Source organism: Sinohyriopsis cumingii, chromosome 14 (genome assembly GCF_028554795.1).
Source record: "Sinohyriopsis cumingii isolate HCF-2022 chromosome 14, ASM2855479v2, whole genome shotgun sequence".
In the NCBI taxonomy this organism is placed as follows: domain Eukaryota; kingdom Metazoa; phylum Mollusca; class Bivalvia; order Unionida; family Unionidae; genus Sinohyriopsis; species Sinohyriopsis cumingii.
This window is the reverse complement of record NC_142974.1, coordinates 21,668,451-21,740,539: the sequence shown is the minus strand read 5'-3', so window position 1 is coordinate 21,740,539 and position 72,089 is coordinate 21,668,451. Positions and strand designations below refer to the sequence as shown.

The 72,089-nt window shown below is 35.8% G+C and overlaps 1 protein-coding gene across 6 annotated transcripts; it reads right to left on the bottom strand.

Annotated features, from left to right (window-relative positions):
* Positions 1-24,688: 24,688 nt before the first annotated feature.
* Positions 24,689-63,683, bottom strand: LOC149783405 (uncharacterized). Of its 6 annotated transcripts, none has more exons than XM_089931637.1 (8): positions 63,504-63,683; positions 62,189-62,285; positions 61,440-61,609; positions 50,380-50,956; positions 45,049-45,207; positions 33,627-34,059; positions 30,681-30,956; positions 24,689-25,373 (listed from the first exon to the last, which is right to left on the bottom strand). In XM_089931637.1, exons 4-8 carry the CDS (start codon positions 50,899-50,901, stop codon positions 25,027-25,029), a joined length of 1,737 nt encoding a protein of 578 aa, XP_089787763.1. In that variant the 5' UTR covers positions 50,902-50,956; positions 61,440-61,609; positions 62,189-62,285; positions 63,504-63,683; the 3' UTR covers positions 24,689-25,026. The 6 variants fall into 6 exon arrangements, with proteins under 6 accessions (XP_089787763.1, XP_089787762.1, XP_089787765.1 ...); XM_089931636.1 differs by lacking the exon at positions 63,504-63,683 and adding an exon at positions 63,442-63,493; XM_089931639.1 differs by lacking the exon at positions 63,504-63,683 and adding an exon at positions 63,126-63,303.
* Between the last annotated feature and the right edge of the window lie 8,406 nt (positions 63,684-72,089).

Below are 72,089 nucleotides of genomic sequence, written 5' to 3'. Positions count from 1 at the left end.
AAGATGCGGCATGCCAACTTGTGTGGGGGGTAAGGAGACGAGCTTTGCTTAGGCCACCTTTTCTAGGCACGTCTCCACGCGGAGCAAGCAGTGCTGTCCCTAGAAAAGGCAGCTTGGTCACTCAGGCTGCTCCCTGGTGATGGTGTCTCCTCCGTATCAACACCAGACGGTCAAAGGCCTGTGTTGCCTGCATGCAGGACTGGGACTGCGGCTTCCAGTGACATCTTTCGCCTGCCGTTTTCGCCCATTTCCCATTGCTGCAGGGCTTGATAGAGTCGAACGTAAACAGTAGACAGTTCTTTCATGCTTGTGTAATGGAGCTTTTAGGTGGAGTGCAATCTGCGCAAACTGACCCCACCATTTAAACATGGGGTTCTTCTGCCATGGCCCAGCAAGCCAGGACGGTGACAGCGAGGTCCGCAGGTCGTAGGTTTTATATTGGAGTTTCCCTCAACTAGGCAGATGGCCAACCATGACTGAAGAGATCTGCCTTCCCTGCTATTTCGAACCATAGCTGTTCTCCCAGAGCCGCAATCCACTAATACATATGGTGCGCCCTGGTCACGAACAATTAACTGGCTGTTGCCTGTAGAGACCTTCCGCCCTAGCCGGTGACTTCCCTTTATAAGTTCATACGCCTAGTGATGCAGTGTTAACATCACCCCCTCAATATTGTTTGGCCCGCCAGCTGAAGCGGTGTACCGAGGTATGCCAAGAATAATTCCTTCTTGGAGGCAGATGTGAGGGATTTGGGAGATAGATGAGAACCAGTGCGTCCGTCCACTCAGAGAATATAGCTGCCAGACAACATAAGTACTACCTCTATCTAGAGCCCCCTATACCCCATACATACATACATACATACCAAAAAAAGGACTTTGAATAGCGCCTAATGTTTAGAAGCTCTAAGCACTTTACGACAGTAGACAACACCTATAAGATAAAGAAACATATAATGCAAAGATTACAAAAACAAATACCATGCAATTAGAAACCATTAAAAAAACATGCTGAGAATAGTTAAGGTAGGAAACACTATTCAGTCTTTAAGTTTGTTCTTGCAGTCGAAATAAGTGAGTTTTCAGAGCCCTCTTGAACGTGATCACTGTGTCTTTGTGTCTAAGTTCAGTGGGCAATTCATTCCACGTTGCTGGGCCCTGGTATGCAAAAGAACGCTGTCCATATGACTTTGCTTTCATAGTGGGAATAATGAGTATACGATTGTCAGAAGAGGAGCGTAAGTATCTTGCTCGTGTGTACACACGAGTGAGGTCGGATAGGCATATTGGACTAGAGTCCGACAGTGAAACGTAGCACAGAGAACAAATTTTGTGTTTGATTCTGGATCGAATGAATGGCCAGTGTAGGGTACAGATCAGCGGGGAGGTGTGCTCTGAACGTGGTACTCTAAGTATGATCCGAGCAGCTGTGTTTTCAACTATTTTAAGTTTCTGGATCAGATATTGAGATGAACCAGACAGAATTGAGTTACAATAGTCCAGTCTTGAAAGTACTAATGAACAAACAAGTGTTTTAGTGGCATCAACTGAAATATATTTGCGAACTGAGCTGATGCGTCTCAGCGCAAGATATGCAGCCTTGCATATGTTCATGACATGTTGGTGCAATGTGAGAGTACTGTCCAGAGTAACACCTAGGTTTCGTACTGATTGTGTGAATCTAATGTTTGGTGTTCCTGATATTTATTGTTAGAGGTAAAGGATGTGAATGAGAAAGTATTTGTGTTGTGATCAGAATGGCCTCAGTTTTATCATCATTCGTCTGCAGCTTGTTACATGTCATCCATGATTACACATCAGAAATGCAGCTCTCTACACCTTGGGTGGTAGCGTCAACTTCAGTGGGTGGCTAGATTTGTATATTTGGGTGTCATCAGCGTACAACTGGTGAGACACTGGATGGTGATCTATAACACTTGAGAGCGACTGAGTGAATAGAATGAAGAGAACAGGTCCAAGAACAGACCCTTGTGGAACACCACAACATAGATCAACTGGGCTGGAGTGTATTCAATTTACAGATGCAATTTGTGTCCTGTTGACCAAGTAAGACTTGAACCACAGTAAGGCTGTATCATGAATGCCAAATACATGCTGGAGACGGTGAAGTAATATATCATGGTCTATTGTGTCAAATGCTGCAGACAAATCATAAAAGCATACACACATAAAAACATGCATACAACATGTCACGAATCTATTGTCGCAAAATTCAGTAACAGAAAAAAGAAAAACCAATAAGTTTTATAAAACTTAACAATGAATTTGATTATGAGGGTTACAAATGAAATATGTGAGGAATGTACAGTATTATGAAGTGAATCGAAACTATTCCTTAAATGGGTATATGAAAGACCTGAGGTTAATGAAAATTTCCAATAAGTTTAAATACAGGAAATGTAATGATCCTCAAATAACCGTAACGTTGTCACGAGTGCATTGTCCAGAATTACTTCGAATGGTTTATAACAGTTCGAAAATAATATAATAGTCCAAATAAGAAGCAAATTCTTTTTCGATTGAAATGTCAAAACAAATGTTTTCCCTCTCGTATAATATCTAAGTACAACATAAAATATATCTGCAGACTTACAACAGGAACATAATAAACGTCGAATTGGGCCTACTCACGTGACCTAGCGCAACCAATATGAAGTTACATAATTATTGTCAAAACGTCAATATCCCGTCAGTCACTGATAAATTACGTACTTTAAATTTGTTTTATTAAGTTTATTATTAATAAATGTCAACACATAAGCCTCATCTATTCATAGATCCTATGTAATTTGCTTCCCTAACATAGCCATGACAGGCACTCTAATTTATAACTAAATATAGTCTACATAGTTTACAAAACTGAATACAAATTACGAAAATTACATAAAAGCATGTGCCAGAAGTTATAAAAAGTAGATATTTATAACAGTGCATACATACATACTTACATGCATGCGTGCGTGCGTGCGTCCGTCCGTCCGTCCGTCCATCCATCCATCCATCCATCCATCCATTCATACATGGACATACACTGAATTTACTATCAATCATTTTCAAAAAGTAATATTATGCAAAAAGAATGGAGTTCAACAGAATGTAATAGTTATAGAAGTATAACGGCTTTTGTTTCTTTTGAGTACACGGGTAACTGTCACGGCAAGTCGGTTGTATTTTTCAATTCCTCTTTTCATACCAATTGATTATAGACAATACTAGAGAGAGGATCTCAAGAGTTTCGGCCTTCGGTCCCATGAGCTTTATTCCATCCCACATACACACCTAAGCAGGCACCCACCCTGAACGTGGGTGAAAATTCTAGGTAACTTGGGCACATCTGTGAAGGAATTTAATTTTATCTTAAGGTTTTAGGCCTCTTTATTGAACGTGTAAGAGAAGCCGTTGAACATTCTGATGACCATCCATAATCTTATCTTCATGTTTTACTTTTATATCTCGAACGGTGTAGCCGTTATTGTGAGACGTAACTCACGTCCAAACATACATAATAACACAGTTATCGGCTTTTCTTCGTATATCGCTGGGTGTTGGTATAGTCTTGGTTATTATACTTAGGATTATCATCATGTTGATTTTATTGTGGTACTTGTGATGGAGATGCTGCAGCTAAGGAGGAGGAGGGTAATAATGATATAAATAATGATGTTGGTTGCTATGCTGAGAAAAACTTCAAGAGAGACGATGACGACTGTTACGACGATAAATTATGTAATCATTATGTGTTGACTAAATGTACAAAAGCTTAATAGTTCTTACCATCTAATTAAAATATAACTCTCACGATTGTATTAAACCACGGAGCAATGTATGTCCGAAGAGACTGTAAAGTTCATATTTATTTTTCAATCGCTCGAAGTTTTCACTCTGATTTATATTTAAATATGATGTCATTCGTAAATGAAAAATTCATAAAATATCCATAAAGCAAAGAGTAAGAAACCCTGCTCTTTAAATAAAAATAAACTCAGATAAATATTTTGGATGCACGAAAATGTAAAGCAGTATATTAATAATGTATTGGAAGAAATGCTTTATAATACCGATATAACTGTCAAAATGTAACATTTATAAAGGTATTACTATTGTTTTTAAAAGTTTTTTTTCTTTCTTTCTTTTCTTTCTAAAATGTTTATTTTTTACTTTATGCTACTACACATGCAATATTATTTATAACATAATGGAAATTATATATTATCTTTATTGATGGAACGAATTCAGTCATTGATTCCATCATGGGCTAGGTAGCGCCACCATAAAACCCTGCTCAACATTCTCTTTTCGTGCTTTCACTACAAATCTGTCTTTGTAAATCGTTTATGGATACATATTTTGGGAGAAAACTAGGTCAAACCTAAAGACAACCTAGGCTATTTCTGCTGTAAAGAAAATATGCCGTAGATGTACATAGAAGCGGGGGTCGTAGTGGTCAGAATTAAGTTTTACAGCTATATTCCAAAAGTGTTTAGAAGTGAAATCCAACGAGGGGTGGTAGTGAACCCCACCTCTTGCCACTATGTGCGGACGCCCATGGTACGTAGGCGTAGTAATTTACGGAAATAAATCAAGACATTTGTTTCACCGGAAATGCATTTGCAATAGCTAAATAGCAATATATTTGGACTAGTTAGGCTATTACTAGGATCTGAATGACCAAAAGATTGACAAATTTTCTGCAGTCATATCTTCTGCGTCAGTCCTTGTTGCTTAAATAACCGAGATGGAGCAAATGGTAGCTATCACCATTCATTTGAGGTATAATCCGTATACTGGACTTCCAAGGTGTGAATGGTAGAGACGATTAAACAATTAAACTAACATTTCAACACACCACTCCAACTCTAATTTCGTATATTAATATCACTTCCAATCGTTCTCGTAGCCTATTCATGCACATATCCTCGTTTATGAACGGTCGGCTTGGGATAACGCTATTTGTTTTAGCTAAACGTTACTTTTTTTGACGTTTTATACACTATTTTACCCTCTCTTATTACAAAGACTGTCCAATACAGCAAAATCCAGAACACCGGGTATTTAAGTTACTTTGTCACTGTAGTACAGGGAAACAACGTAGTGGAGAAATGTACAGCACAGAGTCATTTATTCGGTATAAAATTGTTCCCATGCCTGAACGTTAATTTTCCATTCGTTTCACGGTATGAGCATTACCTTGCTGCAATTAAAACGTTTGAAGGCACACACGTGATGGGAATTAGTGCATCCTCACATGTGAAATTGTAACAGAGAACAGGGGTCTTAAACTCGAAAAACTCAAAAGGATCACATGATAACAAGTAAAGCAGCCTAATGACCGCAACACTGAAACCTTTTTATACAGATAACGCGGTTCATATAAAAGGAAGCCAGTTGAAAAGTTGGAAATAAGAAGTAAACGATGTAGCAATCGAAGTTTTGTCAAATCTGGCTGGCTGTGAGGAAAACATGCAATATTAAAATATTGTATTAAATAATTGCTATTATCTTTGAGGCCGAAGGAAATAAAACATACTGTTCGAATGTTTAATACCTCTGATATAGAAACATGTTTCACATTTAAAATCTAAAAGTGAAAAAGATATGAAAAACAAATTCTCATAAATGTATATATTTTACAGTCAGGATTATAGCAAATGCAGATAATACCAGAAGAATACGAGAAGAAGAAAAAAAAAACATTATACCAATGGTGTTGTTAGATAAAAATACTTTAATGGCAACAACGTCAAATTTAAAGGAACAACAGTTACAATCCAAAACTATTCGTCAAAACTAAACTGAATGTATCTTGTTTGATTTTATCATCTTTTTGTTATTCTAAAATGACAAAATAATATTTCACATATTTACATCAATTAACTAACGATTTTTCAACCCGTTTCAAGTTCTCGTTATTGCACCTGTCCTATTGATAAAATGCTTTCTTAAATGCATTCATTAGGTTTCATCGCTTCTGAAAGCAGCACATATACAGTTTCCCTAATAAATACATTACAACCTACTATTTTCGTCAGGAATCAAAGTAAGGACAAGATGCTGATTCTGGAAATCAGGTACAAAGATCATATGTCGCCTCTCTCTCTCTCTCTCTCTCACACACACACACAAGCACACACACATACACACACGCACCTTATTTTCGGATACAGGATGTCGCGGATTTGAATCCCGGCCGAGTCAAACCAAAGGTTTATGAAAAAGGTATTATTAGCAGTTGCATTGCTTTGCGCTCAAGATTAAGAGGTTGATGTTAGTAATGGTCGGTCTGGCGTCATGATAATATGAATGGATGGGACATGATGCTACATGTCTTTGGCACGATCATCCAGTGCTAGACATCACTATAAATTGCTACTCTACAGACATCGTAACGATATGTCTGCAATTTTCAAAACTACGATAAAAATCCCCAAAACAAACAGACACTCTTTCTGTCTCGTCTGCGATCAAACATTCCTTTTTTTTAAAAGTTCACTTCAAAATGATGATAAAATCGCAAATTCTTAACAGTTTGACCGACTTGTTCCACAATTTCATTTCACACTGACAATACAATTGCAAATTCTTAACTGCTGGACAAATTTGTTTCGAAATTTTATTTGACACGCATAATTAAATAGCAAATTCTTCAGAGTTTGAGAGATATTGTTTTGTATACAGATGGATAATCAAAAATGACGATTATTATTCTCTTGATTGAAAGAGCACGGCGAAATGGGCCATTTACTTCTAAATCTTGTAGCCAGTTCTATCTGGAGTTTGTTTTCTACAGTTACCCTTGTACATTTAGATGAAGATAGTTTGCTGACAAGTGACAAATAAACAACTAGAAAGTTCGATTCATTATCTTTGTATCTCTACCAATTCCCAAACTGGCCTGCATTACAATGTGAATTGTTTTCCATAATTGTCTACATGAAATAGAAGTTCATTGCAAAATCTGCTTCATCACACCATATTTTATGTATGATGCGCCTCAGCGCTTTCCACGCCATTCCTCCGGATCTTTTTAATTAGTATATCATTCTTCGCTCCCTCCCTCCACATTCACTTTACATTTATTTGTAATATATTGGACATCCCCTGTCGATTGGTGCTGTCCACTTTAATGTAGCTCGTTATCTGTACAATCTACATGCATTATCTCTTGCTTACGTGTACGGACGTACACACGCACTCGCACTGACACACCCGTAAATTCCTTACTGAAAACACTTCTTATAGCAATTTTTATTTTCGAACGGCGGACACTGTCACAGTACAAAAGTGTCGATGATAAACTTGAGCGCGTTTACTGTCCAATGGTTTTAATATATACAGCATCAATTTGGGTGGTCTTACTCGTATTGCAGTGTTGATAAACCATATGTTCTGTACGTTGCGCCTGAGAGCATCCAATCATTTTATCTGTATTCTTATACTTAGTCTATTTTTCTTCGTTCGCTCTATTCTCATCAACTTTAACATTTCATTTTAATTTACCTCACATTCTTTATCGATTGTTGCTGTCTCGTTTAAAGTAGCTCGTTACCTTTACAACATACATGCATCCTCTATCGCTCACAAACACACGTAGTCGCAAACGCAAGTACATACATTCACTTCTGGAAACACTTCTTATATTAATTTATGTTGTCGACCGACGGCATTTGTCACAATACACAATTGTCAATGATAAGTTTGAGCGCGCCAGACTTCTACCTCGACTGTTTGAAGCTATTCATATACGGATCATACATTCGGATGGTCTCACTGTCGTTGCCTAGCAACAGGTATCTTTATGTTTATTGTAGGAAAATATGTACCAGGAAAATCAATACGATCTTTATTTCTAATTGTTTTTAAATGTGTGCTCTTTTTATGCATTTATATCCCCTAATACATTTTTTAATCGCTTTAACCTTCAATCTTTCCACCATTATACCTAATAAAAACGAATTTGATCATACTTAGAACAGAAACTAAAAACAAACAACAAAAGCAAGAGCGTGGTTTGTTATGTCGGCTTATGTCCTTGCTAATTATGTTGTTGTTGTTATTATGGGGTTTAACGCCATTTTTCAGCACACGATAGGCTATACATGGCCGCAAGTATTAATGGTGGAGGAAGAACCCGGGAAAACCCTGGAAAGAACCGCCCACCCACGAGAAGCTACCGGCAAGCTTTCTCACATACCCACACTGGCTGAATCCGAGACTCGAACCGGCGCAAACAGAGGTGAGATGGCAGTGATCCGTAACGGAGAGCGCTTTATACCACTCGGCTACTCGGGGTCCTTTGCTAATTATGTATCAATGATACTGCATATTGTCAGTATCTCAAGAGCAAGGTAGAGTGGTCATTCAAGCAAATATCGCATGCTAATAATTATTTTTGGCTGTATATAACAAAGAATTCATGAAACGTTTAAAAACTGTCGAAGTATATACAGCAAAATTAAACATGAAACGTGATATCATAATACATTCGTAATGTTGAGTCCAAATTACCTGTTGGGTCATAGCAAGAAGATTTCTTTCGTGCTCAAAAAGAGGTTTTGTTCATATTCAGCTTTAAGTTTAATTAAATTTGACAAAATACATTACAACTTAGTCAAACCGTGAAACACATATACAAATGAGGAAAAAATATAACCAAGTCTTATGTTAGAATTATTTACTATGATATGCTGAATAACCGGACAAGTATTTCATTTTCTATTAATTTATTGTCACTTTGAGTAATTAGCTATACAGAAATATAAATTGGTTGACTGAAGACGTGCGTTTAAATCAATATAAATCATCTTCGCATAACTTTCATTAATTATCTAATTTTATAGTTTGTGTTCGCCTCATCTATCTCATCTAGCCTTCTCTCTCTCTCTCTCTCTCTCTCTCTCTCTCTCTCTCTCTCTTGAGCTAAGTAGAAAGATGTATTGTCTCCTATTTAGCCATCAAGCAACAGCTGAGGCAACAGAGCATTTGCATGTACGTTTTATTCCTTATAGCTTTGGATACGAAGCATGAAAACTGTATCGGCAATATGCAAAGTAAAACAGAAACAAATAATAGCAAAGTCAGTATGCCACAAACTAGTAGCAATATCTGAAGCAGGAATAATATCTAGAAATGCAAAGGAAATTCATTGATTTGGCCTTTAGACGCTACCCCGTTTCCAAAACACCAGTTATGGTTTTGGTTGTTGGTTCAAACGACACTTTTAAACACTTTATTGGCTATATCTTGCCTGGAAAACGGTAGGTAAGTGTTAGTCTCGCTCATTAACAGGGGCAGCCAACCGTTGCTATCCTGTGTGGTTCTCAACCCGCTTACCTTGAATTAAGGTCATTGCCTGGTCCAAGGAGCTACCGTTGTCACACACCCCCCCCCCCATTGAAAATAATTACAATAGTGTCAGCATTTCAGCAAACAAGTAGTATCTAATTCAAACACAAACACTGTAGTTTCTCCAGTTTTTTAGTATGCATAACTTGTTATTCACTAGATGATTCGCTCTTTCTCTCTTACGACTTTATTTCAACCTTGTAAATGTGTTTATCTGTAATATGTATTACATGTAGATGAAATAGAAGGAACAAATTCTAATATCCTCTCTTCAATTCACAATGCTTGGAAGAGCTTTCAAGAGTCTATTCACCGCACCACCATTGTTAAGATAACGAAATGTTTCGCATCAAAGTTACTCTGTATAAAATCACAGAAGAACGCATATAATTCTAGACAAATCTTTACAAAAGGCAAAGAAATATTGACCTTACGGTGGTATGGCATGAGCTCCTTTTCCACTAGTCCTTCTACCACCTTATACCGCCACTGAGTTCTCTTTCGCCATCTTCAAAACATACATAGTACGTTTGACAACATGAACATATCGTTTTCTGGCGCGACTCACTGAGATAGTCTTGGAAATTAAGAAATGCGTCTGAGTTTTATCTGAAATGTTTGCTATAAGCTTTCGTGTCCACTACGTCATAAAATGCTCCCGTTTCACCCCTTTTCCACAAAATGAGAACTGTAATAATAATAATAGTGAATTTTTCTGTTTATGTCTGAATATTATTATTAAACTTACAATACAATATTGCTTAATTTGAATAAAGTTATAGATTGGGGAATGGGGTTGGGGGAGGCTTCGGTTTGCTACCCATTAAGGGTATGTCACCGCCAGTGCGCGCGCTGAAGTCCTTGTTTCATCCATCATTCCCAGTTCCGAGTTTCTGAGATTTTGAATTTTTAAATTTATGAGTTTTTTTAAACCAAAGTATGGGTTTTTAAAATTTGTACATAAATTAAAACTTGAATGACAACAATCATTAGTACTACTATCATTTTAATATGGTACTCATACAACTTCAACTATAATTAACAAAATCTAACTGTACGTATAATAGGTGTAAGCACCTAGTACTTTCCATAGTTCATGGGGACAGGGAACATACGTGTGGGTGAAGTACGGGGCTCTGTCACTTGGATTCACGTGAAGTGGACAGGCCTGTGAACAGTCTTCAAAAACAAAGAAAAAACATACGTAGGACATGGACGCACATAACACCAGCAGAGGGGAGAATTAATCAAGGTCAGCAGGAAAAATCTTTTTCCTCTTCTGTATTTAATTTTATATCTTTTGTTCTCTCTCTAACTAGACAACTTTCGGCTAGTAAATGGGGATAGTCTCGTGCCCTGTTTAGGAGAAGCATGGCATAATAAGGGAAATGTGGATCCTAATATAGGGCGAAGCTCTTGCCTAAAACAGTAAAAGGGGAAACATATCACCATGATCACTCACTAAAGACAATATATTTTATTTTTCTAAATGTAGAATGCAACCGTTTCCCTTTTTTCCTTGAAATTTTCCTATTATATGTAATTTTAAAATAAAACTACAACAAGTAAGATCATCAAGATATAAAACTCGAGGGGAAATGTGACATACTAGCCGTCTTAACACATACATCTATAGCCTTAAACACTATAGCACAACACATAGCACACACAGGACATAAGGGACCTGTGGAAAAGGTCACTGAGGAAAAAAAAACAGGGGCACGGGACTAAGACTAGGATTAAAACCTGGATCGGAGGAACCACCCTTTAGATAGCACTTGGACATAATTACCCCATTAAACTATATTATATAAAGTTTTGAGCGAAATTCTTTTAATAAAACGATACAAATGTTCACACCTTTGGGGATACAAGCACAGATAAAAACAATTTCATTTTTTTTAAAGGGGTGGGGGGGCCATCTACCTGCTGCCCACTCTCCAAAAAATATAAAGCGTCATTTTCACATCTATGTAGTATAGCCTAGGGCAGGAATCTCAAAACTACGGCTCGCGGGCCGCAGGCGGACCACCAAGTCGTATCCTATAACAAAAGTGGTCTGGCCCTTTGGTCATCGAAATGCCCTCATGTAGCGCCCAGGTTGGTTTGAACCTGAGACCCCCAGCATAGGAAATGATGTTCGCAATATATATTTCCTGAAAAGATTACTATAAAGAAGTATAAACAAATTAAGTGTACATTGTAAGGTCGATCTCAGAAAGGAAAATAGTAAATTTGAAAAACAAAAATATTAGTCCACTTTAGTGTAAGATACAGTACTTTCAAATTACTGAATATCGCAAGTACTTTGGGATAACTATATAACGAATTAATTTAATAAATCGGTTGTGCCATGTTCATTCATTATGATCGTCAATCTATGTTTGAAAATGTAAACTATCAATGTGGAATGCACATTATTGACACTAGATATGTAGTGTCCTTTTTGCAGACAAAAGTGCTTCTCCGTGAGTAGCTACGGGCGACGCATAATGTCAGTTCTTTTCTATTGTAAGATATAAATGATGAATGTAACCAAAAATGAACTATTGTCTCAAGGATATTTACTATTGCTGGCATTGAAATATGCTAAACCTAGACATCCTCTGCATTAATCGGTAAAAAGTAGTATTGCACTAATTGAGCATGTCAGCTTTTATTGATTCTGACTGGAATCACAAAGCAAATAGTACGTTTTCACTAAATCTTCCCGGAGACCTGCTAACCAGTTGAAATTGTTATTTTATTCAAAAAGCAATATCAAAATCACACGATAGAACGTAATGTTTATTGAACTCTTTATCTTTACTTTTACGTAGGAAGAAAAAACTAACAGGGTGATTTGTCCTGGTTCTGGCAAGATAAATTCATTCGAATGAACCGTTCTCAGAGAAAGCAGAGCAAATAATGCTGAGTTTTATATTGTTAAATATACTGTATTACCTACAAAAAGCTGTGTTCAATGTATCATCGTGGGAAGGTTCAATTTAGCACATTCCTAATGACCATAAAACCATGCCGAAGCACCAGATAACCAGTGCTACTATTGGGACATAATTTCCTTTCAATACAAATATTTTCGTTCTAAATGTTTCCCACTTAATTATATAGTACTATTTGGTACAGTTTAACCACTGACCGTAGAGACGTGAATTCCTCAAATAGACACGCCCTTCGCCTCTAAGCAACATTTTTAATATAGAGGAAACGTTGTGAATACGTGCGGATAAAATTAACAAACATTAATAATAGAGTAAAAGGCATAACAGTCGTTAGTAGACACAGTTACAGTTATCTTTACACATTTTCCTAACTATAATGTTCTCGCATACAATATTGAAAAGCAAGACACACCAATTCCCGAGATATATTCATTTAAGAAAGCCCTATACAGAAAAAAACTGTGTTATGTCTCCACTTTATCGTATGAACGCTAGGTTTCAAAATACAAGGTATCCTTTAAGGTGAATTTCCCTCTAGCTTTATACCCTTTACAGGTGATGCATTGTTAACCTTACACATTTATTCCAGTACTTTAATCTCTACTTAGTTATCTATCTACCGATATATTGGCTATATATTTATATGGAATGAACTGATATTTTAACCTAAGGAAATTCGCTGATTGAGATCAACGCACATTTGCATGGACCTGGGTCAATACAGTCATCTCCTCTCGTCAAGGGTCATTGATGCTTTTCGGTAGCATATAACACATTATACGGATCCTGTGAGGTCGATTCAGGTTCATCTACAACCCTTCAATCAACCCATTTAAGACCTCAACAGATCAGAATAGAAGCAAAAAAATATATATTGCGATGAAGAATCGTGAATTATTTTCTCCTTTCTTGCCGTCACCCTATATGGATTTATTTATATGATCACTTTCTCATTTATGCATTTGATGTTATATATGTATTTTTCTGTTTTCTGTATATATATATATATATATATATACAGATAGAGAAAGAGACAGAGAGACAGACAGAGAGACAGAGACAGAGACAGACAGACAGACAGACATACAGATAGATAGAGAGATAGTAAGATTGATTTAGATTCCATAACGAATACGTGTACAAGTGTCTGCCGATAAGGACCGACTGTCTCATCGGTCAAAAAGCAATAGTTAAAACAATAATATATAGTTGGTAGATGTATACTTTCTAATAGTCGCACTATAGAAAAGGAAAGTTTCCTTTTCAGAACATCTCACTTGCACCCAAATGTAAAGTACACACACACACACACACACACACACACACACACATATATATCTATATATATATATATATATATATATATATATATATATATATATATATATATATATATATATATATATATATAACATTTCCTCTTTTCGTTTTCTCTCATATTGTTCTATTTTGAGTAAACCTCTCCTTGGGCTTAAATTAGTGCATTGTCTCATGATGATGATTTGCAACATAATGAGTTTTTAATTTAAATGAAATATAGAGTCTAATCGGTCAAAGAGTGCTGAAATAGTGCTTGCAATTAGAAAAACGATGATAATGACAATCAAAAGCAATGATAGTTTTAAAAAATAAATAAACTCCAAAAATATTTCTTCGCCACTTTGGTGTTTACTAGTATCCAAAGTTACATTACTGGGACTGTGATGAAATTCATTTCCATGTCACCCTAATTCCGATATTGTATATCTTGACATCAAATTAACTGTCTGACTGCATATTATTCAAATGAAACAAACTCAGAATTTCTATTTTTTTTAATTCTAAGGCTAATTACAGAGACAAACGGATACATTTTTAATTCTAAGGCTAATTACAGAGACAAACGGATACATTATTTCCACATTCCATACTACTCGTCAAGTCAATCTATCTATTTATAGAATTGCAAAAACGTGTTTCTTTGTAAGGTAGTTTTATTTGTCACAAAATAGTTAGCAATCTAACAGATATAATTATATTTATGATAGATTATCACATGTTTGACGATTGTTACGTATGCCATTGTTGCAGCCGAGTCGGATGTTTCGATTGGTATTCGTCCCAGTTCCAATCATTTTCAAAGCATTTTGAATTTAAAACAAAAAGGAATTGAAATGAATTACTAGCGTATGTTACGAATCATCCATACATTTTTAGAAGAGCGCTTGTTTTCAGTTTGAAGTTAATGAAGTTTCTCAAGTTTAATAACTATTTTCTCGCTTGTTGGCCCCATGTGTTTTACATTAACTTGCCCTCTCTGATAAATATATGTCCAGGGTATTGGTAGTTTTATAGCAATAGTATAGCTAGTAAGTTTCAGGTTTTGGTATCAACACTTCCTTTTCGTGTTAGCAATATATCCATATTCGGCAGTTTCCTTTACAGGGTGGCAATTATAGAATATAAATGTGACGGACGTGATATGCTGTGAAAAGACAAGCTTAGGCATTTCCTGACCTGTGTCGGAAATCTAGTCCCCAAATGAAAGCTGCACTGACTTCAGAAGCAATTAGGATACATAATAATGAACATACAGAACTTCAGTCGGAGAACACTGAGACTCGGAAACATGTTCACGCTACAGATTAAAACTATAGTGATTATGTGTTATACAGATGTAACATATTATGGTTACCTTTTCCTTAAAAATAAGGATAGATCATTTAAAAAAATGTACCACTGTGTGGCGTAACACTTTACAACGACACATAATTCTAAACTCGTGTTGATTTTGAAATTAAAATGTTACATTCATTCAGTAGTAGAAAAAGTTAATGTAATTTTCATTATCTCGACAGCTAGTGCCGCGGTACAGTAATTGATAATGCATGTGTGCGAATTTAATAAACGTTATTAAAACAATGATAAAGGGTGATACAAGGAAAATAATATTTCTTTTGGAGCATGTTGGTCAGTAAATTCATTACGCTTGTCATATAGAACACGTGTAATTTCACAAACGTATTTTTCTTCGTGCTAAGTATAAAGTTTATATGGTTGAAGAGCATGCATCCTTGGCCGTTTGGTTGAGGGACTCAGGTGCTCGTAATCACGAGTTTAGAAGATGACATTATTGTTCACTAGACCTTATTGTAGGATAAATTCAACTCTCATGGGTTCAAACCCAATTACAGGTGAACAATAATTTTAGCCTTATTTTGCTGCAGACTGTGCTAAACATAAACATTCTTGGCGAATGGCATGTGTTAAGGGTCTGTTTTTATATAAAAATGTACATGTTGTTAAGGGTATTATTTCTGATTTATTTATTCATTTCCAAATTATTGTTTCACTTCCAGACCTCCACAAAAGGTATTCGAATCTGGGTGCTAATTTGTACTTGTAATTGAGGATGGTAATGAGTAAGTATATAAACCTAAAGTCATCACAAAAAATAAATTATCTGTTAACCTTGATAAACTTATTATGTACCTTGGAAAGTTTGTACCTTGGAATAGTATGAAAATATTTTTAAATGTAAACAAAGTTGTTCAAAAAAGCCACCAAACAATCAGGAAATTAGGGTAGATTTTGACTTAAGTGACTGAACTTACCCTTTTTGATATTCTGTACCGTAATATATATATATATATGTGTGTGTGTGTGTGTGTGTGTGTATGTGTTCTTCTTCTGTGAGACGAGGCTTGTAAAAGAGATAGTTGTGTCTCATACCTTATCTCTTCTATACAATGTCATGGCATACAAGTGAAATATTTTGTCTCTGGTTTTATTGGGAGGCCATCTACGTTATATAATGGAATGGCTTGTAGTTGACTTCCTGTTGTATGTTCTTTCCGATAGGCCATCTGAGATATAATGTAATCACTTGTAAGTTGTAACTGGGATCTTATTTCTGATTACTATACATAATGGTTGAATTTCAAGTAGTTGCAAATTTTAGGCCGTGTCAATAAGCAACACATTGTTTAATCATACGCTTTTGTAAGTCCATTGCTAAAGCATTCTGTAAATACAACTGTCTTGGCAAAATGTCATCATGATATTACAACATTGGTATCAAATACATAATGGCATCGTGATAGTTGTAAAGATTGTGTTTGATCACTGGAATCAAATGCAAGTTTGTCAGATCAATGCTGTACAAATTTATTTTGAACATTGTTTGAATATTATCATCACTTGAATGGTTTTCTCATTAATGTTGCAAAGATATTCATAGAATACATCCTTAACAAAAAGTGTCCAATATAATTGCTGTAAATAATCTAGTTAACGCACGTTTAAATATAAAGCCATTACAGTTTCAATAAGTCGTTCTCCATTGTCCTACCAGTATTGTAATCAGATGAAAGTACCGTTAACTCAGTTTCTTCACCAAATACATTAATGATATATTGTCAACTAATGAAATATCAGTCTGGTACCTTCACCGCTATGCTACTCCTACCTCATCAATCCACTGCGAGCAAAAGCAAAAGCAAGATACAGACTAATGAAAAATACACTATATGTATTTGAATAGGTCTCATAAATTTTTGACACACTCGTGAAGTTTTACTAAGTTTCTGTAAGGTAATGTATTTAATTAGTGTATAATAACAGGATATTATAATTATAGTAATTGGTAACATCCTTTGAGGCAAAAACACACCACGGTGTACATTGTCAAAGGTGTTGCAAAAAAATGTATGCATGACGTTTCAAAATGGAAAAGAGCATTACTCCTTTTCTGCGCAACAGAAGGTTAGGTTACTACCATTAAGCACAGCCATTGATTGAGTTGCAATAATTGTCTTTCATTTAGTTTCAACATTAAAATGTTATTCTTCCTGTTTTGTGTATCATCTGAGTATACTCAAAATAGCACACCCATGAAAACTGTTTAAAGGCCATAATACTGTAAGGAAGATAACCCATGGGCTTTAATCTTCGCTTCGTCCATGTAATTTTCGTTTTATTAAAGTTTATGTTCTATTTTAAATGCTTGGCGGGTGTGGCTGCTCTGACGGGGGGATGTGTAAGGAAGCGATATAGTGTGAAGACGTCCCTGCAAGTGTAGCAGTATAACCATCTGGCCAAAGCAAGCACATTAGGTTGTATTACGTCGGACAGGAGAGAGCCAGGCCAAGGAATCTGAAAAGAGTAAGAACAAGGTCTTTCGTCCACCAAAATCCCGGCACTATAAGGTTCGTGCAGGAAACGCAGAGGTCTTGCCGTAGTACACGTTTTGAATGAGTATAACTCTTTGTTCATCATTTCGCACTCTCGTCTCTCTTTGTCGCGACACGACTCTGCGACACAGTCGGCGACTCTGCGACATAGATGCGACCAAGTCGGCGACCCTGCCACACGGTCTGCGACACAGTTGGCGACCATGTGACACAGTCGGAGACTGTAACCATGTCTGCAACACAGTTGGCGACTGCAACAGAATTGACCTGAACGGATGCTTGCTTTAATGACAACACAACACAATGTGATGAAAGATGGAAGTTTATGAAATGAATTAATAAAAATATGTATACATCCTACAAATACATTGATTATTTCATGCTCTAAACATACGACTCATTGAATTACTTTACACAAACAATCACAAATTGGGAAAAAAGTGTGATTCATATAATCAAAAATGAAGGTGAATTTCATGCAATCTCATTTAATGATAGTAAAATTCAAAAAATCTCATGTATTGAAAGTGATATGGAATGATACTGAGATTCAAATAATCTCAAGTAATGAAAATGATATTCAAATAATCTCATGGAATGAAAATGAGATTCAAATAATCCCATGTAATGAAAGTGAGATTCAAATAAAGTCATGTAATAAAAGTGAGATTTAAATAATCTCAATGAAAGTAAGATTCAAATAATCTCATGGAATGAAATTGAGATTCAAATAATCTCATGTAATGAAAGTGAGATTCAAATAATCTCAAGTAATGAAATTGAGATTCAAACGATATCATGTAATCAAAGAAACTCAATTGTACTTAACTGAAACAACATTAATTGAAACAAATATGTTCAATCATAATCAACATAACAATTGTACCAAACATATGACTCGTGATTCAGTCATTTGTACAGCACGTATGATTCACAATCACGTACTTGTAAAAACTTGCAAGCGAAACATTTTGCCCGGGTTTTCGTGTCCATTGTCAAATCACACAGTTCTCCTGAATTCTTGGGTTGGCCCACACTTATATTGGCCACACACACCCATTCATGGTCCACCATTCGCACAAGTTTACAAATCGGCAGTTCCGTCCTTGTATGTTCTTGATGGTCACACCTGCTTACACCCCCATACAGACATACAGACGGCCAGACTGACATCTGATACACCCGCACACACATAAGCACAGCTAGAATAAAACCGGACTGGTCATAAATATATATATGTAATTAAAAAATATAGATATATGCTACTAAATTAAACTCTTAATAGCAACTTTTAACAGTTCAACAGTTCACAACGATTCAAATCCGCGTAGTGGTAAAGGCAACACTTCACGCTACGACATTAAAACCTGCATATGCTTCACATATCAAATTAAAAAAAAAAATGTAGAACGAAAATGTAGAAAGTACACTTCTTGACAAGATCCAAAAGACCAGTGTGTCAATTAGAGAAAATACGTGTCTTAATTATACAGGAGAAGGAGGATTAATAAGGGTAAAATACCCGTGCCTATCGTATTTTTTGTGTCGCTCGCCGCAAGCAATCTGCGAGATATATGCTGTTGCTTAACAAGCAAAACAATTATCCACCCTAGGTAACGTTGTACGCAAGTACGACAAAAATGATCAAATCGTTCTAAGGCTGAACCAAGTTATTTTTGCCTTATCCTGTGACAGCGACCAAGACTACGACAAAGTCGGCAACAAGAAACCAGGAATAAGACGATATCCCGCTGTTACACTCTGGAGTGAAAGTCCTCAAACGAATTGGCGAGCTATCACTCCAAATACAAGACCTATCCTACAGAACCCGAGATAGCGAGACTCGGGGTAGTGTAGCAGAGGGAGTATTCCGCTACAGTACTTACCTACCTACTTACACACACACACACACACACACACATTTTGCTACCTAATTACCTACACACACATACATACATACATACATACATACATACATACATACATACATACATACAGACAGACAAACATACATACATGCATGCATGCATACATGCATGATTGCATGCATATATAGATACAGACAGACATACATACATAGACAGATACAGACAGACAGACATATATACACAGTTATAGTAAAAGACAAATAGTAATGTTCTGTTAAATCTTTATTTGTGACATACATCATTGCAAACATTACTTGATCTGAATTGTTTAAGAAAACATCATCATCTTCAAAATGACGTAGCTAAATAATATCAGTCGTAAACATCGTCTGAATACTACTTTACGTAGTTATCCATGATAGACAATTTTGAAGTGTTCGTCATTACAGCTTGGCGATGCAAAGTGTGTGTGTGTGTGTGTGTGCGTTTATCCTTGCCAACCTCCTATTTATATGATGTTATGACCTCGAGATCCAGGCCTGATGTTTCGTATACAACTGGATGCTTATCTTGTTTATATTCCTTTGGTGAATGTGTTTATTACTTTTGTGTACGAGTATGTACACATACTTTTTGAAGCTGACATCTATAATTGCAATCAACTACATGTATTGGTTTTCATCTTGACAGTAGTATTTTTCTTGATGTAGTCTGACTTTAATCACATAATCACAAGCATTTTCAGTCATCCTCTGCAACTTTATGTTTATCTACTTTTTGAGCCAAATTACTTAAATCTGCCATTTAATGAAAATGCCTCCAAGGACAAGGACATTAATTTACAGAACTGCAAAGTAACTAGCTTAATCAAGAACAAATTCTCTGCTGAAACAGACTCTAATTTGATTATTGTTTTCTCTCTTGTACGGTGTGACCAAGGAAGACAAGCAGTGCTTGAATATGCGATGGAGATATGTTGTTCCACTCATTCTGGCTTCATGGCAAAAATCATAAGCATGTTGTGACGGAACAAGAACTTAAATTTCTATTACGGACTCACAATGGTTTAGCGTTGATGTTTCTATATACTTATGCACATGATGTTTATGAAGAAAATCGCATGAGTTAGGTCCAGTTATGAACTAAATGTGTAATAGCCACGCTAATCAAATAATACTTAATTGTGTAACAGCCATGCTAATCACCTAATACATACTTAATTGCCTTTCTCGAGAGAGAGAGAGAGAGAGAGAGAGAAGTTTGATGTGCTCTTGTTGAAAAGTTCCTCTGCAGACGGCGAAGTGAACATTTTTGATATTCATTGTATCGGAAGAAATTTACCTGCATATGCAATCTTCCATTAACTGTGATGTAATCAAGCAGCTTATCAATTTTGATTGTTATCTGTAAAGGTATCTGTATACTTGAATGTAAGATATGTATGTTCTTCTATGTTTACAATGTTTTTAATGTATATCAATATTTTAATTTAGATGTATGGACAATGTAGTCCGAAATGAAGAATTTTTCTCTTCTCTTCTCTTATCTTGTGTTATCTTGTATCTTATCTTATCATAAAATATCATATCATCTCATCTCACTTCATCTCATGTCATCTCATCTCATCTTACTTATCTTATCTTATATTATCTTATCTTATTGTATTGTTTCATACAAGAATATACCGCTCCGGCGGCCTAGTGGTTATAGCATCCGCCTCAGAAGCGGGAGGTCGTGGGTTCGATCCCCGGCCGAGTTATACCAAAGACTTACAAAAAATGGCTACCTCGCTTGACGCTCAGCGCTAAGAGGTTAGTGTTAGGACTGGTTGGCCTGGTGTCAGGATAATGTGACTGGGTGGGACATCATTCTACGTGTCTGCGGCATGATGCCCCTGTGCTAGACATCACTATAAACTGATACACTGCAGACATCATAGCGATATGACTTAAAAATTGTTAAAAGCCAAGTTAAAAATTCTAATCACACAAACACACACACACACACACACACACACACACAAGAATAGAATTGTTTGTATCATCACCGGCAAAGGTTCCAAGACATGCACAAAGTGAAAAAGTGGTATTGTGACAAAATCTATAAATAGGTTATGCTACCATGTATCCACCATTCACTGGAATGTTTATAAAGATTAATTTCATATGTTCCCTTATAACATATTAAGAGAAACACTGCATTTCACATAAATAGTCATATAAGCTATTGGTATAATAGTGTGGTGGAGTCATGTTGTTTCACTAAGTATAGTAAAAGGATAAACAAACTTGTGCTTACTTAGATAAAAGAATTTAAATAAAAGCTCTTAAAAGCAGCACCAAAACAGACTTTTCACAACATCAAAAAAGGCCTATGTGATAGATGAACACTCCTCTCCCACTATCTCGCTGTTCAGAAGTTGCAAGAGTTATTCATCCCTGTCTTCATTATCTCTCAACATACATAGTACACCTCATCACTACACTGCTTATGATTTGTCTCACTAACCACAAATCAGAAAAACAGTATGTTCCAGTATGTGTCATCTTATATAAATATACAATAAAAAACTAGGTTGTAACTCAGCAAAGTGCCATTGCAGATATAGCCTTTAATTTCGTAGCAGTATTGCTTGTACAGGGAAACATATCACTATACCAGGTGTCATAGTTATCATTTCAATGATCTGTCAAACAGCCTTGCAAGACAGATATAGGATAACTCTGTCAAACAGCCATATGAGTTAGATATAGGATAAATCTGTCAAACAGCCTTATGATTTAGATATAGGATAAATCTGTCAAACAGCCTTATGAGTTAGATATAGGATAAATCTGTCAAACAGCCTAATATGAGTTAGATATAGGATAAATCTGTCAAACAGCCTTATGAGTTAGATACAGGATAAATCAAGAGAATATCAAACTATTATGTTTTTCTTATTATAAGTCAGACACTGTTAGAACTGGACCAGTTCTGCATCATTTTCCAGACTATTAATGTACTGTGATGTCACATAAACGCCATCATATATTTGTAGTAGCATTTTATTACATTACACACGATACAAGCCAGTAATTGAATAAATATAACAATCTACAATTTAAACCAACTTTGTTGCTACATTATGTGTACTTGTCTAACATCATACAGATAGCAACACAAAGGCCATTAACAAATATATATTAATGATGGGCCAACAGAAATGGAATAATACCAGCAATATGTTGTGACCATTTGGCAACTGTGTCGACAATATCAGGTTTATACATATATTAAAAATCTCATGCGGTGTATGAAGGTAGAATACTTGGCTTCAATAATTAAAATACCCATTTATTTGTTTATATGATGGTAACACTGTTTTTTTTGCGAAAAGTAATTAAATGCTTAAAGAACTATAAGACGACATCCTCCCTCTCGAATGTCAGTGTATCAGTAGTGATTCAGTCTTGAAATTAATGTTCATTAGTTTGACATTTAATTGGACCTATTTGCCAATGCTTAATTGTTACCCCATCTTAGTGCCAGGGCAAAAGAAGAAAAACTATTGAGCATACTTTAGTACACAATCTTTTCAACTGGTTCGTCGGGGTTTTAGCCATAGAAACACACCAAAGTTATATTCAATTTGGACTGATCCTGTATGTTTATACTGTCAAGACTGCAGTACCCGTGTAAGTAACGAACATCAAAGTAGTGAAGGTACTGTGGAATCCATATTTCATATCTCTTTGTTGTTGTTTGCAAGATGAGATACATCTGTTAGTACATAGAATTCCATATGAATATTATCTGTATGACAATTAAGAATACAAAGCTAAATTTCCACACCTTCAAATCAAAATTAGATTTGACAATTCTGCACAATCTTTATCTTTAGATTGAGAATCTATTATGCTAATGTTTTTTATATCGATTCCGATACTGAATGATGCTTTTTACGTTAATGCACATTTAAATTATGCACTAGAATATGTCAATAGTGTAGCAACTAGTACTTGAACTCACATCAACGATCATGTTCTGAATCATTATTGAAGCAGATAGTTGCAAATGAAGCATATACTTCAAGTCTGATCAAGATTGTTTCTGAAATATGCCCTCCAGATTGTCAACAAGCTCTGCCCAACTCACCTCATTACAATGCGCCTGGATCATATTCATTAATTTGTCCTTCTGTGACCTTCATGATATAAGCATATATTTAAAGCTGGGTCAAAATTGGAGCTGTAATATAATGCCCAGATTGGTAAAATGACCTAACAATTATATGCAAAATTATCTCACTAGTATAAGCGGATCTCGCTCATTATCGAACATACCTAAGATCTTGAAAATAATTACATTCCAGGTTTAATCAAAACTGTAGCAGAAATATAACATCCTCCAGAAGAACTATTGAAGCCAATCAGATGCAAATATCACCTCATTAATATGTGTTGATCTTGCTCATTATCGCACAAATTTGAAATTGTATGACATAAGTATATGACTTTTAGCCAATATCAAACCAGAAATATAGCATGCAGAGAGGTTACTAGGTTAGTCAATCAGATGCAACCATCTCATTGGTACCTATGTTTCTCATTCATTATCGAACTCCTTCGAGACATAAACCATTATTCCAAGTTTGGTTGAAATCGGATCAGGAATGTAAACTCTAAATTGGCAACAAGCAATTATTGTCAGGCAGACGCTTCTGTTTCAACTTGCATACAAACTATAATAAATATAATGTGTGTCTTATTTCTGGTCGGGTTTAAATTCTGTTCATTGTTTAATGACGTGCACATATATATCTGTATGCAATACAGCATGGATATAATTTAAAATGGGACAAGTTAACACATTCAGTAACAAATAACAAACATAATAAATATATGATTACTAATGAGAATATTATAAATAATATACTGATTCTTAAGAAGTTAAATAATTCGAGCTCTTCAGTTTTGATTATCTTGTCCCAATGCCATCTGGGTTTTTTTAATCATTCCACAACCTAAAAAACTTTAATAACACAAACATTATAAAAAGAATAACATGATCAAGATAATGTGATTATGATACAATTAAATATTATAAAGGTAAACTGATTGTGTGCCACTATGATTCCATTTGCTTCCCAACAATTTAATTTTGAGAAAAAAATATGTAACATTTGCAATTCAGTTTAATTGGCAAAGGTTTATAAGAATATAAATTGTGCATGGAATTGCTATGAACATTTGACTCCCATCTACAAAAGCCTATATTAGGGATATGTAGTTCTGAGTAAAATATATCTCAAATTTGTCTATATATCAAGATGACTTCACCATTATCTTATGAAGTTAATATATATATATATATATATATATCATTCCATCCACGTGTATGAGCGCCAACCCAGTCTCATCCACGCTTCATATGCCCTCCCATCCTCCCCAACCACAAAAGAGTAGCCATATATATAAACTGATATGTATCTATGCATGCTAAATGATAATTTATCTAAGATGAGATAACATTGAATCGATTTTCATACTAAACTTCACATTTTGATAGAAATATCTTTCGGATCAGCATTTGCTCAAACATTTAATTACAAAGTTATTTGAAGACAATTTGAACATATAAAAGAGAGTGACAAAGGTGCAAAGAAGAGTAACATATATCCGATTCTCAATATCTTTCATGACTATTTTTTCTCTCTGACAGGCAGTATGTTTGTATAGTGTGGCCATGTTTTTATCAGATTATATAACATATTCCCAGGACTGTCAAAAATTGGAGAAGCATCTCTATGACCGTATAACTTATAATCTGGCAGTATTTTCCTATCACGAAGTCCACATTCTATGAGGTTATTGATAGCCTGGAGTGCAGATTCATTTGGTAGAGCGTGATTAAAATTTCCTAAGACAGCGATAGATATGGAAACGTCATTCCATCCACGTGTATGAGCACCAACCCGGTCCCATCCACGTGCTTCATATGCCCTGCCATCCTCCCCAACCACAAAGGAGTAGCCAATATCATCCCAGCCTGCAAATAGATAAAAACCATTATTAGTGAAATATCAATATGGCTAACTCTTTGATCTTTGATTTTATATTTATACTCTCATCAGGGCCACATGTTCATTGCCATATGTTAAGTAATGTCAGTGGCCGAGGCGAGAATCAACTAAACAAGTATCAGTTCAAAGGTAGACTATTTGCATACAGGCAGAGGCTGTTCCTTTAGAAGCTTAATGCTGATGGACTGCTATGACTAATTCTGAGAAGGATTTCCATCTAAAGGGAATTTGTGAAAGATTCATTGGAATGAATTGATCAATGAGGAATTATACAAGAATTACATAAGAGTCTCTCCAAAATATTCAAGAGATCAAGCTAAATGACGAAATCTTGTGTGCCAGACAGTGCGCAAATGAAATCACAAACTGCATAGTTGTTCTCAGAAATACATATATTGTCAGAAAATAACACAAAAAAACGTATTTTCCTTATACTCCTCCACATCCTTATGGCTGTCAAGTCCTTATGCTTTGTCAACTGACCATATGCAACTTAATTACTTTCAATTTGATACATTTTTTATGTTATAAATGAAACCAGGATTCCTAAATAAATAGCATCATCCGTAAGCACTTTTTGGGGAACAGTAAGCTTGGTTTTTCTTCAGCAATACACGTTTTATCTTATGACAAAATATCGGATCAAACTAAGGAGAAAAAACAGAGACAATGAGCTACAAATATATGGAGGGATGTGAAGCCCCAAGTGTATTTTGTTTTCAACCTCACAAGAGGGTTTTATACAGTCCTGAATATTAGTGCTCCTCAGTGAACTGTTTTAATGAGATTCAGCAAAAAGTCCCTTTAAACCTGTCAGCAATGTATCAAAGTTGTGAAGATTTGCATGATCTGCTACTTCGGAAAGTCTGTCACAATGGAGGATTACTGCATTAGTGCATTGGCATGGAGCAGATAGATGTCATGGGCCAGTGAATACTATTGTACTTAGAATCATGAACTCTGCTAATAGGATGCATCTTGAAGAGAACAAAACCCACATCTCAAAATCAGGCCAAAGGGACCAATATTTAATGTTTCATTCATCTGGGTTCAACCTCAGGCACAGTTCATGCCAGAAAAATCATACTGATAATTTCATTGTAAATGTGGAGACGGGTGTACTTCGAGCAGACTCAAATGGTTGTTACATCTTTGTGGGTACCTTTATTTCTGACCATCTGAGATGAAATGATGACAGTACAAACTGTCAACTGCAAGCAAATGGTTGCAAGAAGTTAGATATGTATGTATGTATGTATGCATGTATGTATGCATGCATGCATGCATGTATGCATGCATGTATATATGTATGTGTTTGTGTGTGATCACATTCTCTAGATAAATATATTTAAGTTCAATTCTAAATAATAATATAGGTGAAAAGAAAATTACAAAGGATTAAATATATCATTTGTTCAGTGGATAGATTATAATGATGTCAATGTAAATGAAGCTACATTTCTTCCATGACTTCAAAATGAATGTGTCATCTCCAGAGAATGGACAATGTGCTTATGACATAGTGTAACACATGTTTGTTTGTTCTTGGGTATTAAGTGTTATTTCCTAGTTGTTTATGCATCAGAAGTATAGAAAATGGCTATTATTCCCCACAAACTTTGCTCTGTGACCAGGGCAGTGATATTTTGAAATTTACCTATTTTCCAGAACATTCCAGATAGACTCAGTCATGAGTTAAATTGTAGTAACTTCTAGAACTCTCTAGAACTTTCCAGTAATATAAATAGTACATGTAGTACAAATACAGGGGCCTTAAGACCACCAATTCAGTTTAGTTCCAGCTGCCTAAGTGGATACATATCTGCGTTTTTCTGAGATGGCATCAAGAGGCTGCAAGCATCCGGCAGACACATTTTGATGTCTGCGGCCAATTTATCAAAACAAGAGCGAAAAAGTACTCCATGGAAACATATGCTAAGTTGTGTGAGGCCTACAAGGCATAAATAAGCATGCTTGTTGGGGATTAAGACAAGCACTGGGCACTTCATTTTACCAGCAAGCACTGCAAAAAAAAAAAATCTGAAAGGTTAGATGGACAGTTGTTGCTCAGAATTTTAACGTTATAAAATTTATTAAAATTTTTAAATTTCTAAAAGTTTTCAATTTTAAAATGTTTTAAAAGTTTCAACATTATATATATATATATATATATATATATATATATATATATATATATATATATATAAAATGTTGCGAGAATCTTTTTCATATCAGTCATAGGTGAAATAAATGTATTTTCATAGGATGGCACAGAGGGGAAAAGAGAGCCATGAAGTTCGCTATCCCAAGAATAGAATTCGATGGGAAACCACTGACTACTCAAGCAACTGCTACTTCTGCATGGTGGACCCTCCCAAACATCATACTGGCAAGAACACACCTGTTATCACATATATCCAGACCTTTCTTCATCCATCGCCCCCTTGCCACACTGCCCTGAGCTCCCCATACCCACTCCTCCAGAGAGAGAGCAGTTGTCTTTAGAAGAGAGCAGCAAGTCAGAGAGTGAACAAGACAATGGAGATCCAGATGACAATTTCAGAGGTCACAGGAGCTGAGGAGAGAAACCCATACTACCCCAACCAAAAAGACCTCAATGACTTGACCAGAAATCTTGGTCTCACTAAGTCCAATTCTTAGCTTTCGACTTCTAGGCTCAAGCAGTGGAACTTGTTGGATGGAAGTGTGCAAGTCACAGATCAGAAGAAGTGTAACCAAGTTTCTACCAGCTTCTTCACCAGTCAAGATGCTTCTGTCACAGTGTGACCAGTCTGTTCCAGGCAATTGGAATTGCCTGTAATTGGAATGAGTGTGCCACTTTGGGACAGCAGGGACACCAAGGGCCCACTACCAGAGGCAGGACTGGCCACAGTGGACAGAGTTCTTGGTGGGGAGGAACTATGTCAAGTGGGAGCCACTGGTGGAACCCCGGAAGGTGCTGATGCCACCGCTGCACATCAAATTTGGCCTTATGAAACAATTTGTAAGAGCTCTAGATAAGTCTTGAAACAGCTTTGTCGCTGTGGTCCAGGGCTTCCTGGGCAATCACAAAGCCAAAACTATGTGGATCTGGTTGAGACTCTACTGAACAACTATGGCACAATGGGCTGAAAAATGTCAAAGTCCATATCCTTGATGCTCATCTTGGCAAATTCAAGGAGAATATGGGAGCATACTTGGAGGAAAAGGCAAGTGCTTCAACCAGGATATACTGGACTTTGAATGCCACTACCAAGGACAGTATAAAGAGAACATGATGGGAGACTACATTTGGAGGCTGATTTGTGAAAGTGATTGATAGTATATTCATAAATCTAGAAAAGCTACTAGCTTCTAAATCTTGTGTGGTCATTTTTGTATTACTTTAGTACAAATACATGTTAATTTTGATTCATATGTTTTTTTCTTCTGACTTTATGTGAACAAAAAGACATAAATTTGCCTGTTTTCTCTATTTGAAAAGTTTTGCTACAGCGGATTCTTAGAAGAATTATTTCCTATTTGATGAGTTGTTCAGGTGGGTTCTTTTACAATGTGGGGCATATGCAAGATGGCATGTGGTGAGAAAGAGAAACTGTGTTTTAGGAATCTCTGCTGGTACACAGGTAGGTACAGCTGGAGAATTATTCGCTCATATTTCTAACGTTATTGTTGTAACACCAGCCCGCTGATTATGTAATGTTGTGCTTTGATGTTAGTTGAAAAGAATTTGTTGTTTTAAATATTCATTGGAACTACAAAGTGCTCATTTGACTAAACTTGTATGCAGAGAATACTGAACTAATTCCAAGGAGTTCTGGACAATGTCATAAATCAAGAATGTTGTCAAACCAGAATATTCAAGGACACTGAATTCATTCAGACCATTTTAGTCATGTGGATTTGTGTAAAACTTTTTAAACATTATTTTGGATAAAATTAATAATACTGTAAGTTCTCCTTAATTTTCCATATTATACCTTTGATAATTAAAGTATCTGGTCAGTTTTACAAAACAAGTTTGGTTCACTTCTTTATGTTACTTAATTTATAAAATTGTAACAGGATGCATCCCTGTTTCTGCTGCACCCTTACAACAACAGGGGAAATCGATGTTACGTACATGTTAAGCTGTACTTACATAAGTTAATGCTTTTCATATATGCTAAATTAGATAAGTTCATGTTATATACATTTCAACTAACTCCAAAGGTCCCTTGTATAATGTGTCCCTCTCAACAGGATAAAAGCATATTGTAAATGCAATCATGTATAACAATTAGAAGCATGTTCTGCTTTATGCTGCATAATGTTCATGTGAGCTGTTACATGTAGTTGCCAAAGAAGTATTCATACATGAACTATCCTTGTACAGGAGGCTGTCACTGCAAGTCTACTCAAAAACCTTGACTTTCATCCAGTAAATACACATGTAATAGCTTCTCTCCGGTATGTAGTCATACGTTCGATGTTAAATGTACAAAGTATCCCTCTAAAGTCAATTTCCACTATTTTTGGCTGATGCTCAAAGTAACAATGAAACTTTAAGGCTGTTACGTGCTATTGGTTAGTTTACTTTACATACTTTGGAAGACAACTCATGAAATCTAATAGATGTCATTATGACAAACACTCAATTATCTCATCTATCCGCTAGGGAAGAATTGTCAATATAAAAAAAGTTGCTTCTTTCCTTGAAATGGTGAAATTATTGCAAAGATAATATATCTTAAAAATACTTCTAAAACCTTTGAATGACATCGTTAAGTGCTGATTGATTTGTATGGCTTTGTATATGTTTGTTTTTCTGAATAAGCATAACCGTAATAATTTTCATTTCATATGCCACACGAGACATGGGAGGAAACTGGAACAAGACTATGATCAAAAGTTTCAACGTTTGTTATCCGTGACCTTGCCTATTTTTTAGAACCATCTCAAGCTGGGGTCATCTTTGAGTAAATAAATAAATACATGAAGAAATAAAAAAAATTAAATAAAAACATAAATAAATAAATATAATATTATATCTGCTTCAACATACACTAACAAAGAAAGTAAGAGAGAAGCTGCTAGTTTCTTTATGTAAACTGATACTTCATACATGTATATGTAAAATATTTATTCTATTTCTAAATTATACTTTGGTGCAAATTCTCTTCAATGGAAAAATCAAGGGAGTCCTGTATATGGTTAAGAAGTAATTAACATATATTGTCCTCCATGAATGTTATTATTGTGAGATTTAAAGGATTTAATATTGACCAAACTACCATTTAAATCCATGTGGAAGTTTTGTATTTTCTTCATCTCCATGATGCATATGGATGAGGAATAACATCTCTCCGTGGATGTGTGGTGAATAAAAACAATGCTGACAGGTTCACGCATAAGGTCGACAGCACGCGTGGCACGTGCCCCCCATCCTGCACGTGGTACCATTACTTCACACAGGCTGGCAAGAAATTGTGGATTGGTACAATGAGATCCAACGTCACAAAAAGAATCTGACTGAACAGTAATTGGATCACTGTTTGCACGAATGAGATCTGGCAAATAGAAAGTAGAATGGACTGCAATGGAGGCACTCTACAGTTTCCTATTTTGCATAGGGTTATAGTTTTAAAGAAACAGAATTTCCCCAGATTTCCTCACTGGTTATACTGGATATTTAAAAAAGACCTTGTATATCTTAGGTATAATTCAAAGAACCTTTAATTCCCTTTATTTTCGTGTTTGATTGATGGGTGTACTATGAGTTATTGAGTATACAGGTTGGCCTTACTTCAGATGTGCACCTTTCAAAAAAGTGCTAGCTCTACTTGGTCATTTTCATTTCCTGAACTTCAGAGGTAAATTGTGTAAAAAAGAGCCAATAACTTTTTTACATTTAATATATTTGGCAATTCATTCATTGCACTTTCAGAAGCTGGTATTGTCTAGTCTGGCAAAATTCATTTTCTCTATTTCAATAGCTGCTATGTATAGACTGTACTTTAGACTAATTCAGGCTGATTTTTTAACACAAGGGATCAGTCATTTTAGTTAGCAGTGTGCTTAAATCATGTACAATTTCCAAAAGTACAATATCCAAAGAAATATCGTCCAGTACATTAATGTAGCATAGAGGTATGCCAACATTCTCTCCATTGTGCATGTTTTAAATGCGAACTACTTCACCTAACATGTCACTCTCTCAAAAGTACATATTAACTGGTGAGCGCCCCCAATATTACCACTACCTATTCTTATACTAATACCACTACTGCTACTTCTACTATTACTACTACTATTACAAGTAGAAGAAGAAGAATAGGGAGAATAAGAATGGTGTTGGTGATGATGATTATGAAGAGAACGATTATATCATCATTGTTAGAACATGCAGCTGCCCATATATTCTGGCAGCAATGAAGACAAAGAAAATAAAAACAGAGGCAGTGCAGCTATGAAAAAACTATGTATTATCACCTCATTTTTACCATGACCATCCTGTTCTCCAAACAAGTTGGTGATGATCATGATGATGCATAAAAGACCCCAGCCCTCAATCCCCGAAAAAGAAAAAAGACAGTGGAGCTCAACAGAATATTTTTACTTCATTGTCACCTTCATCATCCTTATCCCCAATACTGCAGCCAGCACCATCAGAAGAAGATCAATATTAATCAATCGTCTTAACTGCATGGGTTTTGATTCACGTGAAATCAAATTTCCTCTCAGTGAAAGACTCATATGCTATTTTCATAGAATAATCCACCACAAAAGCACGGCTGTCAGAATACCTTTGGGAGTAGGCAAAGAAACATTATTGTCATTTCTTTTCCTTTAACATTGCATAGATTCAGCACTAACAAGGCAAACTAGGAAACCAACTAGTTATTCATTTTAAATCAAATTAGACTCAGGCATAAGTCTTGAAATGCTCCTGCTGACAGAACTTGTTTACTGGACACCTCATCAATAATGAGTCAAATTTTTCAGGGTGAGGGGTCATAAACCATACAAATTCAGGAGTAAAATCCTGGACACCACATGAGTGTCTCCTTCAAAACTAAAGCTTTATTTAGACTTAAAAGCATGTACATCTCACTCTAATGAGATGCCCATTGCGAATGGTGGAACCATGTGTAATCCCTGAAAGAGGAGTTGATAATCCTCCTTTATCATGGCATAGACTTGGCGATGTCACAAATCCTCTGAAAACAGAACCAGTCTGGCACCTACTGGGATTGAATGAATTGGGGGACATGGCAAAAAAGGTTGCGACTTCATATCATCAAATGCCTCCCTCCTTCAGAAAAGTGATTGATCATTAGAGGACAACTATCATTTCTGACTACCCGATTGGTAGTAGGGAGTATTACAATGGTTGTGATGGTTCTGTTGTGATCCCTGCTGAATATGCTTAAGAGAGGGGCTAATCCACCTTTCAGGATTGAAAAGCTTCTTCATCAGTTTAACAACCCACTAAGCGACTGTATGAATTAGCCCTCAGAATACCATATCCACATCAGACAGACCTTCCATCAAAAGGATTTTTATGTGCACTTGCACAGTTTTGATGTTTCAAAATGAGGGAGACACTTAACAGAGAATGTCATGTTAAATGCGCATATCTCGAGGTCTTGGTAATGGCCTCTATCAATATCTGTAAAGTTGTGAGATACATTGGTTCCTCCTCCCCAAAAAGCTATGAAAAAAGCCACACTAATCAGGTGGGTATAATAATATGTACACAAGCCATGGACCATAATACACCGAGGACCTTAAACATAGGCATGGGCCTGAAACAGTGTACCATGATATCCGGACATGGGAAGCATCTTAGTTCACGGTACATGTATGTGGATTAAAAGACAAAATTTTTCAATTGCAGTACAATTCATGCTCATACCACTATAATATTCCATTCCTAACTAATAACACATGATAATCCTAAGTTTAGCACTGACACCCCAAATTGTTTTATCTTGGACTCCAATTATATCAGGCTGGGAGTCCTCTACTTAAAGTTTTGAAATTCTTTTACATATTCCACCTATTGATCTGCCAAAGATGCCAAACATTTTAAAATTAGCAATAACACATTCTACACTGTCTATATTTATTCCAGTGTGGGATTCATTTACTCAAATGTTATAAATATAGTAAGAAATCTATTAACCAAGAATTGAAATCACTATAGACGCGTTTCATAATGCATGTACGATTCATACCTAGTTCCATGTTCTCTCTTAATCCATGACCAGATGCAGTTCTTAATCCTTGAAAGATGCTTCCCTTTATTAGTTTGATTTCCTCATTAAGTTTTTTCAATTCTTTGCTTTTCTTTCTGTGATCAGTGACAGCTTTTCTCTTCAGGTAGTAAACAGATTTCTGGATCATAGAATACCGTCTTTTCACATTTTTCAGGCTTGATGTTATATTTACCACAGTCCTGGACAATCTGGTGACATTGTCTTTGTTTTTTCTCTCAGAATTGTCAAAGTGGACCTTGAGATCTTTTAATTCTTCTTTCAAAGAGTCCACTGTTTTTTCAGTTGCTATCTTATGAATGCCTAGCTCTTGTCTACAGTCATGTACGCACTCACTCAAAGCCTTCATCTCAAAGTCAATATTGAAGAAGACATCCAAAGAATCACTATTTATCTGAAAATGAGTTTGTATCATGTGAGACAGGGAACAAACAATCCAAGTCATATTTTAAACAAAAACAACTGGGAAAAAAAAGAAACAAAACAAAGGACTTAAATTGCTCCTTTGAAGAAAATTTTATCAAAGAAAAGATATTATATATTCGGATGCCTGGAAGTGAACAAGCAGCTATGTCTACATTCATCACCCCATATTACAATGTCTCATCTCAAATTACACTATTAGCAAAGCCTCAATTATTTCTTCAAAATAAACTATGCATCCTTTCACTGAATAAGAAAACAAAACTCTTTTTAGATGCACAAAGATTGTGGCATTACGCGACCTAAGAACCATGGTTGATGAATGTGGAGAATGGAGTTCAATAAACCTTGGTGCCTGAGGATAAAAGCATCCAAACTGATTGTTCCTCATACATTGGTAGAATTTAAGGACATAAAACTCCCAAATTCAAAGAGCAGTTTGTAAGCAGAAAATGCAAGTTTTGTGGAAAAGGTGAAAATCTATGGAAATTAAACTAAAGGCAACTTTTCAAGTACTGCTCAATAAATCTAACCAAAGACTAACAGTGGCATAGTCATGGTACATCCAGAGCATTCATCCTATGACCATCCGTATAAAGTTTGGTGGCAGCACTATGGCATAAAATGCCGGAATGAAAGTACTGGCAAAATATAAAACTAATTTTGAACATACTATTTTTCGGAGAGTACCAATTTCCATTGATGCTGTGGCTGAATATGAAACATAATTTGACAGACCCAATGATCATTGCTCCTTCTGTAAATACAACAGAAGCCTCTGTAATCATTGATGAACATTCATCAAAGTAAAAATGAAATAGTCATCTTTGGTAAAACCATGAAATTCACAAACAAGAAAATTAATGAACACATATTGTATTGTAAAAGCTACCAACTTTTTGTACAAGACACGCTTTTATGCAACCAGGTTTGACCTTGATAGGTAAAAAGGTACTGAAATTAAAGAACAAATTAATGTTAGGAAAGCAGTCTTAAATCCAAGAAAATATCAGGGATTTAGTTTTAATACATAAAATATGTTCATCCCAAGTTGCAATTGCAGCATACATTTTATGTCAATAGGTATAAAAGTATATTAGTTACATTCTTAACTGGGTGGACATAAGTGTATGCAATTATTTAAAACAAAATCATGCAAATAGGTCACATCAAAACAGTTTTGGTGCATAAGATATATCAGTGTCAGGAAAAGAAGCTCCAGAAGTACAATTTATTTAGCAGTAAGTGAACATGCTATGAAAATACAGCTGAACAAATTTGTTTTTAAATAAATATTTCAAGAGGCCTTTGCCTCCTGTTTTCATTTTTCTTAGGGTCATTTTATCAGTGCCACTCCATGGACTGGTCTCAAACCTTTACAGGTGCTTGAAATCAGTTTTCTGGTTAGGTGTTATTTCCCAGCCAGCTTAAAACTTATTTGTTGACCTGCCAAAAGCTATTTGCACAGTCAACTGTGCCATTTCCACCACCCCCCTCCAATAAGGCTGGCTCAAACTGGGAGATTTAAATCCAAGACAGAGATCACTCATAATAATTTATTGGTTTGCCTGGAGATGCAGCATATGGTTATATTTAACAAAACCTATGCATAAGGAATAACACTTCGCTCAAACATGGATATTAGTATTAAAATCAAACTGCACGTGGGTGAAAATAGGAAAACATTTAGCACTGGCAACAATTATCAACTCTGCCTGTGCTTTGAGGGCAATGCCGTGGCAAGAGATCTAATATGGATATAAACCAATGCAAGTAGGCATTTTAACTAGGTACCTTGCCAACAATAGGCAACTCAGCAATTCAATTAAAGGACTGGATGATTGAGGATAAACCAAACAATAATTATGACTTTGATTTTTGTCATAAGCCTTATAATTAGAGGATGGCAATGTTTGGTGACAAGCCTCAATAATGCCTACCATAACTCAATTAAAGAGCTGCTAACTGATGACCAGCTATGAAGGCCGAGTCTCTTACCTAATAGCCTATTCTGGGTCTCAGGTACGGGGTTAAGCCTTCAGATTTCACTACCTGGGGATATGGCCACAAGTCTGCTCAGTACTGATTAAAATGAACTTAAGTCGAAACTTAGCTGGTATACTCAATATGGTCATGGAGCTTGTAGGCTGCATAATTATATGAAACTGGTACTCATGCAGGTCAGTAAGAACATTTGCACATTTCTTCAAATGCTTTTTGTTTTGTTGCCACTCAGTGAGCTACATGTTAGCAATATTACCAAGCTTTTGCAGTGGACCTCTCATCTCAATGGTTGCAGCAAAGGTAGAATCATGCAGTGCAATCAACACTTCGAGTTTGCTAGCTTGCTGACAATAAAATGTCTGCAAAATGTTTTGTCATACATATTTATATGGCATTTAATCAAAGGATGTGGCTAAACGGACTTAAAACCCACTACATCAGTATTATCTGTAGTGTCCAAGCCTAACAAGAACAGTAACTCAATGATGTTAAACCTATCAGCCATCCAGATTGTATATACCAGATCAATTCTCCTGACACATATAGGTACATCACCATGGTACCTGACGACCAGCATTGCTTTTTTTTACCAACTGATTACATCGCACATATTGCAGATATTGCTGATTGCGTTGCCCCATCATTTATTACTGCCACAGTGGCAGACAGCTGTTACATCCACTCAGTGCTAAGCTTGGCATTATCAGTCTCGAATAGCATCGTATCTTTAGAATGCTGATAAACGACAGCCGCTCATCACGCTTGAAATAAATAAAATTGAACCTCTCCACAAAACCACATGCATAGTGGATGCTGTCATACCCGCATCTACATGCACAAGATGCTTGACAAACAGCTGAGACAGAACACCCAAAAATTCTTGGCTGGGGTCAACTGGAAGCAGTCTGGGACACTTCAGTTGACCCGTTTAATATCACGCAAACTTATGTGGAAGATACCAACGATCAGCCTGGTGAACCTCATGATGGGCTGAAACATGAAAATGTGGCACATGCCTAGAAGTATTTTACCACTGCCTTCAACAAACAATGAAGAGACATTGGCAGCAGAGGTTTTGGCAGGGTGAACCAGGCTGTTGAAAAGAGGTTGGGATGTCTCTCCACAGTTACTATTGATCCAGCTTTCTGCTCAAAGAATTGCCGAGTTACCATTGGAAGGCAAGATCACGTCTTTGTAAAAATGGTCAGTTGAGTGGCATCAGCATCCAACGTGGGCAAATATAGAGCGCCAGGAAGGTGTTGGAACCTTATAGCTAGAAGTGTCTACCAAGAGTCGTAATGTAAAGGTTGGGGACAGACCACCCTTTGCATTTGTCTAGTAAAATCTTGGCCTTTCCTCAACCTTAAAGACAGCTCATTGATTATAATCAAGTGAAAAGCAACAAGAAATCTGGTCTAACATTTGCCCAAGGATCACAGCTTTGCTGAACTGGAACAGTTTTGGGGGTCACCAGAACCTGAAGGTGACAAAGCCTTTTGCTTTAAAGGTTTTAGAGTTTTCACTAGAAGGTGAGATCAAATCCACAAGGAAATGCCCATTTGAGTTGCATCAGCCTTAAAATGGGGTGGTTAAATTGGCCTGGAAGGTGTAAGAACCTTATATCTAGAAGCACCTACCAAGTGTCGGAATGTAGCGGTGGGGATAGATCACCCCTTCCTTTATCTTGCTAAGCCTTGGCCATTGCTAAGCCTTTGAGAGTACTTGTCGAATGTTACAGCATGAGAAATATTTGATCTTACCTTTGCCCCCCCCCCCCATAGTTTCTCTGAACAGAAAAGAATGTTTGGGGATATCAAATCCTGCAAGTTTTTGGATATAGATCACTAAGCAACTTCATTCACCACCTTATCTAAAGACCAGCTCTCCATTCTCCTCCGCCTCCTCTCACTGATCAGTCAGAGGAGGCAGAGGATGTAACGTGAGGTGGCACCACATCGGCTTGTTGTGACATACTTGTGCACATCAATTAGGACAGTAGAAACATTTCCATCCAGCTCTCTCCTGGGAGGCAGATCATGACCCAAAGTGTCTCTGTTGCACATCAGACTGGAGGGTAAAGGTTGGTAGGAGAACTTCAACTCCACCCACAAAACAAATAATATTGTTCTTAGCCACATATAGAACAAAAGAATGAGAGCAAACACAGAGCACTTAGAGGAAAAAGGTTTGTGCCCCTCCCTCTTTTTTGAATAAAGTTCATAAGACAATATAGGTCCGAACCAGCAGTAATAACCTGTCATCTATATTGACAAAGAACAAAAGAAAATGACTGCATAGAGAAAAGTTTCCTCATGAAGTCAAATTGAATTGATGATATATCTCATTTAGTGATATTGAATTATAGATAAATCAATGGAACATATGTAATCATTGCAACCAGTTGATGATAACAAATTTTTTCCAGTTCTACTGCTCTCATTGAATGATCACAAAGCTACCAAGCATGACTTGTCCCTATCAGTCTGCCAAAGGATCAATCAAGAGTATCTTTATTCATTGCTGAGCCTTTGGTCCTAAAATCTTGGTCCCTCACTATCAGTAAACAACTAGCATCAACCGAGCTAAAGTCAACATCAACTCCAGCAAACAGGTTGCATGAAGCCCCATATAGTTATATGATTCCTTGACATGTCACATCACCACAACAGAATATTGCTGAGGAAAGTAGATGCCTTCCTGACAAAACTTGTTTTGTTGTGATAATACAATGACAGTTTACTCTGCAAGTATGCAGAAAGTGGTAAAAATCCATGACCACAGAGCTTGAGGTAATCAGCTTTATCATTATGGGCACTTTGCTCATGTTGAATTAGGTAAAACTGTACTCAAAAATAAACCACACTGTATGCAGTAGCAAAACCCAAGTATATTTTTGTTGATATAAAGTGCATTGACATAAAATACATACAATTTCGTGACAATATCTTCCCCTTTTAAAATGACTGGAAACACTTTTAGAAAGTCAAGGAATGTAAACAAATATAGTATATACTGAAACTTATTATTTACATTATCTGGTAAAAAGATCTGCGAGTCACACTCTCGAGTGCCATCTTTTTTTGCACCTAGAATCATCTAGATCCAGAAACAATATGGCTGTAAAGTCAAGGTCCAATGCTTCAATCTTGCCTTGGATGCTTTTGCTTTATTAAACTACATGAGAGGATGGTGGTTAGAAAATGTATGTGAAATTCTCCTATTCCCCACCTCAGTACTAAACACTCTTTTTTGCCCACGAAGCAGTTTTATTCCAGAAGCAACAATTTCCTACTGGCATTAGCAGTGGGCAACTTTATCATCTCTTTCTCCTGCAGCACACATCAATTCTCAGTACAAGCAATTTATATTTTATATCCCACCACTACTACCACAACTGTAACATGATGAAGCTGTTTTGGGACTGGATTTAGTTTAAGACACTAAAATGCAATTAAATTTGTGAATGAGATTGTGAAGTGTCGAATTTTGAATTGTATTGAACATTAAAGTTGTATCGCATTTAAGCCAGAAAAGTCTTTGTGAAGGGTCACTTCCACCTTTCTTCTTTTCTCCCCCTGTGTCAGTGTTAAAACTTGAAAGGCTAAATTTTATGACTGAGTGAGATTTGACAATGGGCATTGCTATACTGTTCTGAGAATGTAAACATTTGAGCTACCAACCATAAGCCCTTGATAGGAACCCATGTCAAATTATCATTTTCAAAGGGAAATTGATATGCCTTACTTCACAAATTTTATGCGGTCTGAAAATCTGATGAAAGAAATGATTGTCTTGGAAAAAATTTAGGAACCACTGCCTACGATTTGCCAGAATAAATTAAGGTGTACACTTTATTAGTAATGTGAATTTAAAGTGATGACCTTAGTCGAAATTCTTTAGTCTTAAAATTCCTGAGAGGAAAAGTTTGACTTCGGAAGAAGCCTAAAGATAATAGTGCTTTCATCATTAAACAAGAAAGGGACAAGGTGGCTGTCTTGTGAGAAAAGACAGGGTTTAGAGCTAGGATGCACAGGTTCTGAAAGAGAACAGCATTAAGGTAGGCAATTTTAATTTCACATAATATTCTATATTTTTTATTGTTTGTTTTATGCAAATGTGTTTGATATGACTATGTTCTATATTATGTATAGTTTATTGAATTTCATGGAAAAGTGTTGATGCTAGAGTTGTTATACAATTTGTTTTAATCATTTTCATGGAAATGTGTTGATGCTAGAGTTTTTACGCAATTTACCTTGTAATTTTACAGCATTAGTTCATTGGTATAATTAACTGCATGCGATCCAAATTTTCATATGTGTAGGATTTCATAGGGTTATATGAAATAATTTCCTTTGTCTGTTAGGATGATACTGTTTATCATCAGTTAATTATAATTACCTATTTATAGTTTTGATTTTGTAATGTTTAAATAATCTTATAGGTTAGAGATTGCTGTGAGTAAGAATTTGAAAATTGTATGCAATAGTAATTGAACATGTAGTAGCATAGGTAAAGTAATATGGTAATGTTCGATAGACCAATCACATGGTAATTTAAGACCTGTCACTGTGAAGTGAGGGTATTGTACTACCCTATTAAGTCAGAATTTATGCAGTGTTCGGATAGTTCTTTACGCTTCTGAGTAACGTAAGTGAGGGAATTTATGTACTGTAGAAAGTGGTACATACATATATTATGGGATAATTTTGTCCTTTAAGGAACAACTTTCTGAGAGAGAGAGATGGGACATTACAAAGACAGAAATCTGGGAAAAAAGAAAAAAAAGGATGAGATAAAACAAAATGACTGGGAAGTCCAGGAAGGGATGAAGCATAGAGAAGAGGAAGTCAATGAAATAGGAAGATGCTGATACATGGACAAGGAGGAAGGTGATGTAAATCAGTCATGGACATTGCGCTTTTTTCAGCATTCATTATTATGATTAAAATAAATCCAAACTGGACACTGCTTTTAAATTCTGTTGACATAATTTAGATTGAACTGGAACTGCTATTATCAATTTGTTTTGATTAAATTTTTTATTTTTCTTGTCTAAGGGGCTAGCATTGCTTTATTTCTTCCCAATATTCTTGCTTGGTTCTCTGTTGAAATTCTATTCTTTTTCACTCCCATTGGGCTAAAAAATCACCGGAGGTCATCTTCTAGATAACGCCAGCCAAATCCAATTAACCACCCCTCTTGCTAAGAGGGTGATGTTACAAAGATGTAAATTTATAATATATTTGAATGATAAATGCATCTGACATCATTCTATTGCACATAAACTTCAACAATATGGGCAGGACATTTTCCTCCTGTTAAAGTACCAGTGATGTAATAGCAAGAGGTATGGTATCACTGATATTAAAACAGTTATGTCCAAATTTATAAAAAGAAAAATCTTACCTAAAAAGTATGCATCAAATAGCATTGAAATCTAATCATGATAGTATAGTGTGTAGCGCATATCACATTTTACTATATTTAGAAACAATTGCCATGGAAGTTTACTATAGATAGAAACATGCCTATGGAATTTTATTGTAGATAAAAACATGCCTATACAATTCTTCTAAACAAGTCTATGGAATTTTAATACAGATACTTATTCTCAAAAAGTCTGCACTAAATACATCAAGAAACTTAAAAAAGAATTATAATTCTTTAATATACCAGAAACCAAAGAAATACTGTGACAATCTAATTAATTCATCTTTATACCAGCATAAACAAAAACATGTCTAAAAGACAAATTTTGTGTTGCTTATGTTAGATGGTTCTTGCATAACTGTGCTAACAAGCTTCCAAAAAGAGACACACTATTATATCAAATTAGGAAAACAAAAGTATCACTGTCCATTCTGGGAGATGAAAAAAAAACAATCACACACTATCATTCTCTTTGTGAGTACAATTATATCTATATTTGTATCAAATAATTGTGGAAGGAGTTTCTGGGATAAACTGATGTGACCAAAACATGGTCACATTTCCAATTTTTCTCATCTTTTACAACTTTATGGACCTTAAGAACAGCAATAAGAAACCTCTATTAAACAAACATATTGGCTAAATCTCACAATAATTTTGCTGGATCTTACTGTCTGCAATGGGGACCCCGAGTGGCTGAGTGGTCTAAAGCGTTCACCGTTCCGGATCACTGCCATCTCACCTCTGTCTGCGTGGGTTTGAGTCCAAGGTTCGGCTAGCATGGGTATGTGGGAAAGCCTGCCAGTAGCTTCTCGTGGGTCGGTGGTTCTTCCCTGGGTTTTCCAGGGTTCTTCCTCCACCAGTTATACTGGCCGCCATGTATAGCCTATCTTGTGCTGAGAAATGGCATTAAACAATAGAACAACAACAACAACAACAACTGTCTGCAATCTTCACACAACCTGTATATGGAACAACAAATATAAAGGCTCACTATCTCAAGTAACAACGTTTTTTATTGTATATGGCCCCCGAAAAAAACACCCCTACACACACCTTGGTACTTACTTCCAACCTAAACACATTGACACGGGGATCAGGATTTTAAAAGTGTCTTCCTTTTAAGGCTGCATGTATACCCCAGTGGCAACTTAACCGCACATATTGTGCATGTTTACCATATTTACTGTATATACTGGCACATGATAAAATAATTAAATTTTCCTGTCCCAGAACTTATGGTGATTTTTTTCCCACCTAGGTCTAATGTCCCAAGACTTAAGAAACGAAGTCAAATGTGTTGAATTTGTACCCCATGCCACCTCACCCCAACACTGCACATTGCAATATAATAGATCAACAAAATGTTTATTTGATAATATAATATAAGAAACTAACCATGTACTGTTATCATTTATTCCTGTAATATTTTTCATCATGAGCATTAAAGAATAAAATATAACCACAAACACCATATATGTAGCATACGCATATATATGGTAGTGTGTTTTGCTTATGTCAGATAATACATGATACATTGTTCATTGATGTGAACACAGAGAAACAAATCATGTTTGGTTGTACTCAAACTAAGGTCTGAATATGTTATCTAACTGAAAACTGGATCCAACAAAATCGCAAACGAGAGGGAAATAATCAACTGATTGCTGATTGTTAAAGGCTTCTGTGATTTAAGAATGACACAGTGTTAGGTGCAAAATAACCATGATTGAATTATACCTAGGTCAACTATATCACAGTATCTCGCAAATAAAAATCATTATTTGAAAATATATTCACTTGAGTGCAAATGACAATCTTTTCAGTAGCATGTGTTACAAAAGTATTATTAAAGAAAGTTACTGAAATATATACTATTTACCAACATACATCAAAGTCAAGCAAATACAATCCTGGGTGGTGAATAAACACCTGGCTGTGAGCAGTAAACTCATTGCTTAAACCTACCAACAGTATATCAAAGACAAAGGTTATTTTTATTACAAAGTAAGCCAACCTCGGAAGAAGACTTTGGATATTTTTAAGCCAATGTATTTTTTAAAGGATATCAGTACAAAGGTTATTTTATTACAAAGCAAGCTGATCTCAGAAGCCGACTTTGGATTCTTTTAAGTGTGCCATTTTGTTCTGTTGCATTTATTAATACACAAAGTCGGCTGAGAAACAGAAGCTAAGTTTGGTTCTTTTTCACAAATATTCATGAGAATTTCGAAACTAATTTTAAACAATGTAATATTTTTAAAAGTGAAACAATATAGTTCTTCAGTCACAGACACTCAGATGACCCAACATCTTCCTGAAGATTTCGAGAAAATAAAATCATTTGATGAATTCGTGAAGGCCAGAAGAGAAGATAATTTCGCCTGACAATATGATAATAAACATGGATGAAATTCTAGTGTACTCTGATCTCATTCCTGGACAGACTGACAATAAGTTGGGGATTAAATGTGAGAATATGCATGGCTGGTGCAGATTTTCTTTTTTAATTCTGACTTAATTCCTTGCAGTTTATTCCTTGCACTTTCCTCTTCAGGAGATGTGTTGCCTCCAAAAATAATTTTTCATAGCATGAGATAGCTAAAAAAATATTCATACACTGAAAGAATGGATCATAATTGTTTGCAGGAGAAGAGTTGTGTGGATGAGATGATGCTGTAGTGGATTAAAGAGTTTTATCTCAAGTATGCAGTTTTATGTTTTTTTAAAATAAAATATTAATTGGAGTACACATTCCGACAAGTAATATTCAAATTATTTAAAAGACATCCCACAACTTACAACTCGGAAAAACAATGTGTCCCAGGACATAAAGTACACAAAAAAATTACTTTAAAAATTAATGTATGGTGTCCTAACAAATACAGTGTACCAACATATATGATAAATACAGTACCTTTGGAAATGTGATGATGGGCAGATGGATGGAGGGATGAAGGCTATGATAATATTCTTTACTAATGCATGGGAATAAGAAGCAGCTGTGCACTCAGAATAGTGTTTTCTACCTAGTTTATCTCAGCTACAGCCTGTTTACTATGGGACATGGGACCGCTCTGGTGGCTTATTGGTTAGAACATCTGCCTTGGATGCAGGAGGTTGTGGGTTCGATCCCCAGTAGAGTCATAGCAAAGACTTAGAAAAATGTTACTAACAGCTGACTTGCTTAGCACTCAGCATTAAGAGGTTAGTGTTAGGACTGGTTGGCCTAGTGTCAGGATAATGTGACTGGGTCGGACATGATGATACATAACTGCAACATGATACCCCAGTGCTAGACATCACTATAAACTGCCACACTGCAGACATCATAGCGATATGACTGATTTTTTTTTAAAGCTAAGTTAAAAATCCAAATCTCACACACACACATTGGGACATGTAGTGAGAGTCAGACAGATGGACAATGATAGAGATGGACTAATGGAATATATCACAATATCCAAAAAAAAGGCATGAGAAAATAATTAGCATTTATTGCATACAGAACCATGTTCTGTACCTTGTTTATCTCAGCCACAGCCTGTTTACATTCCTCAAGTGATTTCAGATGAGAGGGGTCCTCTAACAAATTAATGATGTCCTGTATGAATCTTTTCCTGTCATTATCTGATAACCTCATGTCTCCAGAATGCATCACTCTGTTCCTGATGGTGGACACCTGAAAGTTTATTAAAGCAAAAATTAAAAAAATAAATGGTATAAAGTGCAATTATTTATTTATTATATTACAAACTTATTACACGATCTTCTGTTCTAGAATCTTTTTTTATCTTGTAGCATTGTATTACACAATCCTCTGAAGACAATTAGTCCCCAAGTTTATACTGATTGCCATAAAACTTAGTAAACATTTTGGCCACAACCCGAAATCCACATACCAACCAAGCACTTCACTCCTTCTGCAATGTAGCTTAATGCAGTATTGATGTTGTAGATTTAATGTCATTTTTCAGCACATAAGAAGCTATGCATAAATGGCCAGTATAACTGCTGTAGATCAGTAAATAAGAGGCTATTCAAGGTGGCCAGTATAACGGTTGTAGATCAGTACATAAGAAGCTATTCAAGGTGGCCAGTATAACTGTTGTAGATCAGTACATAAGAAGCTATTCAAGGTAGCCAGTATAACTGGTGGAGGAAGAACCCAGGAAAACCATGGTAAGAACCACTGACCCATGAGATGCCACTGGCAAACTTTCTCACATATCAACATTGGTCAAGTCTGACACTTGAACACATGCAGAGAGAGGTGAGATGGCAGTGACAGGTAAAGGCAAAAGCTTTAGATCATTTGGCACCCCATGTGAATATATATATATATATATATATATATATATATATATATATATATATATATATATATATATATATATATGTGTGTGTGTGTTAATGAAACACATTTCTCATTACTGTTAAGCTCACTACATGGTAATGTCATCAGAAGTATATATGCATTATTGACAAATCATTAATGTAATCACACAATTTTTTAGTAGAATTATGCACTGTATTTAGCAAAATATTTATCTCCTTCATGGTATGGAGAAGAGGTAGAGGTCTATTTATGTGAGCAACTTGTTCACTATGTCTCTAGTGTAATGGCTTTGGTTTTAACATTTTATTTTGGTTGCAATGTTCGTTACAATGAGACCTCAGCATTGTATTCATTAACAGGATAAACAGTATGAAAAATTATTGCAAAGCATACCCATAGATAATCATTGTTCTAACATTTCAGCTATTAAGTGACCAAATTATGATATGAAATTAACTAATAGTTATTTAACTAGCTAATTAATAATAATAATAATAATAATAATAATAATAATTATAATAATAATAATAATGATAATAATACTAATAATAGGCTAAAATTAAGTTAATGGCATATATGTTCATATCCCTGTTTCCAAGCTATGCTGTTAGGGTTGTTGCCTGATCCAGGAACCAATGCTGCAACAGCAGTGCAAACATAAGTAAATAATTGTATATTCATGTCCAGAAAGTGAATACATACCTGTATGTTGAAAATCTTAATGGTTTCCAACATATGACCCAGGGGCATGCTCCCTGCCCCAACAGGCTTAGTCCATGGTATGTTATCTATGCATCTATTTCCAAATATCCAATGAATGTCTACATGGTTATATGATGTTGATTTTAAGTTTCCAAGTTATGAACCAGAAGCAAGTTCCCTTTCTGAGGGGATGAGAACATATACTTAATACAGATCCCGTTTCTTCTTGTCATGTTCATTAAAACTACGTATCATTATAGTGTCGGGATTCAAAAAAATGCCAAGGAATGACCCAGGGGCAGTACTGGTGCATTGCTAGTGGAAGATCTGAGAGTTGAATAAATTTTGCTTTACATGTGTTAGCCTTGCCTGTGATGATAAATTACACCAACACTGATCTCCGTGTAAATACTTAATAAATTATTTGAGAATTTTCAAAAATCCATCCCAAGTCACCAAGGGTAGTGTCATGTTTTTAAAATCTGTTGTGCACATCAAAATACATGTACCACTGCCAATGCTATCACACTGTAAACAATGTGTAAGGATATACATTATTGTAAAGGATGGACAAATGGACATAAGTTCAGAAGGACTGGATGACATGATCCCTACCTTTTTCCCCAAAATGTAAGGTCATTATAATTAATACATTATTTATGCAAAATAATAAACTACTTGTCTGTGGGAAAAGAATTTGCCCAGATTTAAGGAGCTACTTGCACTGAGAGAGTAATTGCATCGAAAGGTCTTAAAATAATACCATCTGCAACTGTTATTACATTATTCATTTGTCCCCGGTGAAATGATAGATCTGGTTTAATTGGTATTAGGCAAGCTATTCTGTCATATGGTTCATCATATTACACATATCTGAATGTCCATCCTTTTATCGCTTACACATACATATACAAACAAGTTAGGCATGTTTTCTCTTCATCCATTTTCACCAATGAAATAAACCAGAAATAAAATAAAATTACTCTGCCTGCATCTACAGGAGCTTTTAATAATATCCAGGAGCCACATTAAACATTATCATGCAAAAAACTAAATTCCGATGAAAGTGATCATCACATCAGTATCTTGGCTTCTGTTCTAACAAAATGTTTCATCTTCACATTTTCATAACTTAACTTTCAATTAAGACCATATAGCCAGCATTTGCTGAAATGCCTTTATGTCACAAACATACATATTGTAATACTGGTATAAACCACATAAAATATATAAAGAACATTCTTTTCTATGACAAAAAAGTAGAGGTACTATTAAATAAGCCAGGGACGGAAAAGACAAATGCCCAGGAGAACTAATAATTAAGGCAGCATTCAGCAGACATTGAGCTATTGTTATTGGCATGAGATCAGATTACTCTGCTAACTTACAGATATAAGTTTCTCATTATCTGATTAAGTAATCAAAGTCAGTAATAACACACCTTAGGATGAATCCTTAAAGATACAACACTTGCACATGTTTGTGTTCTTTTATTAGCAGTTTCTTTTGTTTTATTTTGATAAACAGAATGATTATGGACTACTACTAAATTTAAATTCTCTTCAATAAATATAAGGGTTTAAGAAGATCCTGGAGTGGGTCTTCATGTTGACATTTATAAATCATATTTTCATTGCCTTTTTAGTCAAAATGTGGGATTTTTTTGTACACTTTATGAATATCGCTTTTCTTAATTAAAATATGATCGTTCTTTCTTGATACAATTTGGATATTTGACACAAACTAGCATGTGATCCAATGCTTACAGAAATGCCATATCATTGTGCAGATTTACCCGATGTGCAGAACTGGATGACATGTTGGTATATTTTGATGTAGGCATGTGACACTTACCTTTTATCGGCTGAATTTAGCTAAAGAAACATAAAATGTTGTGGTTTTTTTTTTTGTTCTGGTTTATTTTTTTTTATTTTTGTATTATTGTAGAGGTTTAAAAAAATTCATTAATTTAATAAGTGAATAATTTTTAAACTTAACATTCTATTTAGCAAAGAAACAAATTCTTTCTAGTAATCATTTGTCACAATAATTTACAGGTGATACAACAGAACATGTAGGACTTTTCTTGTTTAGAAGAAATGAAAATCAAAGACATAATGTAATAATCGGGAGTTCTCTGCAAAAATCAGAAGATATTATGAAATCGGGAGGTAGGCTGGAGCGACCACAAAAATGTGGATTTTTTTTCCCTCCTGGCATAAATGATGACAGGCATGATGTAAGGTTGATTACATCAAAGCAAACTTACAACTCGTCTTTTACGGTATTAGCATCATTTTTGAAGCATTATTTCTGAAACTTCATGATTGTATTTTGGAGATATCATTAAAGTTTAGCACAATGGTGCCCATGATTCGACTCAAAGGGATGTGCTTAATTCAGTATGTAATCAAACCTACAATGTACATCGATGGCACCATTATGTAAATACGTTCAGCAGCCCAATTGCGAGTGTCGAATCGAACCGTATTGTTTTACATTGTATTGCCATACTGGGATCGGATTTTAATGAATTAGGTATTTAAAATTTCAAAGCAAAGTAAAAATATAATTTCCGATGCACTGATATAAAATGTCCAATGCAATAATGAATAAAGAAACAATCAAGCCAAAAGGAAGAGGTAGTGTCACTGCAACTCTCAATTGCTAAATTCTTATAATCATTTGATCAGATTATACACAGATCTAAATTAGGCAGAAACAATAAGAAAACCCAAAAAATAAATAAATTACTTTACAAACAAGTTTATACCATTTCTTTTTAATAATGATGCACGCCAACTTTGAGATAAGCTAACATGTATTTTTTTTACATATAAGTTTGCCTAAATAAATGCATTTAGAACTTGCCTCATGCATCTTGTGATGTCTCGAAGTTGTGGTTCAGCTTATACATGGGTCATGCACATTTTAGTTTTTATACCTGTTCAGTTTGGGGGTCGGCTTATACGTGAACATGCTTATACATGAGTATGTATGGTGTGTATATATATATATATATATATATATATATATATATATATATATATATATGACGAATTATGTTGAGTACATTTTATTATGCCAATAATAAGTGGAAGTAACCAAAATAGTTTACTGAGCAAACTGAAAACTCTGCTGTGCAATCAGAAAAGCTGGTTCTTACAATCTGCTTCAGAAACAGTTATCATTGTCTAAAAGCCAGCACTCCGATTTTACCAGGTGAATATCAAGGTATCAAGTGACAGCCACCCAAAGCAGCTAGGGGTTGCACATCACATGAAAATCACACCGTCTACTCAGCTGAATCCGATTAAATATTCACATGTATCGTACACAGCTAACATGTTGGGGGTAGCCTATCACAATATGCAATATATAGCTATTAATATGGAACAGGTAGCACATGACAAACATAATTAATCTGATATCCAAACTTTCTGATCAGAAAGGGGTTTATGTGTAAGGTAACATGTGTAAGAGTTAAACATCAATACATAGTCTATGTTTAAGTAATACATCAGATATAGGATGCAGAGGTCATCGTTGTTTGTAAGGATGTAGTGCTAACCCAATGAATGAATAAAGGTTGTTGATGGTTGTTATGCATGACTTCTGAATGCAGACGACTCAGTATAAAAATGTATGGATTATCACAAATACCTATGCAACATGTTTCTTTAAAGAGCTTTACACATTCAGTTATGGAGATGGCAGTGAATAGAAACACATAACATGAAGTCTAATGGTTGTTAGATAATGAAGCAATTTAATCAATAATGGAAAAAGATTGCCAGGCAAAAATAATCATACCATGTGTATCAGATGGAGGCCTCCTTGGGACAATTTATTATGGAAATATTTACAGTTGGCCATGAGTGTCAGCAAAGCCTGGGAATCACTTTGTACTGGGCCAGTGTTGGTAGCCAGCTGACCACGAGGCATATAAAGCTTTGCGCATTCCCAGGAAGCATATGGCCAGGCAGTCACATCACAATTTTCACAGCAGAGTTTATTTGATGTGGGATTAGTATGGAAAACCAGCAGTTCTGTCAACCAGTTGTCACAGAGACTGAGTGGGCAACGAGATCGAAACTTCCAGGTGTATAAATGTCTATGTTGCTTTACGTCCTTGGAGTTACAGCTTGAACACCGAGTGGCTGGGACAGTTGATCCCCCATACAGTTTTTGAAGAAGGTGCTGGTGCATTGCATCCACCTCGTCCTGTATAAAGGAACAGAGACCAACCTTTAGATAGTACAAAGCCAGGCCAACCTTGAGCCAATTACAATACTCAGGGTCCTTGACCATAGTTTTAGCACCTGTGGGAGGCATCTCAACATCTGGGTAGTCAGCTGAGTCTAGAACTCTTCTTAGCAATCATCAGTATCTGGAAAGAACATCAGAAAGCATAAGACTCACAATTTTGTTATGCCCAAAAGCTTTGAATTAGCTAGAAAAGCCTTAAAAACTTTACCATTTAGATTAACCTTGGTTATATGAAAAAATGTAGATTAACACATGGATGAGCATGCACACAGACACCAAAGTAAATGCAATGTTAAGCTTACATCAAGGTGGGCTTGAAAAAATACCAAAGTTGGTGTTTTTGTACTGCAACAAATGCCCAACTTGCACATTTACTACATTTCATGCAAATTAGCATGTATGTTGATTACACCAACAAGCAATGTGTTTATTCCTATAAATATTAGAATAAAAGCAACAGTCACCTATTTTACATCATAAATGTCACAAATAAAAGATTCAGCTAGAACAAAAATCTGTTTTCATTATTTTCCTCATCACCTTTTGAAGAAAATACATACAAGGCAGTATGACACCCTGTTTTGATGTTGGCATCATTAATGCATGAATGCATGTCAAAGCTTTAGACCTAATATAACATTAAAAGGAGATTTAAAGCACAGATATACGGCAAGATGCAGGCCAAATATTTACAAATTCAAAATGGTCTTGTGATTTAATCCAATCATAATATCACTGATGCTTTTTAAAAAGCACATGAGCAACAATACATAGTTTTAATAACCATAAGCGTTACATAAGCAACATCATTAACTTAGTTTTCTAGTTTTTGATTGCACTGGTTTGGTACTATATGGCACAGACACATGTAGGCTAGTTAGTGTCATCATGGCAACTGGAATAAAATGCTTTGCCCAAGGACACACCAGCATACACAAACTGGTCCTATGGTAGGATTAGAACCTGCACCCATACCATCAGGAATAGTTAGCATGCCTTACTCATGTTATTTATGAGCTACTTATTGCCTAAAGGATTGTTATTGTCAGCCTGTGACCACTCAAAGTTGTGCCTAACCACTCAAACTGTCACCATATAAGAAAAGTGATAGGTCAAACGAACAGCACAAAATTACAAACTGATCGAGGCACCTGTCAGGTCCTAGGGTCCATGTTTAGCTTACAATACTCCTGATACAAGGATGGACATGACAGTGAAGACAAGTTGTCACGTCCTATATTTATCTGTTTACATGTAAGCATTACATGTTGTCTGCATGCTTTCAATATATTTAAAGAACAGTATAAATGATGCAGGAAGAACACAGGAAAATTCCGGAAAGAACCATCAACCCATGAGAAGCTACTGCAAACTTTCTCACAAACCCGCATTGGCCAAACCCGAGATTTGAACCCGCGCAAACTGAGATGAGATGGCAATGATCCATAACGATGAGTGCTTTAGACCACTCAGCCACACGGGGCCCCGCCTTTGAACAGTACTTTATTCATCCATGTCTCAATCAACCTATGACAAATTCCATTATGGACACCAAGCCAAAGCATTCAACCAAAGCAAATAAAACTTCACCACAATATCAGGGAGGTCTTTATACTGGCCTATATCCTCCATTCCGTGATGATGAAAGATGTTCAAAACTGTGGAATGCACCGACTTTCATCATCATAGAAGTTTACATCTTCTCCCCAGTATTAATATGATCCAGGCACAGTTTCAACAATCCAACATGGAACATCCGCATTTGTGAATTCATGGCAAGGTGAGGAAAAACAAACATTTTTTCTGGGAAATATCTATTTTTAAACTTGCTAGATTGTTCATCCATGATTTTTTTCTCAACTGTAGAGAGCAATTCAGAAGCAGGAGGCACCCTCATTTCCTTACTTTCTTCAGGGTCTTGAGGATCTGAGGGGTGGACATGAAGATGTATGCATCCAGTCTATTAAGGATCATATAAAATACATCACCCATACAGGACATATGGTCTGGGAATTGAGAGACAGGTAGGTAGCTTTGCCTTTCAGCTATCACTAAGAGACCCACAGATAATTAACCACAACAGGTTCCTAATTTGTCTGAATAGTGAGGGGTGAACTGACCTTTTGAAATTGATATAGCTCATAACATGCTACTGTAATAAACTGAGCAACCTGAACATGAATCTCACTGAGGACACCACCTGAGAAATCCCAGACCAGATGGCTAAGATTTTGTCCCTCTTAACCTCCTATAGTAATTTACCATGGTGGAGCTGTCAGTATGTTTTTTTTCTCTCCATACAGCACATGTGGTTGCAGCTTAAAACACTCTAAAAGAAACATAGCATTGAATTTTCAATAAAGGATAGCTGGGTATCTAACCTAGCCAACCTGGCATGCATGCAGAATCCAAGTGATTGATGTCTCAGTGGAGTACCCCCTGTAAAATCTGAGGTTCTTCCATAAACTGAAACAGGACCCAATGTATCCTGAAACCAGAATCATGTCATCCAATGAGCAAAGCTTGAGACACTTAACTGGGCCAAGAGAATCATTTATAATGGTCTCATCATCAGGTAGCCAAGGATTATGACATCTTCTGCCTCACAATGGAGACCTTAAATAAAAAGTACTTCCCTGACAGAGATGCAATTTTGTAAGAGAAGAGAATAAACCATCAATACAATTATTCAGGTGTATTTTGAACTCCATACCCAAGTGAGTAAATGCTGAGTTTAGATGATATCATATGTATACCTGACATGGAATCAAAGATGGAGCAGAAGTAAAACAAGAAATTTCATTTCTCAATTTGGAAACGTAACTCAGCTCATGCTTTCCATAGATGTACTTCAGGTAGTCAGTCATCCTGGATATGGACTTGGCTATTAAATGTTTGTGTACAATATGACTTCCCATAATGCTTATTTAGACTAAATGAAAGCAAACCCTGTATGTATGAAAGTCTTCTAAGCTGGAATAATGGACATAAGCGTCTTTAATGACTGTAAGATCTGTTTCCTGAATCACTTCACACACCAATTTTTGTGTCTTGATGTTCAACATGATGCTGAAATAAAAAGGCTGAATGAGCTCAGGTCTGTTATGGGGTAAAGTGTAGCACTGGACTTTGGCACCAAGAACAGGCCAAAGTAAAATCCTGATGAATTCATGACTTCATAAATCTACTTTGTGAGTTGGTTCACAGTCTACCTCCTGTTGTAGAATTTTAGCTCTGGATGGGTGTACTGTGATGTCTGTGATGACATAAACTCATGAGAAAGGGGAAAGGATGCAGAAAATGAACTGGAGGCTCTCAAAGAGGATTAGCAAGACCAAACACATGTCGTGGCAAATTCCTTCCCATTTTATGGCAAAGTTTTTCAGTCTTCCTCACTTCAGGATGTGCATGTAACTAAAAAGACATTGTGAACATGGTGTCATTTTCTGCAAAAATATCGACTCATGAGAAAATCAGATGGTATGGAAGTGATCCTTGTCTTGATTCTTCTGTTGACAGAGACCGTTGAAAAGAATGATTGTGACTCTATGATGGGTTGACATTATACTACTTCCCCATTTGCCATACCCTAGAAAATATCCTTTTTGTTTATCCAGTTTATCCTCTGAAATGATGGTTGATATTGTACCCTTTGTTCCTGTGCAATATTGGTCCCTTAAGTTGCAGTCTTGTGACGATCCTTTAAAATGGTGGATGGGGAATGAAAGGCAGCTCTCTTAAATACAAGCTGCAAATTACTATCCCTATTTTGGAATTAGCAAATGTTATACTGGTCTGTTTAGAATTATCTGCAAGATACTCCCAAGCATGAGCAGAGGGGCTATCAGTCAAAATGAATGTTGCTGATATTTTGGAAAGGATAATAAATCGACCATCAATCCTACTGCCATTACATTTCAAGCCAGCTATTATATGTCAAAGAGTAACTTCAGTACATAAAAATAGATACGAGTTTTGATATTCCCAGGCCTGCAACATGTCTGCTGATGACCATGATCTGTTTCAAAGACAGGAATGTACACATAAATAAATGTGTTACCAGATTCCGATGTGAGTCTTTGGTGTGAAAAAAAGATTTGTTGATGCATGGGTCTTGAATCAGTGACACAAAATGACAGGAAAATGTTTAAATATATAAAGTTCTAATATCAGCTTGCTTTTCTTGCCAACAAGTAAACTGATACATTACACACAATGACACAGAGGCCTTATGTGATGGATGTGCCAAAAATGGCAAAGTTGGCCATGAGGGATGATGAACTAAACTGGGGCTGGGGGTGTAAGCTGACTGGGCCACTTTGATTTCCAGCAATTCATTGAGTGAATAATCAGAAGTTGAGAATGGTACTGTACACTGTATTGTGATGTAACTGTATTGTTGACAATTGGTGCCAAGATATGTTGGAACCAGGTCTATTATGGTAGCTAACGGGTCTTTCATAGGTAAGTCACTAATGGTACAAAACTGTATGACGGCCATAGCCTTTGCCAAAATGTGATGAAGCTGTCTGGTACACATTGACTCGACAATCATTTATGACAGGTGATAGGCACCCAGACTGTATAATTGCTGTAACTGGTGCTGCAGTGTGGTCAGTGCCAGTGATATTGCTTTTTGATATTCAGTGCAAACATTGGATGAAATCTGATCTGGGAAAAGCTGACAGAATGAGGTGAGACAGGATAATCAATCACTTTACTAAGGTTAAAAGAAGTAGCTATAAGAAACGTATGCTTGTGGACACAGATGATGTACAGCAGGCCATAACATAAGCTCATCTGGTCCATGACCAGTTGGGCTAAAAAACTGGCAGTGATACAAATCTCACAACAGGAAGTAAGACCAATAAAGTGTAAATTTGTCAGCTCAGATAGAACTGAGCAAGAATTAGATGGAAATATAGCTGGAGTATAATGCCTCATGTGGGAAAACTCTTTAGAAAAGGAACAACTGGAAAACTCTTTTAGATGCTTTGCTAAAAACTGTGTTCCTAACATCAAGCTCTTAAAGAGGAGATAACTTCTTTCTCCCAACTAGGTGGCAGATGAGTTTTGTCACTTTATTGTTAAACATTAGTGTGGGTGAACTGGATTTGGGAGAAAGTAGTCATTACTCCTAAACATGTATTATGATTCTGTAACTTGTCTGCAGATGCAGTTGTGGTATCTGACAATTAGTACTAACTGTGCCTCTTCTCCATTTAACTCTAGTAGGACTAGATCTTGTACTGGAATTATTGACATGTATTTGGAACGTGTTATTTTTAAAACTCTATCTGGGTTTGGTCACAAAGAATTTTTGAGAAAAAATTGTATTATCATAGTAATTGTTGATAAATATTAATTAGTAACTGCTGGCCTTACCAGATGGGAGATGAATATCATTTGCATGTTTTCCACCAGATTGCATAATAGAAGCCACATCATCACCACAGACCCAACTTTGAAAATGCCTGTCTTGAAGCAACTGAGATGAAATTTATCTCAACCATTTTTCATCAGATGTCCAACATAGCTTTTACAAAAGGTTGCTAAAAACTGGCTACCGGTATCTCTGTTTGAAATGGTATTAGAGTTCTTTCAAAATCTGATCTTTATTTAGATAAAGGAAAATCAAATTTGCTTTAAGTAGGTGGTGGTTTAATAGGTCTGGGGCTCAGAGAATATCAAGCGCATATAGGGTGCTTTATTTCATGTCATAAATTAAATATGTTATTAATTTCAATGATTCTATACTGCTGGAAGAGTGAATTTGAACATCACAATGTGATTCAAAATGCAGAAATCATGATTTAAACTGATGTTTATGTTATGTGTCGAGAGTGAACTTATAATATTTTATTCTACATTTTTATGCTAGCAATGTTGTCGACATTCACAGGTACTTGTTTACTCTTCAAACACAATTCATAACATTGTGTCTGAAAAGATTTGCATGTTTGATGTAAGTTATTTTTAATTTTTCACTTTGTATTCTATTGAAATAAGTTATTTATTCAATTTTACTAAACTTGCTGGCTTTTGCTTTTTTCTGTTACTTATTTAAAGACCATAGAGATGTAATACATTATGTGGATTCTATCTGACTTAAACCTTCATCTAAATTTTACTGCATATTATGACTCAATGGTCTTAACACATTAACCCCTGGAGCTTTTTGTCATTTTTGCCTAAAAATCAAGTAGGAAACAGTCATTTTGAAAGCTATTTCTGAATAGACTTGTAAACACAGAATCCCCAGTTATCTTTCAATAAAATACCACCTAGTGGTGTTAGAAACATCAATTTTTTTGGCTATTTGACTCGTGCATGAGCAGAAGGGTAAAAGTTGGACTTTTTTTTTTTTTTTTTGCTAAACGGCGCCATTAATTTTGTATGGAGACCACTCTTTATTCCAAATGCCCATCTTATCCTATTTTTTGCAAAGGCTCATCTGTCTGTTAGCAGTTCATACCGGTTTGTCTTAGATGTAAGACCAAAAAGTCTAATATCTGAACACAAAACCAGATTCCGACCACGGGAAAATTTTGGGTTTAAAAAACTCAGGTCCAAAAAATGAGGTTTTTCTATTTGTATTTAGTAGTGCAATTAGATATTCCAAATTATTTGGTATCATTGTAGAGCTACATCTGTCTTCCTTTCTATAATACCATCCACTTTAGTGTATCATGCATGATCATGACGCTACAGAGCTCGGCAGTAGGCTACTACCTCCTGTCCCGTAAAGTCGTCGCTAGGGGTTAATGTGTTAACAAGAATTTTTTTTTGTTACAAATCATCAGGGAATTGCTAAATTTTTAATTTATGTGCAATGTCGATGCACAAGTGATTAAATACGCAAAGAATATTCAAATTTTGTGACGTCATCAAAATGGACTGTTTAAACTAACAGAAAAGAATGAAAACCAACAAGTTTTGTAAAAATCAAAAGAATAATTTATTTCCCTAGAACAAAAAAAGTGAAAATTTAACAAGAATGATAGTATTGCAAATTTAATCCCAAATAGTTCAAAAATTTATATAACCAGTCCTAATGAATAAAGTTTGAATCAATTCCAGTGGTGTTCTAAATAAGAACAATCAATCTAGGTGTTGAAGTCCCTGTTAGTGAGTCCTGAATGTACTAATAATATACCTGTGACCTGAACAGTGACTATATGCTAACAGTATTTTAACTAATCACAATAAATAATTCAAGATGTCCTTATCAGAATTCACTATAAATCCTGTCCAATAACATTATTGAGCACCTTGTAATTCCAGAGAATAGTAATTTGAATAAAGAGTTCCACCTGAATCAAAAACTAAACACAGCAATATATATATATATGTGTATATCACATTTAGTACTAGGATGTAGGTATATTCTGATATGAGTATGTGAGGCTGTCAATGAAATTGTTAGAAATGTGAAGCTTCTTTAATACATCTCCCAACATTTTACCTTACTGCATCACTGGAATTGAAAAGCATCAATGAATCATCTCCCCCTAATCATGGCGATTCACTCTAAACATATATTTTATTTGAGTTTAGTATAACTTAAATATGGATATATTCCATGGAAATAAGTTTAAATACATGTGTAACAGTTTAAATGAAGGTCCAAATCTGCCTTGCGTTTGATGAAAATGAAAATGTTGTAGGGCAAAGTTTACATGTATTCATTGGATGACTGGTGATAAATGTGACTTAATGTTCATTCTTTGCTCACATTATAACTGAAGCTATACAAATGTTTTGTACCACAATCAGAAGTTTCAAAGTCTATTCAATTAATGAAACGTTACGGGACCCTGTTTTTTCATAAAACTGATAAACATGCATTTTTGGAATTGCAGTGCGCATCATTTCAGTTGCAGAGATCACTCCTAGTGTCATAAAAGAAACAGTTCTGATGTAATTTCTTATCATGCTTGGATATTTCTCCATTAAAAGAATAGCTTGGTTTTGTTGCAAAAGCTGGCACATTATATCCTATGACTCTCCAGTAGAGAGGTAGACCTAATTTTATGCAGATATTATGGTCAAGCTTGTTATGATTAAATGCACTTAGCCAGCTTATGTATGATAAGATGACATTTGGTGATGTCATTGGTCTTACCCATTTTACAGCACATGATAGGCTATACATGGCAACTAGTATAATTATTGCAGGATGAACCCCGCCAAAAAACACCAGACCACGGTAAGAATGAAGACAGAGGTGACGTAGCAGTGATTGATAAAGGGAAGCCCCTTAGATCATTCAGCCACCCGGGAGGCCACAGTTTTGGTAAGAAAAAATTGTACCCTCATTTATAGCAGATATACTTCAAATAAGAGGATGTTTCTGATCATCAAGATTTACTAACTTTTGATTGGGATATTTCAAAATAAAAAAACATGTTGCATTTCAAATTAATACATCCGAATCATCTGTGAGTGGGATTTACTGTATTCATAATCACATGATCTGCCACAAAGTTCTTGTTTTTCCAAAGGATACGTACTTGCATTATTTGCTTTTGAACGCCAAAACGTTGTCTGTACTACTTTTCTCACCCAGTATGACTATTCTTCCCTTCAGGCTCTTGCATTTTTTTCATCATTATTTTTGCATCAGCCACCATTGAGCATGCCAAGAAGAGTATGATGGAATATATTGATGCTATTTATTTGGCATACTTTTGCTAACTGTGCAAAAAGGACAGTTATTATGTGCAAATTTAATGCTGGATAAACCGATCTAATTTTAAAAAAGTTATAATGGATAAAATACATGAGGTCAAATAAGTTCATATTTTGTATAGGTGTTATAAAGCAAATATTGTAATATCATTCACTTTTCCTAAAATGTCATTGGCAGTGAATAGAATACGATGTTTATGCACCACACCCCCAATCCATACATGCAGTTTTCATATCTCATGGACATTTCGACAAAATGTGATACTCACATTGCCAATACAATTCCATGGGTGATAATTTTGAAAAGCATTATATACTTAATAGCTTGACTAAAATCAAAGTAGTTCTCATCCATGCAGTTTTTGAGATATTTTACTCGCCTTGACCCCACATGTCTGCTGCTATCGGTAGCTATTGGTTACCTTGCTAGCTGTCTGTTGGTATTTCACTGGCTACATTCTGTGAAGTAACTACGGGAGTTGTACATACCTCACATCAATTTCAAGAACACAAGCTTGAAATACCTAATTCACAAATTTATGTTTATCGTTAACTATTCAACAATAATAGCTCAGAAAGATACATCATAGCATTAAGTTAAGAAATCTGCCAGGTACCAATTTAAGAAAATTTCACCTGTCACCTTAAACATTTTGTGCCAAAACAATTTCTGTCAAAGGTTTTGTACAACTCGCATATTTAGACATTATTTAGCAAAATGGCATGAAGGAATTTTTTTATACAAAATTAATGTTATTATTCTCTCTCTCTCTAATTGCAGCAAAAAGCATTGCATTATGTAAACTGTGCACTAAAACTGCCTTCTTGGAAAAAATTAAAATTGTGTACAATGGAAGATGTCATCTGTCTTTTCCTTTGCCATCATTAAGTCAGGAAAATAATAAAATTACTTGACAATGTTGACTCAATGGTAAGAACGGAGTTTACAGTTGCAAATAGTTACAGAATATGAGACAATCTCTTAGTTATCAATAATAGATCTTCTCTGTTCTGGAAGCAATTATTTGTTCAATATTTTTTACCAAATAAGAAAAGTGTCACTAGACATTTACTTTTAATAATATATATTAAAAATTGAAGCATCACGCACACACACACATTACTGACTTGGTACTGACATTCGATTGATGCTGATATTATTAGTACTGAGAGCGGAAAATGGGTATTCCATTGTCTAGCTATTTGTGAGAGATGAAAGTTAAGTAAAAGAAACAAATATTAGGCCATGTTGGAAGACTGATATACTGCTGTGGTGGACTGTGTTTATCTGACAATGACACATCACATAAATGCACTTACAACTGACCTTTGAAATTAACCAATCTCAAGCCCAGAATGCAAAATAAAATACATACCGTACATACTCGCATATAAGCCCGTTCGCATACATACCGACCCCCAAACTGAACAGGTATAAACACTAAAAAGTGCATTACCTGAGCATAAGCCGACCCACAATTCCAAGAGATCTCAAGATGCATGAGGTAAGTTCGAACTGCATTTATTTAGGCAAACTTATATTTTCGAAAAAAATACTCTTCTTGAACATGTAGATTTTGCTGATTATGCACCCTGTACAATCAAATGTGCATACCTTTTTACAAATATTACCACAATTTGTAGGATCGCTTACATCACTGAAAATGAGTAACCTGTGAGCACATGATTCATTGTAAATGAAGGAGCTATTAAGGACTAGCTGAAATGTTATCTGGAAGAATGCAATTTGGCTGAAACAATAAAGGAAAATCTGCATCAAATTTATTTGTGAATAAATAAGGATTTAAGTTATGCTATGCATGCTTTGCACTGTGTAAGTACTGTACATTATAGTTCAACCTGGTCTCCCAGATAAACTCAACCGGCCCATGAATTATGAAGTCTGTATTTACCTTTACTTAATTTCATGTCGGAGAAATCATAAAATATGCACATGCAAAATAATAGCAAAATTAATCTTGTGTGCACTTGGAACAGAATGAATATCTGGCTGTAGTACGATGTGCTTCTATCAATATGATTGATACCATAAACTCCGACATTATTCCATGCAAAGTGTGACCTGCAAAAAAAAACAGTTGATATTCATACTCATTCAGAACTTGGTCAAAACATTTTGACAGTGTGTCAAAGGTTAAATGTATTCTTAGCATGAAAAAATTTTCTAAACTTAGAATATTTCAACCACATGAATGTGGAAAAGCTTTTCCTTATCTTATGACCCACAATTATAAAGTCGGCATCTATGCATTACTGCTTATGTGTAATTCATTAGCTGTTAATTCAAATCCAATACTGTGGAACTGTACACCAAAGTCAAGAAAAGTAGGGGCCCTCACGCTGTACTACCAATACTGGTATACAAGTTGAAAAAGGAAAACTGTTTGCAAATTTACTCTGCACAAATGCCAGATCATCAACAAGTAAAGAACATAGATATGGCAGAGACCCAACAGTGTAATATTGACCTCATAGGATTTAGCATAGCCATGATGTCCAATATATTATCCATTTATTTTACAGACTTTCCATTGATTACTAACTCTACAATTTTCAAACTTTTAATTCTTTGTCATAAAAACTGTCCACAAGATACCATATCCATCACTGTCTGTAAGACAGTTTCATTGGTGACACTCACCATTCATATCAACAAGTATACTTGTGATTTATGTGAAGTGCATTTTCTGTGCAGTTAATTACTGAAGACTGTGCCATGACATGTCCTGTTTTTGTGTCTGCAAAAGAGAGATGAATAAGGTTCATTACAATAAGAGTACACAGCTTAACACTTACAGGAAAAGAAAGTAAATACATTATAATATCCATTTTTTCTTGTATCTACTTAGTTAAGGCCAAATATGATATATTGCCTGATGCAAAGAGTTAAATAATTAAGAGATGCAAAAAAAAAAAGTTACCTCCCCTGTACTATGCCTCTCCCAAAGAGCTAAGAGATTGGGGGAAAAAAGAGAAACAAAGCTAGTATAATGAGGCTAATATATCATAATTATTTGCATATGCATAATCAAAAAGAAATAATGGCAGATGTGGTTCACTACACCAAAAGAAAAATTGCAATTATGCTTAAGGTTACAAGGGACCATTTTTATACACAAAATAAATGCAGTACACACCAGCCTAATATAATACTTCATAAAAAAATAAAATGCATGAGTGAGGCCAAAAAGGTCCTTATTTTTGGATAGGTATCATGAAGCAAAACATGGATATCATTCACTTGATCTGACAAGTCAATGGACATTCATTGAAAAAGAAGTTTATGCCCCCAACCCAAAGTCTATGCATATATTTTCACGTTGGAAGGCAATTTTTGACAGTACGTGATGCGCACAGTGCAAACGCAAGCCCTTTACCTAGATGATAATTTTAAATAAATATTGAGTACTTAATAGCGTGATGCAATTCAAATTAGTTGTCATTCACCATTTATATTCATGTTTAATTGTTAAATAAGAATGGAACAGAAAGGCACATCATAGCCTTAAGTTGTCCCCTGCCAGCTAAAATAACTGATGTTTCAAAAGAAATGGGAAGTATCACTATGAAAGACGTACCGTGTGTATGTCTGATATGGTGAAAGCGAATAAGTGCGTTGAAATTAACTTGTCCAAAATACCACCATTTCCAGTTAGCGACTTTCTAAAACATATCATTATAAATTCACACTGCTTAAAATTAAAGACAAAGCGATACTTAACGAATGTTAACTTAGGTTATGAAGGGTCTAAAATCGATCAGTGGGAAAGCCCTCGAGGATTTTAAAAATAGGCACAAACCTCAAGATTTGGCATGCTATTTTACACAAAAAAGGAATATCAAATTTGGTAATAATTGTAATGTAAAATGACAATTTTTGAATAATATTATCACTTGGAACAAATGTCTCTGTTTTCATCGAAATGATAAGTGTCCTTCAGCCAAGATCGTCTTACCATTGTCATTGTCTTTGTCACCATGACTACAAGAACGGTAACTGTCTTGGGTATCGCTCTACAGATATTATGAACTTCTGAGAGAGTTACGGGTGTAAGGTGAATCTATTTACATTTGAAACATGCACAATGGACAGAATGATTGTATAACTCTATGTTACTGTCATGTACTGTGGCTGAAATGTCTCTTCGTATTATACTTGTGGGAGCTGTACATGATCTAAGCACATGGATCACTAAAATGACTGCTCCCTTGTGATAAAATATTCAGCATAAATTAGTGTAAAGCACATTATTTTGAGCAGTTATTAAAAAAGGGAAAATGAATTTGACAGACTAAACAAAATAGCTTCTGAAAGTGCGCTGAATGACTTACAAAATATACAACATGTATTATTTAAAAAAAAGTATTGGCTTTCTTTTAACAATTTATCTCTGAAGTCCAGGAAGTGAAAAGAGTCAAGCGGAGCTAGCAGTTTAGTAAAAGATGCACATCTGAAGTAAGTCCAATCTGAATACTCTATTACCCATGCTACACCGGTCAATCATGCACCAAAAAAAAAGGGGGGGGGGGGAATTAAAAGATCTTTTAGCAATACTTAAGATATACAAGTTTTTTTTTATTAAATAGCCAGTATAACCAGTGAGAAAACCTGTGAAAATTATTTTTCTTAAAAATTCTAACCCCGATGCCACATACGAAACTTGTGAGATCCACCTTTAACTCTCATTCCTGGTAACGGAGTGATAGAAGCTCAACAGTTCGTCCTCATTAGGTGAGCATTGTCGCTTCAGTGTTTCTAAATATGTAAAGAAACTTGCTGCTTCCTTGAGCGACACTTCAACTCTTTAAATTTCAACATAAAGTGTAAGCCGTAGTTCAACATTTTCTAAAAGTCTCCTGTTGCGACTTTCGAAGGTAATACATTTCTCGAACTACTGAACGGCTTGTCTTATTGATGGATCTCGACTCTCTTGATTTTGTGACAGACGTTGAATTTGCTGATTTAATCTCACTTATGTAATCTTCGTAATCACTGGCATATACTTCAGCTACAACTTCTGTTAACGTACCAGGTGACACCAACAGTCGTCTTCCGGCAACTTGTTTTCGTCTTCGAGTTTCTTCTCAGCAAAGTATGATTTCTACGATTTCATTCCGGAGTTTGATAGCGTATGGTTTACACACACTATATATATTATATATAGAGAGAGTTTCTCACCCTGCGATTATATAATTCATTCATCTTTCACAATGTGAAGTAGATGGAAGAATGGAAGCATATTGCCTTCTTGTCAAAGAATTACATGCAGTCATTCGAATGAATGTTTCAAATAATATTGAGTACGACTCCTAGTTTGATCTAGGCATATACATATACGACATGAAATGAAATGTTAAATAACGTAGAACGAGGTTTAACGCTGCTACATTTTAGTGTATGTGATCCAGCTATTTTCCACTTTGAAAATGGAACTGGAACATTGCAAATAATAATAATAATAATAATAATAATAATAATGATAAAGACTTTGTATAGCGCCTAATCTTTGGAAGTTCTAAGCGCTTTTCAACATTAGACAACACCTATAAAATAAAAAAATAAAAAACATATAATGATATGATTACAAACACAAACACCATGAAATTAGAAAACATAGAAAAAAACATGCTGAGAATATTTAAGGTAGGAAACATTATTAGGTCTTTACGTTTGTTCTTGCAGTCGAAATAAGTGAGTTTTGAGAGCACTCTTGAATGTGATCACTGTGTATTTGTGTCTAGGTTCAGTGGGCAATTCATTCCACGTTGCTGGGCCCTGGTATGCAAAAGAACGCTGTCTTTATGACTTTGTTTTCATAGTGGGAATAATGAGTATACGATTGTCAGAAGAGGAGCGTAAATATCTTGCTTGTGTTTACACATCGGTGAGGTCTGAAGGTATGTTGGACTCGAGTCCATCAGTGATACATAGCTCAGAGAACACATTTTGTGTTTGATTCTGGATCAAGTGGATAGGCAGTGAAGGGTAAAGAGCAGCGGGGGTAGTGAAGTGGGCCACTTTAGCCTCAATGGGAATTAGCATTAAAAACACCCCTGGGCCACTTTAGCCTCAATGGGAAATTTAACATTACGAAAACACCTGGGCCACTTTAGCCTCAAGGGAAATTTAACATGGGAAAAAATTTTGGGCTTGTTTAGCCTCAAGGGGAATTTAACATGGGAAAAAATTTTGGGCTTGTTTAGCCTCAAGGGGAATTTAACATGGGAAAAAAATCTTGGGCTACTTTAGCATCAAGGGAAATTTAACATGGAAAAAAATCTTGGGCCTGTTGAGCCTCAAGGGGAAATGGAACAGGGTCGGGACCCTATTTTAATAAGGTCCCGACCTGATAGGTCTATGGAAATGGAACAGGGAAAAATTGAAACAGGGAGGGTCTCTATTATTTTTTTAAAAAAAAAAAAAGAGGGTAGGCAATTGAAAGTCTATCTCTTTTCGAGAGATGTGGGTGGCCCTTAAAAGGGCCTTTGGTTTTATGTTAATATATCCTTAATATTATATCGTGGATAAACACCCATGTATCTATTTATAGCTATAATCAGCTTAAATTCCTATAAAATCTCACTATCTATTTATACTACAACTTGTGGGTTATTCCTTTGGAAAATCCCACTATCTTTTTATAGCCTCAGCTTGAGTGACGTTCCTGTTTATGAACTCTAATACATATGTATAGCTACAACCTGTGGAAATCCCCAAGTCCATATTTATAGTCTCAAAATTTCCAGCGTCAGTGACGTCACAATACTGAACACTATGGGATAAATGTCAACAGTGTTGCAAGTGGCTGACCTGAATATGCGCTACTATAGGTAGGTAGGTAGAGTGTATTTGATAGGGATAAAGTGAGTTTTATAGGAACAAACAGAGACCAATACACACACACACACACACACACACACACACACAACGTACGCGCGCAGACATACGCACACACACACAGAGGGAAAAGGAAAAAAAAAACAAATCCTAACATAATATCCATACAAACGTACCCGAACGCACACAATCCCCAAATATACTATCCACACAACGTCGCTAACGCATACAAACCCAAAATATACTATCCACACGGAAGGGATGGAAAACAAAACCAAATATACTATCCATACAAACGTACCCGAACGCATACAATCCCCAAATATACTATCCACACAACGTCGCTAACGGTAAAAACCCCAAATATACTATCCACACAACGTCATTAACGCGTACAAACCCCAAATATACTATCCACACAACGTCGCTAACGCATAAAAATCCCCAAATATACTATCCACACTCGGGAGGAAGAAGAAAAAACAACAAAATATACGATCTACACAACGTACGCGAATACACACAGACACAGACACACACACACACACACACACACACACACACACACACAGAGGGAAGAGGAAAAAAACAAACCCCAAATATACTATCCACACTCGGGAGGAAGAAAAAAAAAACAACCAAATATACGATCTACACAACGTACGCGAATACACACACACACAGACACACTCACTCACACACACACACACACACACACACACACACACACAGAGGGAAGAGGAAAAAAACAAACCCCAAATATACTATCCACACAGAAGGAAGATAATACAAACCCCAAATATACTATCTACACATGGAAGAGGAAGAATACAAATCCCATACCTACTATCCACACGGAGGTGAGATGTAAAAAAATAAACCCCATATCTACAATCTACGCAGAGGGAAGAAGAAATAAATAACCCAATATACACTATCCTCAAAGAGGGAAGAGGAAAAAGCCATAATATACTAACCACACAGAGGGAAGAAGAAAACCATTATACACTATCCACACGGAGTGAAGAAATAACCCTTTATATATGCTATCAACATAGAATGAAGAAAATAACCCATTATATTCCATCAACACAGAGTGAAGAAGAAAAAGATTTTTGAGAGCACCTAAGCCCTCACCTGCAATGACCAACTCTGCCAAACACCTACAACCCACCCCAACACTACAAAACCCATTTAATCCGTTATTTTATGGCATCAGTGTGTGATTTAGAAAACATCAAGACACAAAATGATGAATGAATAGACTGACTATTGTTTACCGACTTGCATGCCTAAAGAGCGTGCGTGAAGGAAAACATCCTTCCATTTCAATTCTAACTAAAACATGTTCCAGAGGGATAGAGATAGGTGAAAGAGCACAATTTCATAAAGTGTGAGTAAAAACAAAACACGCCATCCATATTACAGAATGTCAAGACTAAGAGACACTTACGTTTTCTTTCTGGTCTAGTCTCTTTTAGAAGGTAGTATGAAATTTCACATCAGGGCCAATGGATCGGCTCACATTGTCAATTTTTCCATTTCAATGTCTTTACTGGAACAAGTTCTTCATCATCTTCAATTTCTTCTTCTTCTGAATCCCTCTTCTCTGTTTCGTTTTGTTTCTGTTTCTTCTCTTTTCTCTTAGGGCACTCTGAATCCCAATGTCCTTTCTCCCGACAGCGATATTAGGTATCTTGAATTTTGTCTCTCTTTCTTAGACGAAGCAGGTATTCTGGAGACAAATACCCATTTACTTTTGCAGATATAGCAAACTTCATCAGCACTTACACACTTTCGTATGACTCTCATCAAATCAACGACCAAAAGAGAAGTTTTTTTGCCACTTTCGCCTGTGAATTATGCTTTCGTATGACTTTTAGCAAATATTTGACCAGCAGGTCGATCTGTGCTGACTCTTCCATATTCTTGATCGCTTGAGAGTGGAATGAATACTCTGACGCTAAGACACTTTTCCTATGTACAGGGACCTGCTGCGTATGAAACCTAGTCAAATGTAATTTTGCAATAAGATGAAACGATTTCATTGAGAAAGTAAAAGGCAATGACGTGCCGTGTCGCCTCACACAAGAGCTGAAGTGTTAGCTCAAATCAGTGTCAGCGATTTCGAAGACGACATAACTGAGCTTTAATCAATGTTCTCCATTTATGCCACAAAACCACGAGTCCTGCTTCACGCCAAAAGAAATTTCGTTCAGTCCGTAAAATATAGTATCACATCTGAGAAACGCAAAAACGAACTTCCAGAATAATGAGAACGACGACTTACACCTACATCGTAAATTTATGAGTTTAAGTAGTGCGTAAAACTTAGTCAAATTAATTTTTTATAGTCAAGACGAAACGATCTATTTTCGAAGAAGAAAGCAGACACCAAGCGACAATGGCGATCCGTGTCACACAACACTTTTCAAAATGTATTATTATAGGTTTGTTCTAGCGATCTGCACGGTTAAATTAAATGTTGATGTATTTTGCAATAAGACGGACACAATTTCCATGGGATCGCCCATGGTACGATTGTTCGTGCATTAGTTTAATTTGTTAAAATATTTTTTTATATAAATCGCCTATAGGATAGACTCAGTAAAGCATGGCCATTCTCGTCACTGTGTGAATAGCTGCTCAAGTCAATTCGAAGTGAACGCGGTAAGAAAATAAGTATAGCCAATGAAATGCATTACAACGGGTGATGCATTATTTTGTTCTAAGACTGTGTGGCATAATAATCCCTACGCTCTTGCGTTGCTACCATTACAGTGCAGACAGACTGGAATGTGAACTTCCAAGCCCTTTTTGTGTATTGTACCATTTCTTCTTACCACATCAAAATACTGAGCGTCACAGTATTGGTTCGCGTTTTCAAGCTGACCATTTTTTTTATATCTCATTTAAACATTTTAACATAAACACTCACAGTCACACCGGTAGAGTCAGAACAGACGTGTTACAGTATTGAGGGGCATGTTGTCTTCTTTTTCTTTTTTTCTTCAAACTAATAAATTTGGGGTTTGTATGAAGTAAAGAACCGAAAGTACAGTGAACCTCAAGGATGATGACCCAATCTGTCTGTCTATTGATGCGTGTATTTACTTAAGAAGAAATATGACCTCTAAAACACAAAGAGATACGGCAAGCATGATTAGAATGAACACAACAATGTTTTCCTTCCCGCCCGTGTAATTTAGAGTTTCAATCGTCTTTGAAGACAAACTTGGTCTCCTTTTGTAGGGTTTGAAATAAAAAAAAAAAACTGAAAAATCTTAAGCACTCGTACCATGGGCGATCCCATGGAAATTGTGTCCGTCTTATTGCAAAATACATCAACATTTAATTTAACCGTGCAGATCGCTAGAACAAACCTATAATAATACATTTTGAAAAGTGTTGTGTGACACGGATCGCCATTGTAGCTTGGTGTCTGCTTTCTTCTTCGAAAATAGATCGTTTCGTCTTGACTAAAAAAATTTAGTTTGACTAAGTTTTACGCACTACTTAAACTCATAAATTTACGATGTAGGTGTAAGTCGTCGTTCTCAGTATTCTGGAAGTTCGTTTTTGCGTTTCTCAGATGTGATACTATATTTCACGGACCGAACGAAATTTCTTTTGGCGTGAAGCAGGACTCGTGGTTTTGTGGCATAAATGGAGAACATTGATTAAAGCTCAGTTATGTCGTCTTCGAAATCGCTGACACGGATCTGAGCTAACACTTCAGCTCTTGTGTGAGGCGACACGGCACGTCATTGCCTTTTACTTTCTCAATGAATTCGTTTCATCTTATTGCAAAATTACATTTGACTAGGTTTCATACGCAGCAGGTCCCTGTACATAGGAAAAGTGTCTTAGCGTCAGAGTATTCATTCCACTCTCAAGCGATCAAGAATATGGAAGAGTCAGCACAGATCGACCTGCTGGTCAAATATTTGCTAAAAGTCATACGAAAGTATAATTCACAGGCGAAAGTGGCAACAAAACTTACTCTTTTGGTCGTTGATTTGATGAGAGTCATACGAAAGTGTGTAAGTGCTGATGAAGTTTGCTATATCTGCAAAGGTAAATGGGTATTTGTCTCCAGAATACCTGCTTCGTCTAAGAAAGAGAGACAAAAGTCAAGATACCTAATATCGCTGTCGGGAGAAAGGACATTGGGATTCAGAGTGCCCTAAGAGAAAAGAGAAGAAACAGAAACAAAACGAAACAGAGAAGAGGGATTCAGAAGAAGAAGACATTGAAGATGATGAAAAACTTGTGCCAGTAAAGACATGGAAATGGAAAAATTGACAATGTGAGCCGATCCATTGGCCCTGATGTGAAATTTCATACTACCTTCTAAAAGAGACTAGACCAGAAAGAAAACGTAATTGTCTCGTAGTCTTGACATTCTATAATAAGGATGGCGTGTTTTATTTTTACTCACACTTTATGAAATTGTGCTCTTTCACCTATCTCTATCCCTCTGGAACATGTTTTAGTTAGAATTGAAATGAAAGGATGTTTTCCTTCACGCACGCTCTTTAGGCATGCAAGTCGGTAAACAATAGTCAGTCTATTCATTCTATGTTGATAGCATATATAAAGGGTTATTTCTTCACTCCGTGTGGATAGTGTATAATGGTTTTCTTCTTCCCTCTGTGTGGTTAGTATATTATGGCTTTTTCCTCTTCCCTCTTTGAGGATAGTGTATATTGGGTTATTTATTTCTTCTTCCCTCTGCGTAGATTGTAGATATGGGGTTTATTTTTTTACATCTCACCTCCGTGTGGATAGTAGGTATGGGATTTGTATTCTTCCTCTTCCATGTGTAGATAGTATATTTGGGGTTTGTATTATCTCCCTTCTGTGTGGATAGCATATTTGGGGTTTGTTTTTTTCCTCTTCCCTCTGTGTGTGTGTGTGTGTGTGTGTGTGTGAGTGTGTCTGTGTGTGTGTATTCGCGTACGTTGTGTAGATCGTATATTTGGTTGTTTTTTCTTCTTCCTCCCGAGTGTAGATAGTATATTTGGGGTTTTTATGCGTTAGCGACGTTGTGTGGATAGTATATTTGGGGTTTGTACGCGTTAATGACGTTGTGTGGACAGTATATTTGTGGTTTGTACCCGTTAGCGACGTTGTGTGGATGGTGTATTTGGGGATTGTATGCGTTCGGGTACGTTTGTATGGATAGTATGTTAGGATTTGTTTTTTTCCTCTTCCCTCTGTGTGTGTGTGTGTGTCTGCGCGCGTGCTTTGTGTGTGTGTATTGGTATCTGTTTGTTCCTATAAAACTCACTTTATCCCTATCAAATACACTCTACCTACCTACCTATAGAAGCGCGTATTCAGGTCAGCCACTTGCAACACTGTTGACATTTATCCCATAGTGTTCAGTACAGTGACGTCACTGACGCTGGAAATTTTGAGACTATAAATATGGACTTGGGGATTTGCACAGGTTGTAGCTATACATATGTATTAGAGTTCATAAACAGGAACGTCACTCAAGCTGAGGCTATAAAAAGATAGTGGGATTTTCCAAAGGAATAACCCACAAGTTGTAGTATAAATAGATAGTGAGCTTTCATAGGAATTTAAGCTGATTATAGCTATAAATAGATACATGGGTGTTTATCCACGATATAATATTAAGGATATATTAACATAAAACCAAAGGCCCTTTTCAGGGCCATCCACATCTCTCGAA

Excerpts from the sequence above, each read along its gene's own strand:
- LOC149783405 (XM_089931637.1), bottom strand. The coding sequence starts at position 50,901 with ATGCCTCCCACAGGTGCTAAAACTATGGTCAAGGACCCTGAGTATTGT. Across the intron at positions 30,957-33,626 it reads AAGAGAGAACATGGAACTAG|ATCTCATTCGTGCAAACAGT; the intron begins GTATGAATCGTA and ends TCTATTTGCCAG. Across the intron at positions 25,374-30,680 it reads CTTCCACATGGATTTAAATG|GCTGGGATGATATTGGCTAC; the intron begins GTAGTTTGGTCA and ends ATCTATTTGCAG.